The sequence below is a fragment of the Lepisosteus platostomus genome, chromosome 3 (genome assembly GCF_059453375.1).
Source record: "Lepisosteus platostomus isolate fLepPlt1 chromosome 3, fLepPlt1.hap1, whole genome shotgun sequence".
Lineage (NCBI taxonomy): Eukaryota > Metazoa > Chordata > Actinopteri > Semionotiformes > Lepisosteidae > Lepisosteus > Lepisosteus platostomus.
Genome location: NC_142613.1, coordinates 65,137,026 through 65,209,114, shown reverse-complemented (window position 1 = coordinate 65,209,114; position 72,089 = coordinate 65,137,026). Strand labels below are relative to the sequence as shown.

The window sequence follows — 72,089 nt, the reverse complement described above, 5'->3', positions numbered from 1 at the left end:
TAAGGGCCAATTGGAAATTTGGCCAGGACACCGGGATTACACCCCTACTCTTTTCGAGAAGCGCCCTGGGATTTTTAATGACCACAGAGAGTCAGGACCTCGGTTTTACGTCTCATCCGAAGGACGGCGCCTGTTTACAGTATAGTGTCCCCGTCACTATACTGGGGCATTAGGACCCACATGGACCACAGGGTGAGCGCCCCCTGCTGGCCCCACTAACACCTCTTCCAGCAGCAACCTTAGTTTTTCCCAGGAGGTCTCCCATCCAGGTACTGACCAGGCTCACACCTGCTTAGCTTCAGTGGGTTGCCAGTTGTGAGTTGCAGGGTGATATGGCTGCTGGCCATATCACCTTGAGATTCATTTATAGACCAGGGGATTTCATGGATAGTTTTAGTGATGTACTGTACCATGCTAAAGAGTGCAACACTCGTATCTCCATAGAATTTGAACCCTTAATTGTGAGCAGTCCAGTTTCCAGAGTCCTAACCATTGCTCCATGAAATGTTTGTTGCAATGCAGTAAAATATCTGTGAAAGTTCTTGGATGCAACAAAGTTGCTGAACTAGTAATTAAAAAATGAGGAATGCAGTGAACTAATAAATGAAGTAAATTATTAGGTGTTCTATATGCAGAATTCGTATTTGTGTTTGTTGCATTTTAGTGCTAATGACACTTGTGTCAGCTTCTTTGTGAATTTCACCCAGTGTTATTGTGGTAGGGTTGAGTTGAAGGATGGAAGATTCATTTTCCACCAAATCCTCTTATTTATATCTAATGCTCTGATGCATAATATATCTGTTCTTTCACTTTATGAGGTTTGTATTTATAATGATGCTTCCCTTGAGCTTGCATAAACACACTGGCATTCTGTTAAATGAGTTGTGAACTTAAAGTCCGCCCTCACTGGAAGTGCCGGTTCTTGTTTATATTTATTTTTCTTTTGCCTTGTAACACAAAAATAATGACAATCTTTCACTATAATGACAATTTAGAAAAACATAAAGGCTGCCAAGGGCAGCACAGCACTGGGGCCCTGGGTTTAATTACGGACATACAGTAGGGTGTTATCCATGTGCGATTAGTATTTTCTTCTCATACTTGAATGGATTCTCTCCAGGTGCTCTGGTTTCACAGTCCAAAGACATACTGATAGGTTAATTGGCTTTTTTCTGGAATATTGACCCTGGCATAGGTGTATTTGCCTGTGATGTGTCCTTGTGCTCGTTTCTTGCCAGGATAGGCTTAGCCCACTATGCCCCACACGTAAGGTAGTTATTATTGTTGTTTTTTATTAACAATTAAAAAAATAATCTCATACAGTTAAATTTTAAGATTTTAACAAAATAAGTTTATTCATTGTGGCTTCATAAATATGAATGGGTGTAGCTCCAGCCTTATTGCATCATGGATAGAAACGTTTGTAGTACATTTTAACACTGTCCCAAAGGTTGGGGACTAAATATACTGAGAATGATTTGTTTCTTCTGGCCACTGCAAAACACTGGAGCATCAACCCCACTGAAAGTGAGATAAGATGTGTTTGGTTCTCAAGGATATAAGAGATTGGTAGGTTTAGGCACTTTCTCATACATTATGACTGTGCACCGTAGTCTAATTTTTAGAAGCAAACCCAAGGATATAAGCTACTGCCAAGAGGCAGATTTTCCAATCACTTTTAAAGTTTTTAGTAGTATTCTTTTGTTTTGTCAAAGCCTTCTGCTGCATCTGTCAACCTGTCACACATACAAATTTTAATTAGGTAAATGAAAGAAAATGGCTTTTTAATCTTAAGGAGAAGGCAAATTTAGCATTGCTAATTCAACTGCTGTCTCCCAGCATACACAAGAGGGGGGTGTTGTCCAAAGGGACTTCGTGTTTTAGTTTTTCTTTGATATTCTAAAAATCTCTTTTCCATATGAAAAGATATCAATCAGTTTGGAATGTACTGTACCTTGTTCATCTTCTACTGTCCATGTACACACAGTAAGTAATGATAAAAGTATAGGAAAGATTGTTTTAGATTCTAACCTAAATAATCAGCGGAAAATGTTATGTGAATGTCATGGCTCACTGATTTTACATAAGAAATGTTTCTTTCCTGTTATGTTTTCATAGCCATCCATAAACAACCATGAAAAAGGACCAAGGAAAAGCACTTAATAATGTGAACAAAAATAGTGCCAAGCACTTTCGGTTTTCTTCTCTGCTTGATGTAGCTGTTTCTGATTTGTGTACTGTACCAGTAAGGCTTCAAGAGTTGACTAATTCAATGTATTCTAATCAGAGATGTGAATGAATTTTAAAAGGAGTACAGCCCTGTTTTGAATCCTGTCTACATTGACATGAATGCAGATCATGTCTACATTTAGTTTTCAAGACACTCGACGATGTCTTGAAAACTCAGCATACAGTAGGTTTGACTTCTTTCTTCTCTTTCAGACACAAGCCGCCCGCAATGTGACTCCGAGGACAGGCGACTCTGTCATGCAGCGTGTAGCTGTGTTGCTGGGGATGATGGGAATTGGCATGTCAGGCTACAGCAGCCGGCAGCTAACCTTACAGAAGAAACCACAGTCTCGCTTCTTGCGATAACTGTGGGGTTGCTCAAGGAAAAGCAAACTCCAAATGAAGAATCATGTTGGAATACCTGCAATAAAAATCACCTACTAGAGCTGTACGTCTGTCTCAGTACCACTGCACCGCCTTCATTTGTTGGACTTCTAATTCGTTGGCTTTTTTGAAACTGCTGAATCAAAGCCATATGACGAAACAGCAGGGTGTTAAATCAGAGATCTTCTTTTCAAATGCAGTTCACTTCTTTATTTTCTTTTGTGCCTTGTCCAGTTAAGCTCATTGCAGCTACTCCTGCACTGGCACAACATCTTTGGAGACAGATGATTTCATTTTCAGTAGTAATAAATACTAGGAAATATCTTCTTTAATCATTCGACCACAGAAGATAAGGATCCAGTGCTATCAGAGGCAATGCAATGACAATCTCTGTTTTGTGTGTGCGACCAAAAACAAGTTTGAAGGCTTCCAAAATGGATCAATCTACTGATGAAGCTGGGTTTAAGTTGCAGGAATCATATTTTTTTACAGGTTTTGTTCAACACAAACGTCTCATGACCAAAAACAAGACAATCAGTATTCAGTTTTGAGTCCGTCACTGCAGGGCTGTTGTCAAGGGTAATCTAGCATGGCTCCTCTCTCTTCACTCTCTATTCTGATCCTTTTGTGTTCAATTGAAAGCTAATCCATGAACAGCACTTGTGAGACTTAAGTGGGTTTGAGCTATCAATTAATACTTTATAAGTCACTTGTCTCAATTAAAAGTGCCGGATATCTCTGTCTCAAATATTTATTGTGCTTATACCCTAGAAAAAGGTTACAGTTGCCTAGCTCCTTATTTACTTTATTCATTGCACTGCACTTTCTTGTCCTGTGAAGGCTTTTAAGGAATATTTATAGTGAAGAAATGATAAATAATCATGTTGATGATTTCCAAAAACACCCTGATACTTAGCCAACTAAATACTTGGTGCTTTTAGCATTTTTTTTAAACATTTGATTCATATATGCACTTGCACAGTTAAGAAGAGAAACGGGTACATTGAACTCCACTGCCAACCAGTGCAATAGAAACTGAGCTACATGAGGTCTTTCTGAATAAATCTATGATGCTTAATACTTGTCCTTTTATGTTGAAACAAGGTCCATTACAGTAACAATAGCAGATGTGAAACTTCTCATTATATAAAAACTATAATTTTACAAGTTAAAGGCCGAAGGTTGTGTGCAATTTGAAATTCAAGTCAATACTTTCCTGACTCAGATTGGCATCCCACTATGTATCTCCCAATGGAATTGAAGATCTTAATTTTATCACCTACTGTAAGACTCTGCTTGGCAGGTCACCTGCTAGACTCAGTAATCCAATCATTAATTACGTTCTTGACCTTCCTTTACCTTCTCTCAATGGCATTACTCTGCTGTCAACTAAGAGGCTTTTGTCCATCTGCTATGCGTGGGCTAAATGGGAAGACTGAAGAAAATGATAATGTTAAAGGGGCAAACATCCACAAACCTTTGGTATCGCTGAATAAAAGTTACTTGATAATACAATACACACACTTTTTATAAACTTTTATTAACACTTTCTTCACATGTACTGTAGAAATCTAATAATAATACTGTACTATGAGAAATGTAAAAAAGTTGCCCTGGGACATACAGTAATGAACACACTTGTTTTGAAGATCCACATTGTAAATTTCCAGTTACTTCACTTTCGAAGCTACCAAGAAATGAAGTGCTGTAATGATACTACTTACTGTAGCCCCCAATGAACCAGAACTGGAGATCTTGAATTTGATGGGTTCCTGCGCAGCAGAGGTTTAATATAATTATACTTCATTTTTCCCTTCATTGAAACGAGGACTGTTCTTTCCTGATCTTTATTTGTAGATTTTGTTTCCATAGTGTTTTTCTTCTGCATACTTGTAACTGGATTGGTGCCCATTTGAAAATCATTTGTATGACCAAAGTAAGGAGATCATATTTGAGATGAAAATAATAAGAATGAAAATTATAAAACTACTTGAAAGTTTTTTTTTATCTGCAACAAAGCATGAAAGTGTACAGTAAATTGTATATGTCTTGTTATTTAAAAAATGTGTGAATCCAGTAGGAATATAATACAAGTCAGCTGCTAGTCAATGCTCTAAATCTTTTGAATGTTGACTGTAGATAATTTAGTAAATAGTAAAAAGTAAATAAGAATTTTGGCGGCTCATCATTTGTGATCAAACTTGTATTTGTGCAGAACCTGTAGTTCTCGTATTTTGTTTAATGAGAATTACAAAAAATAACTCGGATTGTATGGTGGAAAAACTTTAACTGTTAAACAGTCCCTTTTATTGGTTCTGAATGATTACTGAATCGTAACCTTTAACAATATTTACTGTATTGAACAGCTTGTTTATGAGAAAACAGATTGTAATGAAAAGGGGAAGACAGTTCCATCTGTGAAAAATTCAAAGAGTATCAGAATGAATGGAGAATGATAAAATCGCACCATCCATTTAGGACCAAATGTTTTAACGCTGTGCAAATAATGCATTATGCATTTTTTCAATCTGTAGGAAGAGTATTGACTGAAGTATTCACAATCCTCAAAAGTACTGACAGAGTCTACTTAGTGATCTTCTTCAAGGTCAGCAGAGAATCATGAACTGAAGGACACAAATGAGTACATTTAAGTGCACTTAAGACTGAGAACAGGAAGCACATCTTTTAATAAAGGATCGTGGGAGTCTGGAACAAGCTACCCAGCCGTGCTGTTGAAGTAGATACCATGGCTTCTTTCAGGAAACATCAGGGAAGGATTCTCTATCTCTGTTTTATTACCTACTCATATTAAATAAACTCTAAATGGGCCTAAAGGCATCCTATTGTATGCAAAATTGGTATTATCAAATGAATAACAAATGCTGAAGAGGCTGTTTTTTTCGACCATAACTGACATTAAATAATTTCTATCAATATAATTTGCCATCAGTTTAAAAAAATAGTTAAATGGTGTCCAATTTGTCACAAAGTGTCTTTCAGGACCCAATGCAGACAGCACAATCCAGAAGGGAGTGAAAAAACACGGGGGAAAAAGACTAGGATAGGGGGTGGAAGAAGAACAGGGGGCGTGTCCAAGGGGCGCTGGTGTTCGGGGAGGAGTGTTCCAAGGCAAACTAGTCCAAGTGAGTCCATGAGAATATCCAGAGTGAAGCCAAAGTCCAAAGCCGGGTGATCCATCCTGACAGACAAGACGAGTTAAAAGCCGGAGCAGGATCCGGCGAAGGTTTAGGGGAATAAAAAACAGGTAATGGGGCACGGCGCCCCAAGCCCCAGACCCAGATGGTCAGGACGCCGTTGTGAAGCCTATGCCGTCGAGTCGCTCCTGGACTCGCGGGTAGGCGGGCTTCCGGGCGTCCATCTTCCAAAACTGAGCCCAGATTGGCAGGAACGTCTGGGCTTTTTTTAGGATGGGGGCAGGAACCAGAGGCAGGTGCAGGAGATAGAGAATAAACGAGGAAAGGCTGGAAGCTCCTTAAGGGGAGGGGTTTACAATCGTGACACAATTGTGTTTTAAATGGACATCTTTTAAATATTTTTACACTTTCACTTCTGGAAATAAAGAAAAATCTTAATTAGTTGATGATCTTAGTAAGTATTTAATTCTAACAAATTACAGGATTATTTTTATTGTCAAATCTGCAGTTCGAAAGGTTTATATGACAGCACAATTGTTTATAGTCTTATAGTGCTCAGATGAGAAGATAAGCAAATTCTGATGGTTTAAACATTTTTTTTGTTGTTTTGCTGTTAGTTTGCTTACAGTTAATGAAGCATTAGGTATTGAGTTTTGTATTAGTCTGGTTTTGCAGTCTGTACAGCTCAGTATACTAGTTTGGTCTTACGGGAGTCCTGTGATTTATTTAAAAGAACAAATTAAAGTTATTGATTTATATACATTTTAAACCATTGAGACAACTCTGCATTAACATGCAGTACCTCTAGAAGGCCCAGAGTAATAGTTTATCATATGAAATAAGAGATAGCATGAGCAAGTGGATTTTCAGAATTCAATAAATGCACTTTTGATTATCTATAACCCTTACTAAACAGCAGGATTGAGACTTGCATTTTTTCATCTGATAATTATATTATTTTTGTTGTTTGAGATGAATTGGTAACCTGATGATTCAAAAGAGAAAATGCCACTATGTTGGTCTTGTGCAATACTTCTTTTATAAAGCCTTTGTACGTAGAATTAATTGCCAATTTGACTTTTTTGTCCCTTTTTTTCCAAATAAAGACTGTTAAGAAACATAGCAAAAGTGTTGTTTAGATTGTCGTGCTTTCTTACAAATGGAGAGGATATACAGTACACAGTTCGGCACAAAAGTATTGGGATCATTATTAACATCCATCCATTTTCTAACCACTTCTTCCAATTCAGGGTCACATGGGAGCCAGAGACTATAGTAGCAATGGGCACAAGGCAGGGTACACCCTGGACAGGGCATCAGTCATGCCAGGCACACAGACACTGAAACGCACCAAGGCCATTTTCTCCCAGAAGCCAATTCACCTATGTGTATGTTTCTGGACTAGAAGCCGGAGCACAGGAGGAATCCCTTGTGAACGTGGGGAAAACTTCCTAACACCACTCTGTTTATCCACGCAGATAACACTGGAGGACTGGAACTTAACCCAGGGCCTCCAGAGCTGCAAGGAAGCAATGCTGTGCTGCCCTCATTATCAACATCTTTAAGTGAGAATAATTGTATTAACACAAGTGTATCGTCATCTTAAGCTACTTGGAATCTTGACTGCTACCTCGGGTATCCACCATGATGAACCTGTGTTAAAAAAAAATAAAATAATACTGATAAATGTCTAATTTGAAAAGAAATAGTCCATTAAATTATTCCCAATTAAAGGTGTCGATACTTTTGTCTGTGACTGTATAGAAATCCAAATTTAATCATTTATACAAAATGATTTACCCCTTTCTCCGAACACACTTTACGCTGAACAAGACTGGTCCTATTCAGTTCTACAGTAGGACAGGAGACTAATAAGTCCAGGTTGATCCTGCAAGTGTCTAATTTGGTTGATCCTGCAAGTAATTTGGTCAATCCTGCAAGATCCTGCAAGTGTCTAACTGGCTAGTGGCAGGCCAGTAGGTGGCGCTCTTCCCTCTCTACCAGAGTTCTCAAATAAATACCCCAGCTGTTGACTTTAATCCCAATGGCCTGGCTAAGTCACACTATGGTTTTAGACAACCTATAGCGACCACTTAATTTAAAACAATTTCGCACTTCTCTGCTTCACCCAGGTGGAACCACATTTCAGATGGGATGTAAAACACTTACTTGTATATACAGTAGCTTATATGTCTGGACACTCCACTCAAAGCACTTCACAGGTACTGGTGACTGCTGTCCGCCACCAATGTGTGCCAGTACACACACCACATATCAGCTATCAGTGGAGAGGAGAACTGGGTAATGAATCTATCTTTTAGAGTATGGAAAGAAAAAAAGTTAACATCAAGGCGTTTCGATAGCATCTGTAAAAGTATCCATTTCCTTGAAATCTGTAACATACAATAAATCTTTGATATCATCTAAGTCGTCCTTTGGTACACTTCCATTTCTATCAGTAGCTGTGTTTTGTGGTGTTCTAGATCAAACCCTACTACTTAGCAGTATGAAAATTGTGATTAAATCCAGAAGAGGTTATGTTTTGACTGCTGTTAATGATGACAAGATTTTAAATATTTCTGAATGAAGCTGGCGCTTAGGGAATATTTCCTTTTGCTCGCTAGGTGTCAGTAATGAGTTTGGAATAAAGAATTTTAAGAATGTTATATACTAACATCAGAATAAGAATAAGAATACCTTACACTTATATAGTGTTTTTCTGGACACTCCACACGAAGTGCTTTACAGAGAACAAAGTGGTTTTATTATTATTACTGTACATTACACAAGCTCCTCTTTGTGTGTTCAGGACATCATTAATGAATAATGCTGGTTCCATTTTCAAGAAGCAACTTTTTATTTCATTAAAGTAATGGACGTTGTAAGATAAGCCTTATATTCTAATGTTCAAACAAACATTTGGTGTTTGTGGTTGTAAATGCCTCTGTTTCAGAGCTTTTTAAGTCACCCCATCCAGGGTAAAGTCCTATTTTATGCTCCAAGCTTCCAAGACATGCTCTGGGCTGCCATTAAATTCATAAGGAATAAATCATTTTCTGATAAAAAACAAATGGGAAGTGTGCATGTAACTTTGTACAATTTGTGGTTCTGTTTGCAAGCTTAAGATAATCAGTCAAATACGCACATACTGTATATGCAAACAGCTATGATTCTTTAATATTCATAAATATTCTCTAAATTATCTATATTGCCCACTTTCAGTCAGAATTGCCCCAGTGATCTAATTGTAAACCTTTAGGTACTGTATGTCATTTTAGCAAGGAAAATATGAATTTTCAAGTTTTATTTCTATCATTACATCTAATTGAACTTTTCACATCAATATGATTCAAAAGGACCAACTTTAAAAACACATAGAAGCAAACCAAAAATAGTTTAATGTTGTGCTGATAAGTTAAATAATCCACATATATACACTGTATGTATATATTCTGTAAATGAAAAGGACTTATTCAGAGCTGCCTGGAGCAACCTTATCACTACTGCACTATAGAAATGTGTATGATATGAAGTCATTATAGATTGGTCTACAGCTTAATTAAGTTATGTTTATCTGTTATGATCTTTTATAGAGCAGTAATTAAACATTTTTTCACATACAGTATATACTGAACACCAGAAGAAACATCATATTGTGTATTGATACTCTGCAGTATGTGTGTATATCTGCTCTGCAGCTGCTGGGATTCACACACATGATCAGAACACTCCCAGTACCACTGCTTAGATAGCATCAAACTCTGCCACACCAAAAGACCATATTCTTCTGTCCCTATACACTGTCTAGGTTTCAAAAAGGTGATATGTAACATGTTCACTGTACTGAACCCAGCTAGAAATATTTATAGAAACATAAAGGATATACATTCCAAATATTATTTTAATTTCTTTGACATAGTTTTTATTCATTTATCTTTCATGATGAACATATGAAATGCTATGCTGCAATCTCAAATAGAAACACATTTATATGAGATTTTGTATCTGATCTAATTATTCCATAATATCAAAGTTTGTTTTCACTTGTAATTTGAAAGAAAACATTTAAATACCTTGCTTTAATTAATATTCACCACATTTGCTATGACGCTGTAAATTGAGCCTAGATGTTTTCACATTTTGTTGTCTTAATGCTGCCGGGCCTCCAGCAGTTGGCCTTTCTACTGCTTCAGTAATGCTAGTTTTCCTGAGCTCTTACACTATGCTAGCCCTTGACGCAGGTTTTTAACGTGGCTTCTTGACGCCTCGCTGTTGGTCCCCTCTCTCCAGCTAGACACACTAGCCTCTCTTTCCCATCAGCAGCAGCCTCGCAGAACTGCTAAGAGCGAGCACACCTTTGAATAGAGAGCAGCCTGACAGATGGAGATTCCACTGACTGTCCTGTCACAGCATCATTTGTAATCTTCCAAGATGAGACACTATAGGAATGGTCCGAAAAATGTAAAACTGACAACATGAGGCACTTACACTAGGGCTGGTAGGAGCGTGGATCATATCGTTGACCCCATACTCAGCCTTATTGTTGAAACACCCTGACTTGTTTTAGGAAATGGCTGGTTAAGATTCTCAGCTCAATTACCAAATTCATATCACATTTGCTACTAGCATTGTGTTACTGTAGCATTTTGCTTAAAAGACATACACACCAGTTACAAAAATGAATGATCCAGATATGAGTTTCAGAAAACAATAAAGTCCTTTTCTGCCTTGTATTTGAACTCTCCCTAATTGTTACAGATTTGGTAAGAGAAACCGAAATCAGTGAATGAACCCACTTGCAGGAGCTGATAAAGCCTAGCCGTGATCCAAAGAAAGCCGTAGTCGAAGAAACGAGCCGAGAGTCCAGGGGAAGCCAGAGATCCAAATAGGGAACGAGTTACCGAAGCCAAAGCTTGATCCGAAACCGAAGACAATAGAGCAATCCGAGAGTCCAGGGGAAGCCAGGGATCCAAAACAGAGCGTGAGTACCGAAGCCAAGCCGTGATCCGAAAAACCGTTGTCAAAGGGGGAAAAACCGTAATCTGAAAACCAAGAATGACACAAAGCAGAAGGAGTAGCGCAACTAGGAAGCTCGAAAGGAAAACCAATACTGAGCGAGGAGGTACGAAAAGACAGGTGTTTAAGTACAGGATGAGACGGGGATGTGGTGGTGAATACGGATAGGTAGACTGATGGAGTAAGGCTACGCCTTCTTCTGCCTCTTCCGTTGCCGGGAGGCAGGGATCGTAACACTAATCATGTGGAATAAATCAGAAGCAATCTGTTACGCCCAGGTGGGACAGAGCTCCCAGTCCTCGGTTTCCTTGGGGACTGATTGGATTCGCACAAGGAGCTCGACTCCGCCAAGAGCCACCTAGACTAGATGTGGCAGGCACGAGACTGTCACGAGAGCTGGGTTGGTCTCCCGTGGAGGGTGATGTTTAGACCCTATGCAAGGTGACGAATCCGGAAGAAGGACCATAGACAGGGTTCAGGGGAGACACACAGGGTTTATTGGTGCTCACATTGAAGTGGGGAAGTTCTTGCAGAAGTCCAGGGAATATCCGAAGGCAAACAGATCCAAGGAGGTTCAAAGGGGAGTCATGAAGCAGTCCATAAATCCATTGCCGGGAGATCCATCAGGAGACGTAGACAAATAGGAACACACGACAAGATAAGAATCCAGGAAATACGGGGCTCCCTTCCAAGCCCCTCAACAGGCCTATGCCCTTAGGCTTCCTCCCGAAGCCTGGTCGTAGGCGGGCTATTGGACTACCATGTTTCAAAGCTGAGCCCCAAAGGCAGGAAGGAGTAAACTTAAATAGGGAAATTAAAACAGGGCACACCAGGAAATAATTCAGGTGGGTAGCTGCGTCAGCATGCGTAGGCTGCAAAGGAACAAGTAATAGGTTTATTCCATGCTGAAAAAAAGAAGAAAGAGAACACAACGTTTCGGCCGTGGAGCCTTCTTCAGGTGTGAGCCTCATGAATAATGCAGGTAATAACTAAAAAGACTAGCATGAGAAGGTTGGAGCGCCCTCTGTAGGAGAGGATGGTGACCATAACACTGACACTGACTGTTGAGCTATCATCTCGCCACTGCACCAGTGCTCTGTCATTGAGCTACTGTAGTAGAGTAGTACCCTTGCACTAAGAGTCCCAGTTGCATACAAAACCAGATATCCATTGTCTGTGTTTACCCGTGCCTGTCCCAGCCTTTGAATATTTCCTTGTAACCTGATCACGCCAGCCATGTTTTCCAAATTCTGCCCCGGGACAGTGGCAGTCCCCTGAGTTTGGTCAGTTCTCTGCTGTCTTCATCACCCTTTGCCCACGCCTGACTTGGTTCTGTCCATCAACCCTGCGTTTATCTCTGTGGCCAGCCAACTGTTCACCCCTTCCACTGTGTCTCACAGATGGATTCTTATTTCCCTCAGCTGGCTGCAAGCTTTTCAACACCAGGCCAGGGCATAACATAATCAGCTAAAGTGTAAATGAGTTAATTGATATAATTTCATAATTATAGTGTAGGAAATACTGTCATTTAAGGGATAATAAGTGTTTTCAGAAGTGATATAATTAAAATATTTAGCTATGTCTTTGAAGCAGAAATCCTCTGAAATCTATATTGGTAAGGACTTCTGTAACTCAGTGGAACGCCTCACATCTACAATACATACAATGTATTCTAAAGCAAATGGGTTGTAGCAGGAGATCTGCTTTACAAGCTAGAAACCGAGAATAGCTTATAAATCAGGAAAATATTTTCAAAAACAGAAGCCATTGTTCATTTTCCTGGCACTCACCCATATATCAGAGCAACACATAGGAGCAATCCTTTGTGTTCTGATTGCACACAAAGACTCGTTAATAAACAGAAGGAAAGAGTTGCCTGGAGTTTGTTAACAGTGGAAACACCAAACAATCAGACTCAAGCACTACAGTTTACATAGTTTTTTTTTTCACTGAAACCACAGCTCGCACATCTCAGGCCCACAATATTATCCAGCGATTTTCTAAAACATATTTTTAGGGGTCTGTCAGAGGCTGTAAATGAGGTGGAAGGAAGAAAGAAAACGTACTATGCATGCTGTGTTTGTATTACCTGGAAATTGCCTTACTTTTAACTGTCCTTTTTATTATTCACTTGGTGTTACTAAACCACAAATCTTTTCATAAAACATAAATAAATTATATTTATAAAAATGCTATAAACGATTAATTCATGACACTTCATTTGATAATCAATGATAACCCTCCTGAGATTGTTCATCTCCATTCAGCCAGGTCACGTTAATAATTAGTTATCCAAGTTGATGGGGCTGCATTTACAGGGTCCCAAATTGAGTAAAAACATTGTTCCACTCATCAGTCCCAAATTCCAAACCCTCATTTGATTACATTTTTCTGTTTCCAAGATTTTTCCTGCTCTGTATTACCCAATGGAAAACTGCCACAGAATGCTGGATTAGATTTGGAATCTGCAATTGGCATGTTGATAACAATTTGGATTTAATTTGGGTGCAGGTGTTCACATAATTCATTTGGCTTTCTCTTTTCTAATAAGCCCCCTTTTGCCTCTTTGTATTCTTCTCTTTGCAGGTTCCTTCTCTGCTGTTATCATTTTTCTTTGTTTTCCTTTCCTGAAAAAGGCTTTCCAGTTACATGTAGAAGCAGTCTCATTAATGAGGTATCAAAAATTGTTAGGCAAAATGATTAGTTCCCACTTCTATGGGAAATGGCCAGAATAAATTAGAGCAAGCTTTGACACCGAAATGTCTGGAAGGGGTACCCATTTCTTAACAGTAAAAACAATATCATCTTTCCTTTCACCTTTTCATAAATGTGAAGAGGTTTCATATCAGGATACATTCAGGTGCTCACTTTTTCTGCATTTGGTTTATTAAAAAGTTCAATGCAGGGAAACTCAATATTTAGTTTCTTACCATAATGTATTCAATGGGGAAAAATAATAACTTCAGGCATCATATCCTCACCCAGGCGAGATACACCAAATAAACTTTCAACACATTTTCCTTATCAATTTCATCCCCACATCGTATTAATTAGGTTTTGACCTACAGTATTTCCTCATGGTTGGACTGCTGAAAACTGCAAAACAAGACAGTGCTTTGAAAATCTTGAAAACAGGCCAGGCATTAGCTGGTTCTAATAGACCTGTGGCTGGAAAAGGTTAGAACAGGGGTACAGGTGAGTGAATTACAATTGTTGAAAGAAAAAAAACGAAAAAGAATGAATGCTTTACTCTAAGGTATTTGTCGTTCTAGTATAACTGTGTACAGAAGGACAGGAGAAAAAAAAACATGACAAAGAAGAACAATACACACAACCTAGAACAACAGGTGGGGTTAAACTGCAGTTTAGTAATAAAGATTTGCATTTTTCTCTCTTATGTCATATATACAGAGCAATTTCTCTCATTTTGGACTGCCAGAGCTACTCATTCCAGTGGTTTCATATTCACAGGCGATTTATAGTTCTTACAATCCATGAAAGATATACACAAACACTTAAAAATCAGCCAGTTCAGACAGTAAAGTCTTAAATATTATGCAGGTAAGGGTAAATATTTAATCATGTTTAATGCTTCAAGGTTATTCAGTTGTTTAGCACTGCGAATTATTCCTTTGACCAAACTAACTGTACTTTGAACTTTTATAGCTGTTTTCCCCTGGCTGTCTGTTAACTAAGTATTGTTGACTTCTATTGGAATGTAGCATTAAGTAACCACTTCTTTGTAATTCTGCAGTGAAAGATCATCACCTTTGTGAATTCTCTATGAACTAAGCGAAACATAATCTGAGCAGAGTAGGGCAGACTGCAATAATCGATACCAACTAGATGTTACACAAGAAACGGTCAAGAAAGAGGAAAACAACTAAAAGAGACGATAAAGATAAAAGAGTGATTAAAGTCTGCAGTTAATCATTTCCCAGACAGCACTCATCTTGCTGATAATTTCAGTTTCCTTTTCAAATTTCATCATATCAAAGAAAGGTTGGGGTGATGTGGGGACTTGATGCTTGAAATGCTTCACCGAGAGGACAGTATTTTCATACAAAGGCAAAATGGACAGGAAACAAGAAACAGTAGCTAAAGGAGGAACAGAAATTTGGGAAAGACAAAATGTGAAGAAAAAGTTTTGAAATTGTTCTATTGTGCTTCAAAGTCACCTAATTTAAATCTTTTTGAACTGGTATAGGATTGAAATTTCTTTTGAGAAATTTAATTTTAGATATTTGGAGATAGTTGGAGATATTAAAAAAGTCACAATACTAATAAACAAAAATTAAGTTTCTACTCAGTACGAAACATGATCTTTGCCTTTCTGGTAGTATAGATACTAATGCTGCAAGGCTAAGGCAGGGATTATTGACACTGAAAACCTCTTCAAAGACTTAATCAAAGAACCCGAACAATAATACTGTAGACAAGCAACAAATTAACTCTGTGAGTGATCTCGAGTCATTTTAAAATCCTTGCTAACTGACACCTGCACTTTTCGTTTCAGTAACAGGCATCTGATTTAGGGGTTTATGGTCAAAGCAGGGAAGGATTTAAACAGATAGAGTATGTGTTAATTTTAATGTGATAATAAACCTTTAATGTGTTTTTCTGTTTATTTAAACATCAAAAGTCAAAAGAAAAAAATGGTGTTTCTGAGATCAAAAAGTAATAAATTTGCACACAAGTAATAGATTTTTTTTCATCCTCCTAATCAGCATCCAAGTTATCAGAACAATTTAACATCAGAGACTCTTTAACATAAGTCTCTGTGATATTTGACACAATCTAACATTAGCTCCATCTTTATAAGGAACCTTGAAATGTAGAATAAAAGCATTTACTGTACGTGTGAAAACAAATTCTTGTACTGTCCTATCCTGTCCTACATGACAAATCGTTGCGAGCAAATTTGTGTTTGCACTCCTTCATTCTTACTGGAAGCATCAAATGGAAAACAAAACATGTCTAAACATAAATTAAACATATTTATTAAACAGAAATTAAATTAGCCACCGCTCTATTCAAGAAAAAGCCCATTTCAGCTGAAGAAAACCAGGTAAACATACAGTATATAAAAATGATAATGTTAACAAAACTTTTTAAATAGCAAAAGCTGTGCTACAACACTTGAGTACAACGGGACAGCACTTTTTGTCTTAATGGAATTTTGGATGAAAATGAAGCACACCTGGTTATCCATGGACAAATGGATAAGGGAATAAAGCCGCAGAATATAACTTACTTTTAGTTAATGTGCTGCTGAAAAATATCATATATAGCATTTAATTTTGCAAATAAACAATGCGATCTTCTTTGAACTGAAATATGTCAGTCATGAAAATGACTTAAAGGAGATTGAACATATCTGCATTTGGTATATGATTCAAATGCACTGTTTAACAGTTTCAGCTCTTCTGCCAATGTTTCATGAATCATATTACAGACTAAATCTTATTAAAACATACTCTTGTCTAATGCAATGGTGAATTCGTTTGGACAATGCTTTTACAAAACATGTCTGTAGTTATTTTGCTTCCATTCCCATCAACAGATAATCTGCTTACTCTACTATTTTCCCATTGTGACAAGATAAATAATATGACTTTTAAGTAAATAACTAAAATGAATTCAGCTTTATATCATTATATCAGGATTCGACATATGCAGATAGTAACAGATTTTTAGGAACAAGTAATAGGTTTATTCCATGTTGAAAAGAAAAGAAAGAAAACACAACGTTTTGGCCGTGGAGGCTTCTTCAGGTTTTTGTGCATTTCATTGGCCAGTTCTGACTTTAAAATTGTGATTAAGCTCATATATGTCAGCAGTACAGTGTTTCAGATGGCTGAACAGTTGCTCTTAGGGACAAGTTGAAGCAAGACATAATTTGATAGCAAAATAATCCCTCAGTTTTGGTTACGGTAACTTTTGAATTGTGTTAACATCTTAAAACACATAATAAGATCTGCTTTCTTCCAGATTAACAGGGACAGGTTCACCAGAGGACAGATTTCATGTCTTTTTAGAGGAGTACACTGTACATCCTAATTTTGGATTAACAACAGCGGTGATATTAGAAGAGTATGACACTGAAGATATTTCTTTGCAGTTAAGTAAAAATGAGAAAGGGCTGGTCTAGCCAGTCAGCAGAAGAATATCGTACAGTACAGTACATTACATTTCCTGTGATGTACTGTAGAGTGAGTGCAGCAGTTTAGCAGTCTCCTGCTCAGGCCAGGATCTCAGGTTGTCAGTTGACTATATGGCTCATATATGACCTGTTAGGGAGTTCCTTTATGAAAATAAAGACAGTATGTCTTGTAGCAGGAGTTCTGGCATTGAGCTTGCACCAGAGGGCAACCCTCATATTTTCTATGCTATCAATCTTGGAGACATTTATGAAGGGGGGGGTCGTTCACATGTCAGCTCTTTGGTAAGAGGAGGAGGCAGCTAGGCCGACCTTCGTCAATGTGTACATCTTGTCAAGTTTCTGTATTTTCCTCAGGGTGACACTGCTACCTTTCGGAGTCTAATAAATCCCGAGAACTCACAGAGGTGTCTAGTTTTACCACAGTATTTTCCACAACAAATGCAAATATATTTTAAAATCCTTCCAATATCACATAGAAATGTATTGCTTCAGAGACCCAAAACATATTTTCTTTATTGCTGCATACCAGCTGTGTTTAGCTTTTCATATTTCACATATTAATGAAAAGAAGTAACTCCCACACACTGTATTTTGCAAATATCATAGTTCATTGTTCAAGAAAAGTCAATGTCTTGGTCAAACGACCTTTATCAGAGCAAACACTGGATTTGAAAAAAAAACATGAACCGAGATTTGTGAAATACAATGTGTAGGAGTGTTTCTTTCTTTTTGTAAATTTCTTCTATGCACATGTTGAACTATGTCGAAATAAACAGATAGTTTGGTTCCCCTGTTATTTTACATTGTAGCCATTTCTTTTCATTGGTACAAGCTGCATGGCAGCTTTAGAAATTATGTTTTTTTTAGAACAGAAAATCAACTTCCTTCCAGTTTAAGAACATGCTACCTCATATAAAACTAAATTGGCTAGCATATTCATTAATGAACATACAGTGTATAATGTAAAAATTGATTTAATGCAATACATCTTAGAGGAAAAAATAATACAAATGTAATATATTAAAGAAGATCCAGTTTATTATGACATAATTTTGAAAAACGTACCTCAGACACTATCACACAATACCTTTATTTTTTTATACCTTGTCTTTGCTTTCACTTTCTGCATTTGGTCAAAACTGTAACATGTTGTAGAACCTAAAGCAATTATATATTATGTTTATAATTTTATAATTTTAGAATATACTGGGGAACATGCTACAGAATATGCTAAATGAAATCCTAAGTCATTTTTTTCTTCCAAATCTGAAACATATTCCATGTTATCCATCCATCAATTTTCTATCCATTTCATCCAATACATGGTGAGGGGTGAGGGGTGAGGGGTGAGCCGGGAGCCGGAACACAGCAAACGATGGACGTGAGGTGGGATAAACTGGGCAGGACACCAGTCCATCACAGGACTCACACAGACACAGACATGCACACACTCACACCAGGGCTGATATTCCCAGAAGCCAGGTCACGTACCAGTATGTCTCTGGACTGTGGGAGTGAACTGGAGCACTGGAGGAAACCCACGCGAATACAGAGAACATGCGAACTCTATGCAGATAGCACACCAGGTCTATCCCAGGGCCACTGCGCTGCAAGGCATCAATGCTAACCACTATACCATCGTGGCACTCTTTTGCACTTTGTATCCATGTATATCATATCTGTAACGCCACGGCCAGGGGTCATGTGTCAGAACCCAAGAGCAAGAGACAGAAGAGTGGCAGAACATCCCCGGAGACCTGACTGATTGAGGACTTGGACGCTCCATGACAAAGTGGGAGGGAATGTAAACAGAAAGGTAGTAACAGATTAACTGGTGACTGGTCAGCGGGGCAGTAATGGAAAAGAAAATGGAAGACAAGAAACCAAGTGATGCGCAACAGTCTGGAAGATGCCGGCATGTCTCCATCACTGGCGATCAGAGAGGCTGACACGACAAGGTGCCAAACCCGAGTTAAACTCCTCCTCTCAGCTCGCCGACCAGATTCTGGGACCCTCGTCTCTGCGACAGAACTGCTACGCGCACCCAGAAAGAAAGGGAGCCACACTGATCTGGGAGGCAGCCCTCCAAGTAGCCAGAGGTGCAGGCTGACAAACCCACAGGCCGACACACTGGACTGGAAAAGGAAAAGTAGTCTCCCCAGGGTGAAGCTGTTCTTTGCCCCGGGCGCTGACAGAGAGGAGGGGTCTCACCATACTGGTGAGGCAGGAAACCCTCACACAGTGATCCAGTCACAGGGCTCAGGAGCTGGTGATTCAAGGCACACGCCCTTAATGGGGGTCTCCTCTGAGACCAGGCCAGGCCGGGTGTGAATGGAATCGGATACCAAGGCATCCTCTGGACCAACTGGGGGAGACATCTGAGAAAAACGGGAGACAAGGACCCGTCCTCTCAGCTCTCAGATCCCTGGGTCAGCACAGCTGTAGGGAGCAGTCCCACTCCAAGCCCGGGAACAGGAATCCTCAGGATAGCCAGGCTAACAGGAAAAAGCTCTCCAGGCAGAGTGGACACAGGACGCCTGGCTCCCCAGGAAGGAACAGAAGGCTCTGCTGGGCAAAAAGGAGAACGAAAAGAACCCAGACAAGCCAAGAGACAGGAGTGAGGAAGCAAAACAGAGTGAGTGCGAGAACAGAGTGGACAGAACAAACCTGGGCCGTGGGTACGGAGTAAAGGGGGACTGCACAGACACGGAAGCTACCTCCTGGAAGTGGGATGGAACCTCCTGGCAGGGGAAGGAGCCAGAGAAGGAGTCCAGGGTTCCAGGGCAGAGGCCAGAAGTCACCGTGCAGTCAGGTTTAGGAAATGAGGTGCAGGGCTGCACGGGGAGAGCCCTGGGCTCCTGGACAGTGGAAATTGCCACCTGGATATGAACTGGAACCAAGGGAGAAGATGGCCAGCGGAGAAGGAGTCCATGGTATCCGGGGCAGAGACCAGGTGCCTCCGTGCACTCAGGATCACGGGCTGCAGTGCACAGTGAAGCCTGGAACTGGAGTTCACTGGAACAGAGTCTGAACGGACTGCCTCAGTGGCGAGAGGTGAGGGTGGTCAGCGTCCAGCACGGGAAGCTCTACCCTGGCGAATCAGCCCGGCGACAGGAAATGGGCAGGTTCGGCTACAGAGTGGAATCCTATGTCGACCTCCCAGGAAAAAGAAGAGGGACGTGAGACAACCACCCTGAGAGCCTGCTGGGGCACCTGCCCGGGGAACCAGAGAACAGGTGAGTACAGACAGGATAGAGTGAAATTAATAAAAACGAAGCACAAAAGGCCAGAGTGGACAGAAAGGGGGTGACAAAGGACAATGAGGGAACCCCATGAAGCGGGGCTTCAGCTTTAAATAGAGAAAACTGGCAAGTGAATAATTACTAATTAACACAAATCAATGAAAGAAGGTCTGGCTCGTGCAGCTAGTCCTGGACAACCGTGAGCCCTCGTGAAAATGTGACCCAGGGCCACCACCAGTAAAGGGATGCTGAAGGAACGCGATCATAACAATAATCTTTGTCAAGACATTAAGATAAAATGGTTTCACCCACTGAATGCACCACTCCATTCTGACCACTGTAGTATGATCAAAAATGCATAGTAGAAATACCGTCTTGGTTCATCTGTTTCCACCATTAAAGCAATGATGGCTAACCTGTAATTGATGTAGTACCCAGGCCTTCATTCTGTTCCTGTGTAAGATTAGAACTGGGTAGAGTGGTTTAAGGTGCAACTAAAATGTTAAAAGAAGATCTTCCATGCATCACATTTCCAATGCTGATTCAGTGCTTATATTACACCGAACACGTGCTGAAACATTAACTTCTTTGTTGTGCAATGTCTGCTTGGGTAACTAGAAACATCATTTGAGTTGGATTTCATAAATGAAAACAATGAGTCAGTGTTCTGTCTCCACCATGTCCCAGACGGATAATTAAATTATCTGTGTAGTAGTGCTGTGTACAGCAGGTAAGTCTTTCTCAGGGAAACTGGGAGAAATAATAAATGAAATTTAAGCACCGCAGTCAGAGTGTGCTGAAATATTTAACAAAAATACATAAATAAATGGGTTTATTTAAACTGACAAATTTAGAGTACAATAATAATTATATTTGCCATTTGTTTGTTTCTGGAAACTAAACAGATAGAAGTTCACTAATTAAGCCCTTCAGGCAAAGAATACATCAACTTGATTGATATGTCAGACAAGTGACTTAATTGGTAAGAAAAAGGCCATATGGTTGAGTTTATTATTGTGTGTGAATGTTTTTCACAGCAGCTCCAACAAATCTTACACAGAAATTACAATCACCATGTTCACAAATATATTGCTAACATCATCTGTGCCACCTGTTTTGAAGATATAATAATAAACGGTCTAAGAAGGTACCAGTGGCATTGGGATCCTCCAAGACTTTTCTCCTTTCTCTGTACATGAAGCTAGAATATATATTATTTCTAAATACATTCCCCTTTCACACATACAGATCAACATACATATGTACATATACATCATACTGTATGTACAGGACAACTGTGATACAACACTGTAGCCTGATCACATCACATCTCAATAGATAATCAAGGCTGGACCTGATCAGTACAGGGATGTAGGATGTCATAGGTATTGTTTCCCAGTACTGGTCCTAGAGTCAGAAGACTCTGTCTTCTGGTTGTCATTTCAGCTGATTTTTATGGGTTGGACTCATCATGGTGTTATAATAACTGTTTGCTTATATTTTTTTAAATCATTAAGAACAGATTTTTAAATAGTGGAAAAGGACTAGAAATTAGAATGAAGTATGCAGTAAATGCTGGACTAGAGCTCTCCTCTAAAAATAAATAAGATTATTTAATTGCACCAACTCAGTGTTTGAGTGTCAGTGTCATTCCCACTTGTGTCTGCGTATCTTAAACAACAGATAAACAATAAGAGTAGTTTAGAAAGCTAATGGGCAGCAACAATTTTAAACCAAGCTGAAACAGAGAAACTGTTGTGCTGACTACATGAGACTGTGTTCCTCGACTTACTTCAGTATACAGTGTATAGAAAATGCTCTTACAGGGCACTTGTGAAAATAGTTTTCCTACTAAAACAACTGCTATGTAAACTGTGGACCACAGAACAATGACTTTGGTACACATATGCATACAAATGGCATACGCATACCTATCAGCTAGCTCTGTAAATTTGCCCCCCCTACAAACAGCATAAACGATGAAACCCCCCCACATTCATCAGTGCTCTGTTTGTGTTGGTTTGTGCTGTTGAAAGTAGCTCTTTGTGCTGGACCTGCTGTGAGTGCGTGTCTGTGTTAGCGTCTGTGTGTGCCCTGCAATGGACTGGCGTCCCACCCAGGGTGTATCCCGCCTTGTACCCGTTGGTTGCCGGACTAGGCTCTGGCTCTCCCATGACCCTGTACTCAATAAAGAGGTTAAAAAATTAGAACGACATAATTGTAAAAATGTTCCAATTCCAATACAATACAGGAAGGTATTGTCTTCAAATGTTGTTTAAAGCATAGAAAAATTGTCCTTAATATTACTGAAGTCAGTATGTTTGATATGGTATCATTTCCAGTGCTGTTTTACCGATTTGTTATTAAATACTTACAGTAGGTCAACTTTTTTACATAGTGATCGTAACAAAACATACAATTCAATTTCCGGAATTTTCCATGTTTGTATATATTTTTTTGCATACAATAAATTGTACAACAATTGTCTTTAATGCAGAAAGTTCTAAGCTTTTTACATAAATTGCTCAAAAGACAAGTTGAAATTTTAAATGTTCTTTGAATTGCATAAAAAACACAGAAACTTTCTTCTTAACTCTATGGCCAGCAGCTATATCACCCTGCAACTCACAACTGGCAGCCCACTGAAGCTCAGCACGTATGAGCCTGGTCAGTACCTGGATGGGAGACCTCCTGGGAGAAACTAAGGTTGGTGCTGGAAAAGGTGTTAGTGGAGCCAGTAGGGGGTGCTCACCCTGTGGTCTTTGTGGATCCTAGTTCCCCAGTATAGTGAGAGGGGCACTGTACAATAAAAAGGTGCTGTCCTTTGGATGAGATGTAAAACTGCAGTCATTAAAAATCCTAGGGTATTTCTTGAAAAGGAGCAGGGGTCTTACGCTGGCATCCTGACCAAATTTCCCCTTGGCCTTTACCAATCATGCCATCCTAATAATCCCCATCTGGTAGCTGATGTGTGGTGAGCTTTCTGGTGCACTATGGCTGCCGTCACATCATCCAGGTAGATGCTACACATTGGTGGTGGTGGAGGGGAGTCCCCATTACCTGTAAAGCGCTTTGAGTGGAGTGTCCAGAAAAGCTCTGTAAGGAATTATTATTATTATTTATTCAGTAATGCTTCAGTACCTCTTGTGATAAAACTATGAAGTGGCAGCTAAATCAATTTAAAGAAAATGCGATTGTTCTCTTTTTAAGGCTAAAATGGCAACTTTTATGATTACACTTTGATATTAGAGAGAGGTTTAATTTTACTGTCCATTAAGTGCAAAAGTTCCAACCCCCCTATCCGGAGACAAATAGAGAAACAAAAATGCAAGCGTTGTTATCCTCGCATCCAGTAATTCAGTGCCTGAACTTCCCAGACTGTGCTACTACCACTCAAGTTCGCCGTACATTGTCATGTGATTACCTGAAAAATAAGGCACTATATCTCAGGAACAAAAGCAGCTGTGAAGCAACTACTTTGAACAGCACAAACCGGCACAAATGCAGCACTAACAAATGAGACCATTTGACTCTCCTGCGCTGTTATAGGTGACGTCACACCCCCGAAAAAATAAGGCAGTATTTCTTGGAAATGTGACCATTATAAACTCTACTTTCAATGGCACAAACAAGCACAAACGGAGCACTAACGAATGTGGTGGGTTTCATTGTTTGTGCTGTTTGTAGGGGAGCCAGCTTCACTGCGTACTGTATATCCTTAAAGACCTTATCTCTACAGGTAATGGACCACATCACCATAAAGCTGTTTTGTGTCAGCAGCAGCACCGCCTCCTTTCTACAGTATGTGCACCAAATGTCACTGCTCCGCCTTGGACCTTGCAGTTCACGGTATTGTTGTGTGCAGTCTTACGCAGTACATCATAGCACTGTCTTTGTTCTCAATTACCTAATGCTTTTTTTCTGTTGCTTGGAAACATGATAAAGTAAGCAATAAGCATATTATATGGTGTAGTAGTTCAGGTAGGTAGCTGCGTCAGCATGCGTAGGCTGCAAAGGAACAAGTAATAGGTTTATTGGAAAAAAAGAAGAAAGAAAACAACGTTTCGGCAGTGGAGCCTTCTGAAGCTGGCTGAAACATTGTGTTTTCTTTCTTATTTTTTTCAGCATGGAATAATAATATTATATGGTGGTTGGGTATGTAAAAGGATGCACTATGGACACATGAAAAGACGGGGAAGCATTTGATTTTGATTATTGTAAAAAACGAATATCAGCAGTATAAATAATGTTCTGCACAGGAATCAGCCTATTTTGCCTTGCTCCTCTCTTCATGCTGTTTAACAATTTTGATTTCATGTAATGCAGGAATTTGGAAAGTAATGCTTAACTGTTTTTTTTAGAAACAATGAATCCTCACTGCATGCGAGAAAACACATTTCATTTGGTAATGTTTAGCATAATAAGAGAATTTCAGCCTTGCAAAAAAATTTAAAAATAATCAACAGTTTTGTGCTAAATGATTCAAGCAGCCCTTTTGCCAACACCAGTGCAAGAAGTAGATGTCTATAATGAATACCTTAACTGCTAATAAAGACTAAATCGACTATATCTCAATAGAGACAAAATAGTGGAAAAAGCAAATTAGGAAAAGAGTGCATTTACAGTTTTTCATAATGTATTTCATGAAATAGTATTCTTGAGGAAAGTCATGAGTGAGAGTTGCCACCGTATGTACTTTCTGCTATGAACAACGGTGTTATTCCTCATCAAGATGAAAGTATAGGAGCTAGTACTAGTTTCATTACATTTTGACAGTGCTAACACAATACAGCATGTGAGCTACAGTAGCATCATTCCAATATTGATGAATAAGACATGGTATTTCCCCAAGAATTACTGTTGAATTACTGAATTGATTCAGCTCCAATTACCATAATCGTGCCATATTATTAATGTTGTATTCTGAAACTGAATGTGTCTGCAGCATTTATACACAGTAAATGTTGCAAATGATGCATGGCTGTTTCCCATGTGTTTCTGTAATTGTCACGACCGCCAACCTGCCCAGACCAGCTCCCAAGAGAGCTAACCAGTGCCAGCAGCGGGGTGATAATTACACGTGTTAAGTCAGCACCAGATGCCCTACAGTGCGGCTGGCTGCAGTATTTAAGCCATTCAAACCCGCTTCTTGCTGCTCGGTATTGAGTCTACTCTTTGAGAGCTCTACCTGGCGTCTATTCTGTACCTCGCACTCTTCTGGATTCTGGGCTTCCCTTTTGCCTTTCGACTGTGGACCTCGCCTCTCGTTTCGGATTGTTTGCCACTATTTGTACTTCCTGGATTTCGAACTACCTTTCTCCTTTTGACCGCGAACTCGCCTGACGTACCGGATTGTTCGCCTGCCTCAACACCTACCTACACCTGCGTCTGCACAGGATCCACATATCTCTTCATTGGGCCTTACAGTAATATGGTTATATTTGATCTGTCCAAAGTGTTTGTGATCCTTGTTGTGAATGAAGGAGACATTTACATTTGTTTTATGAATTAACAGGAGGAAAAAGAACTGGAAATGATAGACCTGCAATGCCAAATTAAACACCACAGATAATTAGATCATCTTTTTACCTTTCACATGGCAAACAAGACTGGCAACATACAAATGGCCAAGGCTAGACAAGCCAGTGGAATCAGAACTTATTGCAGTTCTGGGATGATGAGTGGCAAGTTACAATAAATGAATTTCTGATATATTCACCTACCAAAGGTTGTTAATCTTCAGTTTCTGCCATGTGACAGAATTCCAAATGATCATTCTTCATCTACTACAGCAGTACAGAAGGGCCACTTCATCAGTAAATGTGGCATCTGACAAGGGCCACATTTATCCTGAATTCCTCAAGAATGTGGTGGCATAGTGACAAATGGAGCCTGAAAACCCATTTATTTTGAGTAATTTGTAGGTTACAGTAGTTGCAGGGTCCTTCTTGTCTCTGTCTTGATAATACAAAAGTTGTTTTCCGATGTATTTGGCCCCCACCTAACCTATTAAATATGACTATTACACAGATTGGTGGTACAGTTTACAGTATGTGATCCAATAACAGGATCCAGGAACTGATCATGTTAGCAGGTGATGTCACCCTTTTAGAACCTGGATAGCACTGAATTCTCTCTCAGCAGGACACCTGTTCTTCGGAAATTTCAGAATTATCTGGTTTTGATAGGAGTTTTCAGTGTTTAAAGCTTTAGTTGCCCGTCAGCAATTTCTGGTGGTGGCAGAGCTGTATTCATCATGCTCAACTCCTGAAGGATCTTCAAATACCGCAGTGCAATGTGATTCATGGCCAATTTACAAAGCTATGTAATGAGTGTAGCACTATGGAATTAGCACTATTGTGTGCAAGTAGATGCAAAAAAACATTGAAAAGAATGGTAACATATGACAGGAAGCCATTTGATGTATTGAGACTGATTGGTAGTTAGTAGCTAATTGGTGCAAGGATCTCATTCAATCTCAAAGGATCTCATTTATTGAAAGCAGCTAGAATATTAGCTTCAAAATCACTGGGCAGTTTCTTCCATACTCCCAAAAACATTTTGCATAAAGTGTCTCCTGTTTAAAGTTTTAAACACTCTTTCTATATCACAAATGTGAGGAGGGATTGTTTACCACCAAGACAAGAGAGAAAAATAAGTATTTTCAAAGATAAGTTCATCTTTTGCACAAAATACAATCCTCCACAACACCGGACTTCTGCACAAAGGTGCTTATACAGTACACAGAAAATACATTGCACCACTTCAACTCTCTTCATTGAAGTCAGGCGTCTTGTAAGATGTCCTTAAAAGGCCAGCCTCTCTTAGGCAGGCACTTAGAAAATGCAAAACGCTTTACCCACACCACAAACACTCACAGACTTTAATAAACAGATATTGCCACAGCTTCCTTCTGTCTCCAGCCTGCAAAAAATATTTATCCCCAGGACATATTCTGCATTTCTTCTCTGAAAGGTGTTGCAGTTGATATTTCCCATTTGTCATGAACAACATAAAGGATTTTTTATCTTATGTTTTTATGTTTGTTTTTATGTTAACAGCAAAATCAATCAAATTAATCCAAAACAATTTAAAATATTTATTATATTTTATACATATATCCCATGGCCCTAGCTACATCTGTATGAAATGTACCTGAGAGAATTGAGGACTATAGTAAAAATACTGTAACCCAACTCTCTATCACCTGTATGAAACAATGACTCTTATTACAAAATAGCTATATTAGAAATAAATATGTCTAGGATAAATATAAACTATAGAAAAAATAGAAATTGTCATTGTGTTACAACCAAATGTTTTTTTTTTTACATTTGTTAAGCTGTTAAGGTTGACATTTATCATATTTTTTATTAACTTTTAGTAATCACACACAGAACAAACTGCATAATGAAATGAAAATGGGAGCAGTAAAATGTATTTTCTGTATCACCACATGTTTAGTACATTTATTTTAAGGAACACTTCATTTCATTTTTAATCAACTCCTCCCCAGAAACATGTAGGTTGACAAGATTTTAAAATGTTATTTCACAAATGGGGAACAATATGTTGCTCTTAACTAGTTTACTAGGAAATGACATTTAGGAAAAGTGCAGGTAATGAAGTGAAAATAAATCCAATGAATGAACTAGGGAGCCGTTTCATTCATAAATACCATATTTTTTGCAAGAATTCTGAAAAACATGTATTCTGTAAATATATCATTGATTGGCTTCTATACATGTATTTTCATTTAGCTGTTTAGACCAAGCAAGAATTTAGTGTAATTAAGGGTCTCTGAAGACTTGACTGTACTGTTGTGGATAATGTTTTACACACCATGTTGTTTTATCAAACCAAAATACTAGATATCCATTCAATTTGAAAAAAATGTAAATGTACAGTACATGAAAAAGCTCAGCACTTCTATTTTTTTATTTTTAGACTCATTGACAACATTTTTTCAAATGGCAGGATACTAGAAAAACTAAGAATAATTATGAATAAAAGGATACAGTGTTGCCATGTCTTGTTTATGTAATGCAAACCTCTGAAACAACTGAGACAACTCAATTTTATGGTGACCCACATTTACTTTTGTCATGGATGTCAGAGAGGACAAACCGTGGAGAGGAAGGAGAGCAGAAAAAGGCCCGGGCAGTGGTAGCGGTGTAGCGGTGGAATGGGGAAAAAGCCCGGGCTCAGCAATTCAGTTCTATTCTATTCTATTCAGGAGTCGAATAGAAACCAAAGCCCTCAGGCAGCGGACGTGGGGCGACCTGGATGCTAGGCGGGTCTCAGGACATCCGAATGTCAAAGCTGAGCGAAGCAGAGTAAGTGACCCGGAAATAGATAGCCCCAAGGAGAGAGACACCAGAAGGAGAGCAAAGCACAGGAAACTAAGGACAGGACAGAGTGGAAGCGCCCTCTGGCTGCAGAGGGTGTGACAGTACCCCCACCTTCACTGGCGGCTCCTGATGCCCGTACATAAAAGTGAGCTACACAGCACTGGGGGGAGGAAAAACCTCATTTAACTGAAAGGAAACCTCCGGGAGTCCACGGCTGAGAGCTGCCCCCTCCCCCAGGGTATAAACCTTTAGTGGGTAGAGGAAGGGGGGGGTCAGGTAGAGCTCCAGAGACTTAAAACAACAACAAGAACAACAAAAAAGGCGTGACAACTTTCTGTGTAAACCCAATCTGCATCCCTTAAGTATTGTTTAAATCCTTAATTACCCTTTAGTGTCAGCATACTGTTAGAAATTTAAAGCACTAAGGAGATGATGGAGATCAAAAACACTGACAAGTTACGGTATTTCTAAGACATGTTGTGTATTTTATCAGAACCAAATAACTGAACTGTGGTTTCCTTCTACTGTGTCACAAGAGGATCTGCTCCTCCAATCCTCTCCTATCAGCAAGGACATGGCTGAGCTGGGACCACAGGTTTTCCACCAGTGCTTTTGTGGTTCATCACTTCTGACTACAAACTGCACAAATTCGACCTTTTCCTGCTCGTCAAAGTGATGGTTCATTCTCAGCCTAGATGGACTGCAGCTGGCTGACCCTCGTCTCACAGATGGTCGTCTTGAACCCCATTATCTTTAATTCCTGTTTACTAGCACTTCAGGTCCCTAAGTCAGTTTACTGCACACTTGGCATCTTTTTTCCCAACTCTTCACCTTCCTGGCTCTGTCTTCTTGGCATTTGGAGGAGAGAAAGTCTCAAAGATGAGAATTTTTTAACTGCAAAATCACAGCATAACAATGTACTCAACTTCCAGCTCTTCCTGCATGGAGCAAGCCCTGGTCCTCAGTTATAATGTCCCCACTAGCAGAAGCACATGTCCTGGAGAATACATGTAGACTCATAATATGAGTGTACTCATCTAACTCAAAGAAACCTCCTTAGACTGCTTCCTAACCCAGCTATCGTCCACCACAGCGAACAAACAGCACTCATTAACACTGTGTAAGAATGTGAAATTTACCTTCTCATCAATAATATCAATTAACTAATTGACTCCAAGATGCCATCTTATATTTTTTTCTTATGCAGTGAGCTAACTAGGGTGTCATGAACACAATGCAATGAGAAACATGAGAGTAAATGTGTTCAATTTGGGGATGCCCAAAAAGTAAATAAAAACATAAGTGACTTTTACTTTTATTTTCAATGGCATAACAAGCACTTACTCTTCCTCATTATGTTGCTAGCTATTAAAATTTAATTCATGCGGCAAGGCTTGCTTAGATCCTACATGTATCTTGCACTGGGCTTGTAGAGCAACTTACTACTAACACATACTATCTTAGTTTCCCCATAGTAGAGTTAGGATACAAACATATTGGTGAGCTCTGGTTCTGGAACTCTGCAAATCACTGATCAGTCAGTAGGTTCCTGCTGGTCAGGACCTTGATGGAGGTAATCATGCAAAATGACTACAAGCAACTTCACGAGCTGGTCCAAGTGGGAGATCTTCAATTGGTCTTGATGTGGATCACTAAACTGAAACCATGTTCACAGTCTGTGCTAGATGCATGGAAAGTATCAACAGTATCAGTAAGTGGAACCAGATTAGTCAGTTTTTGACTGTTTAGTGTCTAGTTTGCCTTGTCTGTATCTCTCCTCATTTCTTTTTCTCCTTAAGGATGAATTTGAACTGTGTAATGCTGGGATATGCATTCATTAGCTAGGAACTTGGACATGAATCTCATTACTTGATTTGTGCCAAAATCATTAGCCTCTGTGGATACAATCAGTGCTTCTATGACAAACGCAGACCATTCATTGAGCTTATTTATAGGAAATCAAATATCAAGATGTTCAAAAAGCTTGATAACAAACAGAATAATATAATAATAACAATAATTGCTTACAATTATATAGCGCTTTTCCGGACACTCCTCTCAAAGAGCTTTAAAGGTAATGGGGACTCCCATTCAATACCACCAATGTGCAGCCCCACCTGGATGATGCGACGGCTGCCATAGTGCATCAAAACACTCACCACACATCAGCTATCAGTGGGGATGAGAGCAGAGTAATGAAGCCAATTCATAGATGGGGATTATTAGGAGGCCATGATTGGTAAGGGCGAATGGCCAATTTGGCCAGGAACTAGTGGTTACACCCCTACTCTTTTCGAGAAACACCCTGGGATTTTTAATGACCACAGAGAGTCAGGACCTCGGTTTTACGTCTCATCCGAAGGACGGCGCCTGTTTACAGTATAGTGTCCCCGTCACTATACTGGGGCATTAGGACCCACATGGTCCGCAGGGTGAGCGCCCCCTGCTGGCCCCACTAACACCTCATCCAGCAGCAACCGTAGTTTTTCCCAGGAGGTCACACCTGCTTAGCTTCAGTGGGTTGCCAGTTGTGAGCTGCAGGGTGATATGGCAGGGTGATATGATGGTATCAGATATGATAATATCTGTTGTGTTAACTGCACTGTTGCTACACCCACCCTGCTTCTGCTCCGTCTTCATCACTGAGGAGACAGGATATGCGGGCACCTGGCAGTGGTGAAAACTCTCATGGGAGCAGGTGGTCTGGGGGGATTTAAGCCCTGCTCTGTCCCTGTTCCTGGTTTCCAGTTTTAGTGCTTTGCCTGGGCTCTACCTGGGAGCTCTGCCCACAGCTGTGCTGTCCAGGGATCTCTGAGGTAGCTCAGTGCAGAAAAGAGGCTGGGACCCTGCTTCGGAACCGGACTCCACAAGTGATGCCCTCAGCCGGGTTTCTGGTGCACTTCAGAAATCCACCTTGATGGCATTTGCTAATCTTTACAGGAGACCCCCCCATAAAGCATTCTTCCAGGATAACCACTACGACAAATATCCTGCTTGGCCCCTCTGCGGAGCCCTCAGCCCTGCACAGTGCCCTGGAATGAGGCACAACTCCAGACCCTGGTGGATCTCCCTGTCCCACACTTGCTTTCTTCTCCCTGCGTTCCAGTCCAGGGGGATTCGGGCGGACTGTCAGCTGTTCCATGCAGTCCTTTCTCTGGGAACCCAGCAGCTAGGAATCTGGACTGGAGCTGTGGAGTCTGACAGCCCAAGGAGCCCATGAACCCTGTATCTCTGGAATGTTTCGCCTCTGTCTAGTGTCCAAGGTGCAGTGATCCAGTCACACCCCCTCGACTGTGACGGACCAGCTCTTGGGTCCGTAACACCTACAACATTTCCTGGAGTCCGGCACTGGCTGGAACAAATTTAGCTCGTTTTTAACTGGTGTTTCACGCAGTTGCTCCAGTGAGGATTTTACCATGGTATTGAAAGTGTCTTGATAATGACTCCTGATAATTGCATGGTTCTCTATTAGCAGCAGAGCAGTTGCAGAGATTGCGTGTAAGTTTGCCACCAGCTGTCCTCATTAGCAAAGTGACATTGGACATTGATCTACGATAAGTGGCTAGTATCATGGTATACCGTCTTTTTCTTTCCTCTTTTGTTTTCTATCTGCCCCTCTAATTCAGGCCTAGAATTCCCACCCCACTCAACTAAGTGAAGCTGGTACTTCTTCAATTTTTGTGTGGCCTAGAGTTTTTTTACACAGGCCCTTTGAGGTAACTGCTTGGCCGTGCTGCATGCAGTTTAGTGGAACACAGATTGACACCTATTGAACCTGTTTAAAAGTAATAGAGGCCTCTAATGGCAGGAATGTGGCTATTACAGTCCCTCCAGAGACCAGCCTTTCACATTGCATTTCAAATAAATGGAGAACAAAGACAAGGAAGGACAGTATCCCCTTATGCAACATAAATTGAATGGTAGCCATGTAGTTGAAGACCTACAATTAAGAACAGTAGGCTTACATTAGAATTTCATTGCTTAACCTCATTGCTAAATTTCATTACCTAGGAAATGTGGCTTGTCTTCTGTATTTGAAAGGAAATGATGATGAAAGCACATGGGGCAAAAGTGAAATTAAAAACATTGATAAAAATCAAGCATAAACCACTTAGCAAGATGGCCGGGGGAAGTCTTGACTTCAAAACTCTGTCTTAAGTGGACTAGGTAGGTTGCTCAATTTACATAGCAAACTGTGCTTACAAATACTGTACATAGAAAAGAAAATATCAAATAACCTCACTTTACAAAAGCACAGCTTTACTAATAGTTTCATACTTTTACCATAAAGTTAATTTTCCATGTTTTTGCTGTGTCATTGTTTCTTCCATTTATTAACACGGCTTTCACCAGACTTTAGAAAATTGCCTGGTGTGTCCTCCTTTACTTTGCACACAAGCATGTAAGTCCTATGGCTTAGACTGGTAGAAACTGGTAGTTCACCGGACAGATCAGCGATGTTAGTTAGGCAAGTGATGTTTCTCTACACATCTGACCAAATTATCCCCGAGATGGATACTGTAAGACCCTTCTCCTGATGGGAAAATGATCTTAACAATTTTTGAAGATTTAGAGATTGTTTTTATGTTGGTGTTGCTGTAACATGAAAAGGAACTGAAAACTATTACCAACATTATGATGTGCTGTATGATTACCTTCAATGATAAAATCCCTTCTAAAGCTGACAGCACCTCCCAACCAAACAATTGTCACAGCTATATCATTGCCTTGCAAAGGTACTTTTTCTATGGGGACAATTTGAAGTTGTTCCTTCCTGTAGCAATGCAGTATACATTCATATCTTTATAAATGTTTTAAATGTTTTAGCCATTTCCTGGAGCTGATTCGAATATTATATCTATAGTGGTTTGAAATATAGTTACTAAGGTTACTGCAATAAATATCTAAGGATAAGCCAAACTATGCTAAAGTGGAAGCTAATCTACATTAGTACAGGTGTCTCTTCTCAAAAAACAAAATGTAGACCTAGTTTTGTTATATATAGTAACAAGTTAAAAAAGTGCACGGGAAGACTCAGTTCAAATGGACATGGGAAGAATATGAATCAGCTGATGTATGTATGCCTGGAAAATGTATCCATTTTCAATGTTTCGGTTTTGTGCAGTCTAGCTCTGTAAACAATATATTACTTGTGCTTGCCAGGCACTCTCCTTTGCTGTGTTAAATAAAACACTGTGCCTGACAGGTGAAATACAACTGAGATTTTATAATGTCCAAAGCATTTTAGAGTGTTTTTCTTGCCAGCACAAAAACAGACACACACAACCTTAGTACCGATCGGCTGCATTCTTAGCAGTAAATCTGATGAACTCCCAGATTTTCTCCACTTTCCAAAGACACGCTGGCTAGGTTGTCTTGAAATTGTCCCTGTCTTCTTGTCTGTGTACATGATCCCTGTGGGTCTGGGGTCTTGTTCAAGATGCAATCCTGCCTTGCGCCCAGTGTTTCCAGGAGGGGCATTTGCTTGCCATGATTCTTATCATAAAGAAGCGGTTTTCAGATAATTAAGATAAGAACAGATATTGGTGCTATGGAATCAGTCCATTGAAGACAAACCAGATACTTTCTGGGGAACGTCTTACAGTGACCAGCTGAAGGAACTCAACCTTTTTAGTCTTGAACAGAAAAAGACTGCAGGGGAACCTGATATAAGTTTTCAAAATCCTCAAAAGGCATTTACAAGCCCAGTGGATTAGCTAAGTGCAAATAATGGAACACAAACCAGAGGCCCCAGATAGAATCTATGTAGAAGTGCATTTAAAACTGAGGACAGGAGACGCATCTTCACCCAAAGGGGTGTGGTTGGAGCTGCTTTGTGCTATGTAGCTGGACCTGATACTTTCTGTTCCTTCAAGAAATGGTTGAATAATATGCTTGGATCAACAACTTGCGCAATGCAAAATCTTGCAATAAAATAGTACCATGATTATGTCTGTCCGTTGATTTATGTTATTTATTTATCGCATATATGTCAGTAATAATTTTTTCAGGTGAATGACAGGTATTATTTGTAGTTATTATTGGCTTGTACTATATGCAACATGCAATGGGTGCTTGGCGACTCTACAGTATGGTGATGAAATTATTTTGGTAAATAATACTGTTTTGCTTTTTATCTGTAACCTTTGTCCTTTTTTATGACAAACACAGCACAGCGTTCTGACACTGAATTAATTTACATGCATTTTAAAGCTTAATGTATCAGCTTCTTTGGTTTTGCAATGTTAGCTTAATACCCCTCACTTATTTCTGATCAGTAAAAATAAACAAACAACTAAGCTTCAACCAAACAGTGACGGCAATTTTGAGACAGAGACATATAATTATTTAATATCATTTTTTGAAGAACTGAGAGTTGAAATCTCATAGAGAATATTTCACTAACCCCTTTCCATGCTTTTCATTGGGTTGAAACAGGAAAAGGTTGTTTTGAAAGATTTTTTACTTTAACTTTATGGTTTATCCATAAATGCTTCTGTGCACATCAAGATGATTTTTCTTGCCTATTTTCAGTACACTTATGTTTTTTGTGTTTTATGCCTGCCACATTTTAAAGAAACTCTTAAGAAACCCCATTTTGGTTTGCCACAGTTCAAAACCATGAGTATTCGTGGTTTAAAGAGATTTAGCACTAGTCTTCCAATTATATTTTGACAAGGATCATACCTTGGAACTGTTGTACGGACTATTATAGTAATTATTATAGCATTATAGTATATTATGTGTACCATACCATATTATTATTGTATATTATAGTAATAATAAAAACAATTATGTACAGAGCAGCCAAAAAAAGATATTTTTAATGCTTTTAAAAAGAAAAGAAAATGAATAGATGCAATCATGAATTTGTTTCCAGCTAACAATGTTTCTTCATGTATTTAAAAAACTGAAACATGCCCTTTTCAAAGAGTTTAGGATGGATGAGATAATACATTCAGATCACAACCTGTCTCATTTCCAAATGAAACCAGAGCACTAATATGTGACATCTTTTTTAAAAAGAGCAAGCAAATATTTTGAAATAGTGTTTTGAGATTCTTATTGGGTAGCTTAGCATAAGTAAATATAATTTAAATTATAGTTAAAATCCATTAGCAAGACAATGGAAAGTAAGTTCACATTGATTTCTGGAGATAGGATTATACATGTAATTATTTATATATTTTGATGCTGTAGAGATTGTCTTATTTGTCTGCTGACTATAGCTGAAAGGTCCAAGTTTTGCTTTGGCCAGTGCAATACCTTGTAAGAGCTTTTTAATATTGTTTTTCTGAATTCTTACCTGTTCATCTTCCATACCTTATTAAAAAATATTTGTCTATTAATATATTAATGAATATTTGTGTTTATCGGAGAAGCTGCTGTGCGAATAGCTTTAAAATAACCCACGTGAAAAAACATTAATACACATAAATAAAAATAAAAAGTGAAAAAATAGAAAATGTTCACACATTTAGAGAGGGGGTGTAGAGGGGTAGTGGTCAGGATGATTTGCATTGCTCTACAAAAAACACATAGACATGCAGTGTGGCATCAGGATTAATCATTGACATCTCTCTTTCTCAAATAACTGCATTTTTGTCTTATTTAGTCTTTTTCATCCACCCATCCATCCATTTTTAATTGCTTTACCAAGGAACAGGGGTAAGGCAGGATACACCTTGGACAGGACACTAGTCCATCCCAGGGCAGACACAGACACACTCACATCATGGCAAAATTGCCCAGAGGCCAGTTAACCTGCCAATATGTCTTTGGACTGTGGGAGGAAACTGGAGCACCTGGTTGAAACCCACATGGACATGGAGAGAGCACACAAACTCCATGCAGACAGAACCCCAGGAACTGAACCCATGTCAGCAATGTTAATCACAGAGCCAGCCCCACTGTACTCCCAATACATTTTTTAATTCATTTTTTTTAGTACTACCCAGTACTGTACATTCTTTAGTATGCAACTGCTGTACATAACATTTCTTCTGTCTATGTCTAGAAGGGCTTTCCACTTAATTTCTACTTTACATTTCCTTCAAACCAGCTCTGACTTGGTTTTATAAAAGCAAATTTTGGTAATGCACTGGGACTTCAAAGTCAATGCAAAGGATACCAGAAGTACAGTGAGAGAACTGAGCTGGGCTTCAGTTCATTCAGATTTTAAAGACACGAAATACTGTAACTGTTTTGAAGGACAACTGGACATTGGCGTAGAATAACAAACATACTGTACATCAGCATTTCCAAATGGTGAAACATTTCATTTCTAAATGTTTAAAATGTTATCCATTTATAAGTTCAAGTTCTTTGATTAAAATGGTTTCATTCTCTCGATATAATTCTCAATGCAAAGTAGATTGTATGTATTTGTTTTATTTATATTTTATAAAATATTCTTGCATACATTTGTTCTGTTTAAAATGGAGACAGGTGAAAATTACAAAATATTTTGCATAAGCTTTTTGCCTACTTTCTGGAATTTCTCATCTCTAGGAATGTTAGATAAAAAAGCAGGTGGATACCTAGATTGTAGTCATTGTTTTTATTTCCTATTTCCATGTTGGTTGTTGGTAAATTTTAGAGGGGAAATTTGGGGAGAAACAAAAATTAAACATGGACTACAGCACACCCAAACTGCAACTGAGAAGTTATTGTATGCTATTCCTATGATCAAAAACATCTCCATAATTCTACTTCTCAAAACCAAGTCCTTTCATTGTTGGTTCCTGTGGCACAAAATATCCCTTCTGCTAGTTAAAATGATTTTTTTTTGTACCAAAACATTCTAATGCATTAAACTCTCAAAGCACTTCAACCTGAATGAGAACTTGATAAGGTGGGTGCTAGACTTCCTAACTAACGGGTCTCAATTGGTCAAATTGGGGAAGTGCTTATCTGACATTCGCTACACTTCAATTGGATCACCACAGGGCTGTGTCTTGTCCCCCCTGCTGTACATTTTGTACACCAATGATTGCATAAGCAAACACACAGATAGACATCTCATTGAGTCTTCTGATGACACAGCTCTGGTCAGTTTATTAAAAGAACACAGAATACCGTCATGGGCCCATCCTTAATGATTTTACTAACTGGTGCAACGAGTTCTCCCTAAAGATAAATGTCTCAAAAACAAAGGAACTGGTTTTTCATTTTTAGGAAAAATACCACACCCCCTCAACCCACTATAATTGATAGTCAGCCTGTTGAAATTGTCGATGACTATAAGAACTTGGGACTGGTCATTGACAAAACCAAAAAAATGGGACAAATGTTGTGACACGATCTATACAAAAGGCCAACAGAGACTCTTCTTTCTAAGAAAACCCGGGTACTTTAAGGTGGATAAAACTATTCTTACACTTTTCTACAAATCACCCACTGACAGTGTCTTAACATACTGCTTCACTTGTTGGTTTGGCAACATAAGTACCAGTAACTGTCACAGGCTGGGTAAATTAGTAAATATAAGTGGCAAAATAATCGGGAATAATCAAATCAACTTAAGCATCCTTTACAGAGGGTGACTAAGAAAGCCAAAAGCATTAGGGAGTGTGTGTCTCACCCCCTCCATTGTGAATTCACACTTCTCCCATCTGGTAGACGCCAGGTGTAAAACCAACAGACTCAGGAAATCTTTCATCCCCACTGCAATCACACTCTTAAACAATGCAAAGTAACTACCTTCTCTCTTGTCTCTTGTTTCTTTCTCCTGTCACACTGCTGTATTCTCTTCCCTTTTGATAATGTGTATTGTCATTGTGTTGTGTTTGACTGTGCTGTAAAAGAAATTTCCCCTAGGGGACAATAAAGCTTGAAATCGAAAAAAATGAAATTGAAATTATACCGATAGCATCAGCAGACATGCCAAAACATTAATGTTGAAACATTTTAAATGAGAGGACTGCATGGAAAAAATGAACCTTAATATCTCTTGAAGTGTCAAGGGAAGCAGAAAGATAGAGATTATAAGTGTTAGCAATGTAAGAAGTAGGCAAAATAATCTAATAGAACAGGCTGGGGATGGTGGAAGTGGTTTAAGGAGGGAGAAAATTATAGAAATTAGAGATAGTAGGGGTATTCAGAGGAACACTTAATGGAGTTAAGGTAAGCAGACAAGAGATGTTCATGGCACAAGAACTACAAATTATTCTCAGCAGAATGTGGAATAATTTTGATTGACTATAGAGTACCAGCAGCCTTATCACCCTGCAGCTTTCAACTGGCTACTTACTGAAGCTATGCAAGGTTAAGCCTGGTCAGTACCTGGATGGGAGACTTCCTGGAAATCTATGGTTGCTGCTGGAAGTGGTGTTAGTGGGACCGGGGGGGGTGCCCACCCTAAGGTCTGTGTGGGTTCTAATGCGGGGACACTATACTGTAGTGGGTGCTGTCTTTCGGATGAGACGTTAAACCGAGGTCCTGACTCTCAGTGGTCATTAAAGATCCCCGGGCATTTCTTGATAAGAGTTCTTGATAGAGTTATCTCGGTGTCCGGGCCAAATTTCCCCCCTTTGCCGTGGCCTCCGAATTGTCCCTATGTATGATCGGCTTGCACTGGCGTCCCGTCCAGGGTGTACCCTGCCTTGCCCTCGTTGCTTGCCAGGTAGGCTGATGCTGATGCTGATGCTGATGCTTCCCGCAACACCATATGGTGTAAAGCGGTTTGGCAAATGACATGACTTGACTATAGAGTAGGGAGACACGGGTTCAGAGGGAATAGAATGAGCAGGTTGGATAAGTGAGAGGATGGAAAGATTCATATGAAGAAGTGATTTGAAGGAAAAAAAAATAATAATAATTGCTTACACTTATATAGCACTTTTCTGGACACTCCACTCAAAGCGCTTTACAGGTAATGGGGACTCCCCTCCACCACCACCAATGTGCAGCATCCACCTGGATGATGTGACGGCAGCCATAGTGTACCAGAACGCTCACCACACATCAGCTATCAGTGGGGAGGAGAACAGGGTGATGAAGCCAGTTCATAGATGGGGATTATTAGGAGGCCATGATTGGTAAGGGCCAATGGGAAATTTGGCCAGGATGCCGGGATTACAACCCTACTCTTTTCGAGAAACGCCCTGGGATTTTTAATGACCACAGAGAGTCAGGACCTCAGTTTTACATCTCATCCGAAGGACGGCGCCTGTTTTTTTACAGTATAGTGTCTGTCACGATTGTAGTCCCTCCTCCTTAAGGGCGCTCCAGCTCTTCCTTGTTTTCCTCATTCCCTGCACCTATTCCTTGTTCAAGCCTCCTTCCAGCCCCCCTTAAAAGCCAGGCGCTGACATAAACCCGGGCTCTGCATCTGATCTCCGCATCTTGGAGCCCAGGACCTGGTTGCGCCTGGCTCTGTTATGTTCTTAGCTTCCTGCCGGTCCCGACCCGGCACCTGTTTTTAATCCCTGGTTTTTGGATGGATTACACGGACGTGGACCTTTGCTTTCGTTTTGGATTTCCCCTTTGGATTTCTACTGGACTGTTTGCTTCGGCCACACCTCCCTCGTGCACCAGCGCACTTCGGACACGCCCCCCTGTTTTCATCCTCATATTCCTGCATGAGTTTTTCCCCACTGTTTCCTCACTATTTCGGATTGTGTCGTCCGCATAGGGTCTGGAAAGAACTGTTCCGTTACAGTGTCCCCGTCACTATACTGGGGCATTAGGACCCACATGAACCACAGAGTGAGCACCCCCTGCTGGCTCCACGAACACCTCTTCCAGCAGCAACCTGGAATGAAGTTAACAGAGACTGAGAGCAGAGGGAATGAGTCAATCACACACAAAAAATGGTTAGATAGATAGATAAGACTTTATTGATCCCAAAGGGAAATTGATGAGTAGAGTAGAGGAGTAGAGGAGGTGAGAGTAGAAAGGTGAATCAGGGATAGAAAAGTAGGAGACACAGAGAGGGTGGAGAGCAACTCCTGGAGTAATTGAGATCTTGCCCAACTGTTGCTCAGTTTTGTGAGAGATGAAGCGAATAAGATGAAAGGATCTAAAGGAGGAAAAAAACAGTTAATATCTGAGCAGTGAATACTGATGCTTTCCGAAACAAAAAAAAGCGATAGATATGAAAAGGAACATTTTAATATGCTAAAGCCATTAAAGGGAGGGTTTTTTTTTTACTCCAGCCAGAATCTCTTTGTAATTCTTTAGCCTTTCATCATACTGTGAACGTTACAGCACAGAGCCTGTACTCAGCAGTGTGAAATTTATCAAAGCAACCTAATGGTTTTGCAATTTTGATATCTTGCGTATATGAAAGAAGAGGGCTTCAACTGAAAGTTTTAGAAAACTGTCAATACAGATTTGCAATGGATTTTCTAATTTAATGATTTCATATGCCTGAAATGAAATTAGATTTTTTTTCTTCAAAAACAGAACACAAACATTTAACCCATGAAAGCATGAAACTCAACATTGGTTATTTTCACACTAAACATGAAGTTATCTATCATCAAGTGCCACAATTTTTTAGGCCACTGTGCTCACTAGGTACATATTGTATACCTTGGAGAGGATTTAATATACCTGCAAGATTGCAACTATAAAAACAACTTTCTTGAACTGATTATTTTACTTGAACTATTTTCGGATCAATTTCTACCACCCATTTCACTACTAAATATCTATTTTAAATATATTTAATATTCTTTTCATACATTTTTCAAAGTATCTTGTGTGCCAATCAATATTATCAATACTGATGATCATTTTGTAGTGATACATAATAAATAACCAAGACTATTATGCCTTAGTAGTTCAGGTTTTAATTTTTGTATTTTGTAATGTTCATTCTTCATTTGTACTCTTCTATACAAACTATTTTTGAAGAACTTGAATGAAACGGACAATATATATAAATGATATAATATATAATGATATATGATATAAATGATCATAATGTTACTAGAAAGTGTCTGTCAGAAATCAGGAAATATTTAAAAGAAACTAAAACTTGAAGAACTTGATTCGTCAGAATCAAAGAAAGATAAAGAAATAAAAGTTTAAAACTTGAGTAATCTTGTAAACCGCAACTGCTGTTAAAAGTGCTATTTAAGGAACTTTGAAAGAACAATAAGCATTTTGTTTAACATGTTTAGCAACAATATTTCCTGCGATAGAAAAGATTGGAGACACGCCAAAACCTAACCTAACTAAAAGCCTTTAATGAAATTTTTTAATCTTTGTATTCAAACAGCCTGTGAAAGTTTATGAATACCGCAAGTCCATTTCTGATTCGGGAGAATTTCGTTTATTTGTAATTCCCACAGTACATATGGCGATACAATTAATTAAAGGTTAATGTTCTTTGCTGTCGTTTATAAAAAATCTTGATAAAAATCTTTGAAGCTGGGGTGTTCATTTCTGCAATCCAAAAGTTGCCTTAATCTCTGTCACTATAAATATATGCTCCGCAATAATCCATGGGTTAAGAATGTAGATATTTATTTTGGTTTATGGTTGTATTTTTCGGTAGGCTGCACTGGATGCAAAATAACGAGGCTTTATTATCCTACCCAATATGCTTGCATTAACGAGGCTTATGTACACACGTAAAGGATGTAAGCCAACAAAAATATAAAAAGGTTTCTGTAGAAAGTGGAGGCCATTAGGTCCATTAAGCTTATTTTGTTTCTAGTACTACTGTAGGTTAGCTTGTAAGGACAGAAAAAGTTGAAAAGGAGAGGAGGAGGAAAGACTATGAACGAGCGCGGATGATTAACCACGAAAGAAAATCTCAAGTCTTGAACAAGTACAGCGTACTGTATATTGACAGCTTTAAACGAGTACAACTAAAGCTGAGTTGTTTTAAGCTCTCTGAAATCTGGTTCCAATGCACAACATGCAAATAAATAACATCGATAAGATAAAGGTGTTTCTTCTATACTTCGTCATACAGTACTTTATAATTGAGAATAATCACGTACAGGTCCATGGTACTGTATTAGCAACAGCAGAGAAACTATTGTTACAAATTCAATAATAACTGAGGCAACGGTAGGCTACAACAATAGTGCAAATTCATCTGAATGAGACAAAAAAAAATAAAAGAACATAGACATATGGAGAAACCACGTCAGACTACATTAGTGTAATTTCTGTAATCAATGATTACTAGAGCATCGGCGGCTTTTGTTGCAATCACTTACAAGCTTACAATCACTTTTTCTCCACTGACCTTTCAATGATAATGTGTAGCAACACTGAGACATCATTTCATCTGTCAACGTCGACATTAAATGCAGTGAAAGTTACATAATATTGTCTTTTTATAAGAGGATGTGGCACAGCAAAGCACACATCTCGAATAATGTTAGAAAACTTAAGGAGGAGGTTTTGACCTCAGAGAATGTTATTTTAATTTCCCTAAGGAATTAATACAAACCGGTAGTATCCAAATTACTTTTACACTACGAAAGTTAAAGAAAATATGGTGCTCTTGAAAACTAAAGCCTTGTTCGCTGAAACAGTTTATTTGCTACTTTCTCATCACCTCCGAAAAGAAGTGACAACCCACTGCCACCTCCTACCATGGCAACCGGTAAAAAAAGGGGCCAATAAACTGGGGCTGAATTGGCAAGAAGAGACGTGGCGGAGAGGAAGAGGGGGGTGTTTTAAAGGTCACAGGTGTCTCAGTTGAATTTTCTCTCACTACCCACCGAGCTCACAATTTTCTTGCCGTCTGTGAAAAGTAATCCTCCTGAGCGCTATCGCCGTTTAATCATGTGGAGAAAGATTAGAAGTGTTTTTGTGGCACGTTTCCAAGACCAGAGCAGCTAAACTCTTCTGGTGGTGCTCCCGCTGGTGAGTTTTTGCAATCTTACTAACTCGTGGATGCAACCCAGTTTGCTCGGAAGGAGATAGCACTTCCCCTGCAGAAACTTTCGTATCAGTTTACAGGTCGGACGACGAAAAAGTATCTGAAGCCACATAATGTTTAAGAAAAGCAAAACCAAAGTACTAATAGACGATGGATCGGAAGAAGACGACATCACATTAAACCAGCAACCCGCACCCAAGGTAAGAGGAGACTCTTAACAAAGGACTTTAAAGCTGTGAGATGAACCTCAAAGGAGCTGTACAGCACTGCAATTTTACGTGTCGTTAGTTGGAATTGTTTTAAAATAAATCTTTTATGGCCGTTTTTATCCCTTATAACAAAATGGTGTTTGCAATAACGGGCTTTTTTTTTGGTAAAACCGTAGGGGATTACGGTATTTTAAAATTTGTTTAAATTTGAAAGTTTGATGAATCAGCGTTTTTGGTTAAAAAAAGGTGATTTAGACTGCATTACTTTCTTTAAAAAGTAACGCTTGGGTAGTATCGTTTGTGAGTGTGGAATTAATACCGAGGATGTGATAGAGACGCGCACAAGGGTGGACTTTATTACGTGAATTTACGCGAGAGCTATCAGGACGGCTATCGGGGTTTTCAGTAGTTCTGCTGCTTTGATTGTTATTAGTGCACTGACCTGGACATAACCCAGCAGTGTTATCCTCTACTTCTTGTAGAAGCTACTTCTTGACAAGATAATAAAACTTATAAATATTATAGATGACAAAGTTTACACAGTAAAACGTGGTTACACAAAGTAGCCTACATGCAAATTTATTGTTAATTTTGAAATCAACATGAAACAGTCAAAAGCTATTGCTGTTTGTTACCCACAAACACCCCCCCATCTTATACCACGGAGTAATCACATTCTTTCAGGCATGAAACCATTTCTGAGCTCTGATCCAATCTAGGGGATTTAGAGGAATGTCTAGGAGACCAATGCTGGGTGAAGGCAAAATTAACTGGAAATGAGCCATTGTTTTTCTGCAATCTCTTTTTTAGATGGTTTGCAGTATTGCCCCCAGCTGGGCCAGTAGGTGTGCGCTGAAATACAGCTCCCAGGGCTCAACTGCAGTAGCCATTTTGCAAAGGAACACTGAAGGTCAGGTTGAGAGTTTGAAAGCAGGATGCTCCCATTAATCTGAATCTGGGTGAAGAAGATCTTGAGTAACCTGTAACATGGTTTATCCGCTCAAGATACTCAGTTAAGTTCCTGCCTTTAAAAAGTCATTTTACCATGTCTCAGTCTAATATTTCATGGAAAAGATTAAAAAAACAGTCATCAGAAAAAAGTCAGTGACCTAAACAAGATAATACTAATTTCCTACTTTCCTTAGAGTGTTACATTAAAAAGAAAAGCATAGATAGTAGTAGAGAGCACTGTCTCAAAGCTTTTTTTTTAGGTGGTGTTGAAGCACCAGTGTTGCTTTTCAGATTTGATTTGTTAAACATGATCTGTATCTTAAACTTAGCATAGAGTTTACAGAGAGAAGGCCAAGCATAGTTTCCACGAGCAAAAAAATGAGATCTGCAAAACACAAATGCAGGATAAAGGTTCTTTGAGTCATTTCCCATCTGAGTTTGCTAAGTGGTGATCAGATATGTTCAGCATAGATAGGATGAAGATAAAACCTTAGACCATCTGCTTTTTTTTCACAGCCAAGACTAGAATGCAAACAACTGAGATTATATGTCTGGGTAAGCCTTTCTCTGAAAGTATGACATGTTTCTAGGTGCTTAACAAAGTGAAGTGGTCACTAGTGTGCAGTGAACTAAGGAGGCTTTTACTGGTAGATTTAGTAAATGGTAAATCTTTTTGAGGATCACAAGATGACCATATATATATAGCACCCTTACTGTAGGGAACTTTACTGTTTTTTTTAATTACCCTGGCATAAAACCCTTTTGAGGGCTATAGATTCATTTTTTTATTCACTACATTTTGTTTGCTTTGATGTTTGTATTCAAATTAAAACAGGGTATTACTACTTAGGCAGACTTTAGCTTATAGAAAAACAGTCGAACAGCATACCACAGAGATTTATATTTAATTAACACATCAGGGGTTAATAATATCTGGAGAACAGTGGAGAAAAATTGTCCATGCTCTGATTTGGGTTCAAAGCATTTACTTTTGATTAGATTAATTTCATTTGCTTGAGAACATACTGGGATCATTAAACTTGCCTCACTTGTTCTTAAGCTCAGTAGCCACCGATCAGCTTGTACCACATATATATATTACCCAGTCAAAATGATCTCTCTCTAGGAATGGGTGGTAAAGGTTTTGACTAGAAATTAAGGCTATTTTAATATTTTGATTTCAGGCTTTTTGATTCTCTGCAGCATTTCTCACTGTCCTCATTGTTTCCACTACTAAAGTTTAAAAGGTAATATTAAGTGCATTTTCCATCAAAGTAATCCCAGTTTTAAAACAGTGCAGCACATGTGAATAACCATTTAATACTCCAGTGACATGAAAAGAAGCTTTAGTTAATGGACCTTCAAGGCAAATAATACTGACAACTGTCAAAATGCAGCATTTTGATGAAAGCATGCTGAGATGAGTGAATACATGCATGGGTTTCAAAAGTGGGGGAAAAAAGAAAATCTCCAGAGAATGATTTTAGTTCAGGACAGCTAGTTTGCTGTCTTGCACCTACTTTTGCCATGGTGCTGTCTCTTCCAATGAAAGCTGTTGTCTGCAGAGATAAGCTGGATCAGACTATAAACCTCAGCCCTGTAGCTTTGATGTCAACAAAAACATGCAGTAGAAAATATTGCAGGTTGATGCATCCCTTTTTTTGTCAGAACCTTCACACATTGATGTTGTGAATGATAAACTTTTGTCTTTCTTAGTCCTTTGATCTCCTGCGGTGGCAAATCTGAAACCATGGTATGCCCAGACATGTTGTGTCTCGGAGTTCTTAAGCTTCCATTCTACACACTTCAAAGAAGTGTCCTAAGGGATTGTTTCTACATTATTATTAATGCATTAGTGGCGTCATTGTCTCTGATTAATTCATTAAATAGTCACTCAAAAGACCACTCTCTGCAATGTTTTGTTTTTCGCTGTTCAAGGAGCTATTCCCATTAATTAAGCTCCGCCACTGTCTGTTTATTTAAGACTACGTGTTCTAGTGCTATAAAACAACAGGAAGGAAAGAGAGGAGGTCGTGCCCTAGCATGAACTGAAGGTAACCACTGCATTAGTTGGATAGTTTCACTTCACTTAAAGTGATTTTCAAATCTGAAGATGATTGTGCAAGTTTCACATCTAGAGGAGGATATTTTATGTTTAGTTGCATGTGATGGGTTACTTTTCCTCTTAGGGCATCCTGCTTTAATATGGATCAGGACTAATACACAGTTTTGGGAATGCCACTGGTAATTTGTGGTCTACAATACACAGAAATTTGTAGGGGCACTGTCATATAGGCTAATCTGTTACATTATTCTACCAGTGAAACTCAGTGGGCTATTTAATTCCAAATTTGGGTGAATTTGCAATTCGATTTTTCTGTCATTTAAAATGTAGTATTTTAAATTCTGGACAGTTCATTTACCATGATCAACCAAATGTGTTGATCTTGATAGAAACGACCCAAAGTATATGACAATACCATTTCATTTAAGGGAATACCCACACTTTAGTAAATATAACATTATTAATTCCATTCAGAATATCTCCTGTGCCTAAAGGCCACATTTTTAAAATTGTGTAATTGAAAAGGGGAGTTTGTCTTTCTTAGGCATTTTGTTTTTCCTCCTTTGTCCAAGAATTTTATGAATTTGAGGTGGTGATCTCTGAACTGTATGTGCTTTTATCAGTTAAGTATTAGCAGTTCAGTCTGGGAACTGATTACTTATTTACCCTATTTTGCTTACGTGTGCTTTAAGAATGCAAAAGCAACTCCTTTAAATAAGCAAAGGTCTCTTATGAAACCATTTATCCATTTTCCCTCTGCTTCATCCAATTTGATTGGGTTGTGAGAGAGTCAGAGCCTATCCCGGCAAGCAACTGATGCACCTGCACAGGTGCCAGTCCGTTCACTGGACACGCACAACCGCAGACACGCATAATCACGCCAGGGTCCGTTTTCCCACACACCACTTAACCTAGCAGTAAGTCTTTGGACTGTGAGAGTAGACCGGAGCACTCAAGGGCAACCCACTCACAAGAGGGGAGAACATATGGTACAAACTCTCCACAGGTAGCACTCCAGGTCTGGAATTGAACCCAGGACCCCAGTATTGCAAGGCACTTTGCTGCTCTCTTATGAAGCCAGTTGGTTTTCTTTTTTAAAGAATGTACAAACCTATCACTGTGCTAAAATCATTACGCATCAAGAATAGGAATGACATTTAAGTAATATGTCGTCAGTATATTTTCACCTGTTATACCAGTAATTGGGAGAACATGCCAACTTGCCACAAAGAGGTGCACCACATTAAAACCAAGGCCTCTGGTGCTGTGAGCCCCTTGTACTAACCACCATATCAGGCTGCTGCTATTTACAGTGGGAAATACTTTATTAAGTATTTCAATAGTACATACCGATAGTGGACAAAAATAGATGTGGGTAAATGGGGGACACCAAGCATATTAAAAACATTGACTTTCACATGGGGATGGCTCATGTTAATTAAAAAAATAACGTCCAAGCATGCTTAGGGTCATGTGTGAATGTGTTAGACAGGCCTCATCGCTTTTAATTATGGCTAGCATGGGGTAAGAGGAGACCTCAGTGACGTTGAAAGAGGAGTGTTTTTGGGGGCATATTTGGCAGGAGCTTCAGCGATCAAGACAGCTCCATTCACAGCTGTTTCTTGAGTAACAGTGTCTGAGGTGATCTTGGCATTGGAACGTTGAAGGAAAGACCATCAGCATGGGGGGAACTGTGGATAGGAAAGCCTATTCCAGGATGGCAATAGCCATGCATTGATTTGAAGTATAAAGCAAAACAAGTAAGCAGCTACAAATCAATTGGAAAAATGTCAACCTGAAGTACAAGTAGCCAGTTTCATCAACAATGGTCTGCCAAAAGCACCGCGGAGCAGGATATCATAGTCAGGCTGCAGTGTACAGTGCATTGCCAGGTGTGACGAGTGGTTTGTACATTTGGCATCAGGTGGTGTAAAGAATACAGGCAGTTGACTATCATGTGATATTGTCAGTTGAATCATCCTCCCAGCATGCTCTCAACAAACATTAACAACGTCCTGTGCATTATTATTGTGCGCAAGAAGTCAACTAAAGAACTCTACAGCCCTGAGCCCAGCCAGCTCGGTTCCAACAGTGAAGGGTTCTTGGGGTTCTGCAATACTGTGGTTTTTGTGGGGTGTGTTTTCCTGGCAAGTGTTGGGTGCACTCATTCCTTTCGAAGGCAAGCTCAATGCACATCGCTATGTAATGGTACTGACTGATATTTTATGGTCTTAAGTCACCAGATCTGAACCCAGTTGAACATTTATGGGAAAGTCTGGAATGTTGTCTGAGATGGCTTTTTCCACTTTCTTGTGGACCAATGCTGCCATATTCCTCGTGCAGAATTCTAGATACTGGTAGACTAATGCCATGGTGTACACAGGCCATACCGGCTGCACATGGTGGTCCAATGCTCTTTTAAGTGACTTTACATTGATGTTTCCTTTTTTATTTCGTTACCTCTTGTTGTGAAATAGAAAATGTTCTGTTTATTTAGCGCCTTAAAATTAAAGATGAAAGGAACCTACTTTGACCATATCAAATATGCACTCTGACCATGTCACATGCACTGTCAAGCACATCGCCGTCCAGGACGTGTTGTATAAATAACAGCAGCTGTTGCAGAGTCACCTATGATAGGACCTTAGTTTTATTTTACATCACATTCTAAAAAGGAAGCACAAAGAGGTTAAGTAAAGTGCAGCAGCAGTGAAAAACTACTCTAAAGTTAAAAAATAATTATCCTTTCACCTGGTTAGAATGTACTGTACGCAATATCTTTTTAATCCACTTGATTGCTAATGTAAATCTACTTAATACATTCTTGAAAGCTCCCACAAGCATCCAGCAGAGGCCTATGTTGGAGCCTAATTTTTACCCACTAGTGTTGGAGTTGGGGCTTAAACTGGAAGTCTTTGGTAACAGCCCTTTTCTTCATTTATGTAGCCTAATTTTGTGGTTAAATGTTAGCCTGACCCCTGTAGTTACATGGTTGTATTATTTCACTAGCTGACTGTAGCAGGTATTTCCAACAAGCGGAGTGCTACAGGGGTAGGAGAGTTCTAGCTCTCCTGTGGGTCCCTGTTGATGACTGGCTCTGAGTGCTGGGCATGTTTGCTGGTCCTTCCCAGCTGTATTTTCCCCTTGGAAAGGGAAAGTGGCTGTGCCGAGTTTTAAAAGAATTGGAAAAGCCACATTGGGTGTGTGTGTAATAAATGTTTATTTTTTAGGAATGATAACTGCTGAATAAGACCTGTTTCCAGTAATGGTATTTACTTATCTTTCTTGCCAGCACTGTTCACTACTAAACTGATTAAAATTTCAAATCAGAAAATGTGTTGGGAAAGGGGTGTAACCACAGAAAGGACTTAAGAAGAATATTTTTAAAATTTAGTGTTTAACGAACAAGTAAATGCTCAACATGTATATGTGTATTAAAAAAACCTGTCAATTTAATTAGAAAAAGTCCACTCTTCCACTTGTGGTATCAAGCAGCCATTTTTAAAATTGATTTTTGGTCATTTTTCCCCCAATTGTCTGCTAAGTGTCCAGGATGATATTGTCTTTATCTTAAACCAGCGAAACAAGCAATACTAATGCAAGTCAATACAGCGTGATCAGCACTCTTCACAAAGCCCTGACATTGATCAGTTAAGAGAATAAACTTTTAATGTTTTTCAAGTAAATTATTGTATGTGGAATAAGAGAGGCGTACTCTGCTTAGTCAGCAATATAATGTAAAGTTCAGGATTGTATCTTTTCCAGGGCAGGGCAGTCATGATCCCAGTAACGCACAAGACCCTTGTGTAAAAATATATTTTTAAAGCTGATAAAACATTTCGCTATGTGAAGTAAACAGTAAAATGGGTTGGTTGCTATAAACCGCAGTCTGTTATTTAACGTCCACTTGTAACCTTGAATATGTTTTGTCTTAAGATATTCCACATGTACTTAATTGAGAAAAAATTATAAACAACTTTTATCAGACCTTGATGAGTTGTTCAAGTAAAATGTGAGACAATTGAAATGCCTTTCACAGTTTTACCCTGTTTATTTTATGTGTTCCATAAATATTGTACTGTTTATCCAGGAAGAGGCTGTGTACAGCAGTGTTTTTGTCTGCTGTTGCTGCCTTACTAATTACTCAATGCCTTTTGTTTTTAGAATAAAGATCCAGATGGCGAAGAGGAAATCACTGCTTCAAAGGTAATGGTTCCTTACTTTAGAGTGTCGTGCCAGACACTTTGACAGAAGACCATTCTAGCGAACATTTTTCATTGAGTTGTCGGTTTGTATCTCTATAGTTTGAAAGCTATTTCTATTAGCAATATGTGCTTTGTTGGTGAACTACTACAGTACTTGAGTGAGAGGGGGCATATTCAGAAACTGGATTTGCTACACTAATTGGGAACATTGGGGTATTTTCTGTACGTAAATATCTGTTGGTTCTTCCTAAGGATTTATAATTCATATAAAGGCTTGACGGTGTATGCAGACAAAGGTGTTATTAACAGCATTCTTTTGATGCACAGCTTTTAATTTAGATGTTATGTGTTAGTAAATATGTATTAAATATACTTTGCAGACAAAGTATTAGTACACACTATCTTATCTTTGGTTTGTTCAAATCCCTTAAAAACTTTGAGTGTAATTGGCAAGGAAGTACAGTTTAATATACACTGTTAAACTACATACAATGCTGAATAATATGGTATTAAATGTAGGGTACCATATGTAGATGATTACTATTAAAAAATGATCTGTTTGTGAAGGATAGCTTTGATTCTCAGTAGTCTTGAGTCAATGAGGGGTAGTGAAGTTGTAATCTGATATTGCCTAGTGACTTGTTGCTGTTGAAATCAAATGGCTCTGTTTATTTAGCCAGTCGATCTGTTTTTTAATTTATGTGTTAGGTGACTAGATTCTGCAAGTTGCTCTGAACATGTTCCAAGAGCCTCCTTTTGCTAAATGTTCAGGGCTCCTCTTCATTTAAATCAATCCATTGTCATGCTCCAGAATTCATATCTTCATGGGTTCTCCAGCATGCTCGATTCTAAAGTTATGCGAAAACAAATTGATTTTGTTTTCTTGGCCTTTGTTAGTGAGGGTGGAGTTGAGTAGCATGGACATTTGGTCACCTTTTGCAGGATGAGGATGTTTATTTTTCCCTAACCAGCTGTAATGGTCTAGTGTGTCAGGTTATTGTTACTGTGCTCTAGCAAGCACTTATTGAGCGTGCGCTTATGTAGCTTAGAAATGTGTCAAAATGGTAGAAATGTCAGAGGGTGATACATGTCTGTTCTAGAAGGTTATTAAAGACAGCATTGAGAATTGCAAGTCATGATTTGACATCTTGTCTGCATGCTGAATGGACCACCAGGAAGGCTGAAACCGTTACTGCTGATCAACTTCATCCAGTCCGCCATGTGTTTCAGCTTGTCCTGTCTGACAGGCACCATGGATCTGTAAATGTGTGTGCTAACCATTTCAGGCACCATTTAATTCCCACTTTGTCATGCTAGAGTGCTGTATTCTGTTTGCATCATGCAAGTATGTGTAAATTCACGGTGCTCTTGAATGTAATGCTGAGTAGTCCTCTACCACCGTGGAGCAAAATCTGTAAGAGTCACGAGGGACAAAAAGGTTTTCAGCATATCAGGCTACACAATTATATTGAGATATATTTAATATTTGGTAACGTCACTCTGGGTTAAAGAGCATTTAAATCGCTCAGGTCCCCAGTGCTAGCTGGAGGTAAACCAATAGGGCTACGATTAAAAAATACAATAGATTGATGGCCATTTGAAGTTCTTTGCAAAGTGTAAAGGGGGGAACTTCAACTTATTCAACTTATGTGTTTAATAATTTCAGTGGATAATATCAGTATTTTAAGCTGTTTTAGGGTTTTGCAAAGTCACTGGCTGGATCAACAGAGAATGTGGTATTGTGCGTGTGATTTCAGAATTTTATTTTAAAGTATTAATATGCATAGTGCATGTACAAACCATGCCGTTTTTTTTTTTTTATAAAAATGACCGAATCTTCTTTTGTTGTGGGTACTGGAGTGGTATTTGCTAGAACTATTATTTCGAACTATACATCAAAATTTTGAAAGCCATCCAGGATCATTTGAATTTTCCTTCATTTCTGTAAAATGTTCAGCTGTGTCACAAACCCAGTTTGCTAGTCTTTCACCCATTTTTAATATGAGATCAGGTTATTCACTACAGAACCTCTATACTGATTTTCTCTTGAGCCCCGCAATAGGAGCAGGCATGCCTGATTCTGGAGTGCTACATTTGTGTCTGATGTTCATCCGGCTCAGACCTTAATAACTTAATTGAACCATTTAAGTGGATAAGAAGTCAAATCAGCTGTTTCCCGGAATTTAATCGGTTGTTTATCCCTGCCTTAGTGAGATGAGACTAAAGTGTAAGAGCTTTGCCTGCAGTGCTTTTTTTCAGCGTAGGGGAACCAGTTTAGGGTAGCCAGTACACTTGAGTCTTGGAGAGCATATGTTATTGAGAGGTGTTCCCCAGTGAAAGAAATGCCTGCTAAAAATCCTTCAACTTCATTCAGATTAAATGGTATGTTCATTAAAATGTAAGAAAAGGACAAAAGACTTATCCATCAAAGTTGAGAGAGCAGAATGAGTTCTGTGGCTCAGGTGTTACAAACCTGAGTCATGTCATCAGCCAGATATTACTGGGATTTTCCACGAACAGTGGTGCACATTTGGTCAAGTGACACTTTGATAGAGTTACAATTTGTGGGCCAAGGCTCTCTCAGCATGCCAAAACAACACGAACTTCTTTGAATTGCCTGTCAGGAGCTGTGGAGCTTGCAATTTGTTAAAGTCCTCGTCTGCCTCTGCTTACCTCTCCAAATAAAAGTAGTTATAAAAGAATTACTTTGTTCTGATTATTTGGGTTGGATTAAAATAGAAATTGAAATTAAAGCAAGTACTGATATTCCTCTTTATAATGGAGATTGTAAAGTAAAACCTATAAAGAAGACCATTTAGTTAAATGTACTTTAATTTTACTCAGGATTTCAAGCCTATTCTCTTTACGACTCTTCTAAAATTAGGGCAGATTTTACTGCCCAAATAAGAAAATCCTGATCTCAACACAATGCCAGGTGGACATCAGCCATAGGGGAAACCTGTTGCTTTAGCAGCTTAGGCCACAGGCACTAGGGATAGAGTTGGGTATGAATGAGAATGCCCAGATTCTATGCAGACTGACAACACCCATGCTTGCACCCATGGGGTGGAGTGGCAGTCTGTGACTAGGAAATCCTGGTGGGTTGGGTGATCAACCAGAAGTGGAGAGGCTGGGTAAGTGGAGCAGGCAGGATCAGGGAGGGAAAGAGTGGAAGGGAAGAGGGGAGACGATCTGCTACAGTTGTTCAGAGATTCTGAAGGCTTCATGTCAGCAGGAGCACTGAAAGAAAAGTGCAGATGCCATGGCAGTAACATAGTTGCTTGTTTTCTGTGGAGGGCTGAGCTGAACTGATTTATGGGAGATGAATGTGATGAAGGTAAGGTGGTAGCAACACTGCGTGTGAAACATGTCAGTCTGTGATGAAGCAAAACACTAAATGTTAGAAAAGATGTTTACAACACTGTGTTCAGCCAGGGAACTTTTATCTGTAGGGAAGGAGGATTTGAATTTGACCTCCACCAAAACTTCTATTGAATAACACCATTTCATCTTGTGCACTCTCATGGCTTTGAGCTGGCAGTGACCAATAATTAATAATAATAATTCCTTACACTTATATAGTGCTTTTCTGGACACTCCACTCAAAGCGCTTTACAGGTAATGGGGACTCCCCTCCACCACCACCAATGTGCAGCATCCACCTGGATGATGCGACAGCTGCCATAGTGCACCAGAACACTCACCACACATCAGATCTCAGTAGGGAGGAGAACAGAGCGATGAAGCCAGTTCATAGATGGGGATTACTAGGAGGACATGATTGGTAAAGGCCAGAAGGTCAAGGGGATATTTGGCCAGGACACTGGGGTTACACCACTACTCTTTTCAAGAAACGCCCTGGGATTCTTAAGGATCTCAGACAGTGCCTTTTTACAGTATAGTGTCCCTGTCACTTTACTGGGGCATTAGGACCCACACAGACCACAGGGTGAGCACCACCTGCTGGCTCAACTCACACCTCTTCCAGCAGCAACCTTAGTTTTTCCCAGAACTAATCTGGTCTCCCATCCAGGTACTGACCAGGCTCACACCTGCTGAGCTTCAGTGGGCTGCCAGTTGTGAGTTGGCTGCTGGAACCAATGAAGGTCCAGCATTTCAGTGATTTCTGAAATGAGAGGTTTTGCCAGGCAATTATTAATGTTATAATACAATTGGCTGCTGGAACCAATGAAGACATTAAGTTAGAAAATGCAACCAATACATACGGTCATCTTCCCTCCACACTCACCAGAAGACCAGCATTGCACAGGCTGAATCCGGAGTTAATGTGCTCCGTTTCAGCCAGACAGCACTTCATCTGACCAGAATCTCTGAAACTCGGAAACATCTCTAAAACAATCCTAGTTCTGTCTGAACAGGATACCTCTTTTATGCTGTTTGTCCATGAATGCCAGGGGGGCAGCCATCCTCTCTTTTAAGGAACACGTAGCGGGTTTATTCCATGCTGAAAAGGAAAGTAAGGAAACACAACGTTTCGGCTGTGGAGCCTTCTTCAGGTGAAGAAGGGCAGCCTACGCATGCTGACGCATGTCCTCTCTTATTAGATGGGAAGGGTACCCAGAGTGGCACAGAGAGTTTTAACGAAGAGGCTGTGGTGGAGCTGCACAACAGAAAGGCAAGGCAGTTGTGCTATTGGGTGTGCACTTGGGGAAAGAGGAGCTGCCTCTTCACTGCATTGTACCTTTGGCTTTATTAGAGGGGATGTCTGGATCCGTTGCCAATGAAATGTGGATCTCAGGGGTTGACAGGATATGTATAAAAATTATTTGAACTTGAAACTTGACTAATGAAGTGGTGCGGTGTGTACAGTGTTGCTTGTCAGATGTACACCTTTTGCCATTTGACTATGACCAAAACTTTACATATACAATAAACTTACTATTACTATAAAAATAGATTTTTTACATTTTTTTAAATGTCACTTACACAGACCTCATTATTTTAACTACTTGACAAAAAAACTAGTTTAAAGAAAGTAAAACGTTCACTTAAGACTGTGGTGATATACATTTTCCCTTTCTTCAACTCTGTCAAAGTTGATTCCAGTAACTTAATCATTTAAGTTCTAATAAACCATCTGTTCCTGTGTGAGACATGGACATTTATTACTACTTCAGTATCATTAGGATCTGTCTTAGAAAAGACTGAGATATTGTGCAGTGTTATGGTCTGCAGTTTATACATTCCTTAACTAATGGTAAAAGGTCTAAATATTTTGAGAGTTTGTTAAAGTTAATGATTGCCTGGCACAACCTCTCATTTCAGAAATCCTAGTGTACATTGTAAAACAGTCTTAATGATGGACATTGACTGTTTCCTGAGTTCAGAATTTTACACTTAAGTAGTTTAACATCGGTCTTCGGTTGGTAATTTTTTTTTGGTAAGTGAACAAAGATAAAATATACTGTTGATTAGAATTAAAAACATTTCTCTCAGTTTTAATATACAAATCATAGTGTGATGCTGACACCTTTTTCTTAGGTTCCACACCCAAGAAGAAGACAGAACAATGTTTTGTCTGAGAAACCTTCAAGTGTGTGATATAAATATCTTAACACTATAATTAAACTACCTGTATATTTTTATTTTCTTAAGCGAACATGTTTTTTTTGTATTTAAATAGCATGTTTTCACTAAAATTTAAGCAGTATAATAACCAGTCCCACCTTTTCCCTCATGATTTTGTGCAGTACTTATTTTAAGAGGGAATGCTAGATGTGTGAATTACCTATATCATATACTTATATAATAAAATCATGTACTTTGTCATTTTTGGAGAACTTTTTTTTGCATATTCTTAACTTGGTGATATTTAGCTGCTGAATTATAAAAATGGACATAAGTTGTTTTTCTTTATTTTGCTAAAAACCCCTTGCTTTGTTGGCAGTAAGTGCTAAATCTAAACAAGCTCACAGCTTAGATTGGTTGTACAAGGCTTGTTTTTGTCTTTGGCATTCAATTAAGAAATTCTGTATCCTGTAAGGCCTATGCAAAAATGATGCATCACATTTGTTAGTAATAATTTCATTAAAAATGCTGTTGTGCTTTCATAGTTTCCAAAATGCTTATAATTTCAAGCAGGTTATGCATAACTTACATTTTAGAGACCGCAACATGCATCACATCAGGGTTAAGTTGCCTTGAACTGAGTATGAAACCCCATGTGGGTGTGTTTGTAGAGAAAGTGTTTTTGTAATTACTGTGAGCTTATTGATTGGCTAAGCCAAATATTCTAAGGATAATAATAATAATAATAATAATAATAATTGCTTACACTTATATAGCGCTTTTCTGGACACTCCACTCAAAGCGCTTTACAGGTAATGGGGACTCCCCTTCACCATCACCAATGTGCAGCCCCACCTGGATGATGCGACGGCAGCCATAGTGCGCCAGAACGCTCACCACACATCAGCTATCAGTGGGGAGGAGAGAAGAGTGATGTAGCCAATTCATAGAGGGGGATTATTAGGAAGCATGGGAAATTTGGCCAGGACGCCGGGGTTACACCCCTACTCTTTTCAAGAAACGCCCTGGGATTTTTAATGACCACAGAGAGTCAGGACCTCGGTTTTACGTCTCATCCGAAGGACGGTGCCTGTTAACAGTATAGTGTCCCCGTCACTATACTGGGGTATTAGGACCCACATGGACCGCAGGGTGAGCGGCCCCTGCTGGCCCCACTAACACCTCTTCCAGCAGCAACTTAGTTTTTCGTAGGAGGTCTCCCATCCAGGTACTGACCAGGCTCACACCTGCTGAGCTTCAGTGGGTTACCAGTTGTGAGTTGCAGGGTGATATGGCTGCTGGCAAGGATGGTAAGGAAAAGCAGTAAGAGACAGCCTGTGTGTTAATGCATTAAAAGCCTTTGAATTAACGTAATGCAGTGCTTCTGTTTACTTAGAGGTCTCTGAGATTGTGGTTACTCTTAAACTGGAATTTTAAAAGCTTTGTAGGTTAGTATTTGAATTTAACTTGGATAAGATATTGGTAATTACGCATAAGGTACTCATGAATGCAATTCTTCAAATGTTAATTTTTATGTTATCTTTCTCGCTGCTTGTAAACTTTTAAATTAAGTACAACCGATAACAATTTACTTTATTTAAGAGTGCTTTTGGGAATTGACTATGTAAGAAATTCAGAAAATGTACAAGTGTGTTCATTCCAAGTAACAATGATACTTTATTTCATGTAGTATTTCTCAAGGTCCATCGTTACAGTGATATTTAACTGCTTTGGGAATCACTTTAGAATTTTCCTGTTTCAACTAGGTTAAACACTAATCTTTGGATAATCCAATCCTTTGTGTCGAATCCTTACTTGACTGGGTTTTTTGTGTCCTAGTTCTTTATTTACTCGTTACAATTTCTTTATTCTTATGGTCCACACAGTCAGCCAGTTGTGAGAATCGCATTGATCCAGTGTGTCTCATGAATAATAATGAACAATTATGACACCAGACAACTGTCCATCCTTTATTGGTACAGCGCTTATACTCATGGGGCTTGTGGTGAATCAGAGCCCATCTTGGAAGAAAAGGGAGGACAAAGAGCAAGAACTGCTTTTCCCCATGTCCAGGTAGCTGGTTCACCACTGGGCCGCAGAGAAAGGGAATATTTTGAATAGTCAGTCAAACTATAAGTGAAATGCCTTTGAGATATAGGAGGAAACTGGAATACCTATCAAAATCCCACATTAATATTGGGAGAACATGTCAGTTCCACACAGTCGGATGCCTGGGCTTTGAATACCATGACTGCGTCAGAGTTAACTGTAACTCGAGTGAATTACCCTTCACGCCAGCTATATTACATTGTTTCTTGAAAATCCTATTATTTGTATTTTTTTTTCCTTTTTAAGAGACTGTAAAGTCCAGGCATACCTGGAGTTTAGCAACGTTAAACTTGCCTTATAAAATAGATGATTCTTGGAAAAGTAGGAAGTCCTGGGCAGTGTTTGCATGTTTGATTAGATGTCTAGGAAACCCTGGAGTATTTGACAAAGAGATGAAGTATGTGACATTTACAGGCCCCTGGAATGGATGAAAATGCATCATGAACAATTAACAGAACCAAAAGCATCCAATATGTGGCATAGAAAGTTTGTGACATTATCTTATCTGTCTTATTTAAGGTGTTTTCTCTGTTTTACACAGATTGTGATTGTGTAGTAGTTTGTAATTGCCATAACAACAGCTTCTAATGTGTGGAAGCTACAGTATATGAATGCAAAAACAAAATTTTATTTGGTTTAAGAGTTTTCTGAACATTTAGTCAGTGTTCTTGGTGGGTGGCTGGATATTTTATATTGAACAAAGTTAGTGTTTACGTTGTAGTTCCAGTTGTTACTTATTATTAATAAAACAAGAGTTTTAACCCTGATTAGATTAAATGTTATCCCTATTGTTCTCTGATTTCATGTTTATCACTACGAATTATACTTCACTATAACTTATACAGCATTAAAACCACCAGATTATCAATTTTCTTATAAAACACATTGCAAATACGTTTCTTTACAAACACCTGCCATGTGTTCAAACTTTTAACCAGACCATAACTTGGTTCTAGGTCTTAGTAAACCAAGGTATTGGCACACTGTGTAATAAGGTGTATTTGCTAGTTTATTACATGTAAATAATAGAATAGTATTTGTCAGAGAGTTTTTCTTCAGTACTCATATCAGCCAAACAAGTGGTAGACAGAGGTAAAATGTTTGTAAGTCTATAGATGCACAGTATGTAAATCAAACATACTGTACTATGGTCTACAGTACAGTGTTGGGGAAAAGTGAAATTCGTTATTTTGAAAATTCCCTTTTGTTGTCTAAATAATCAAAAGATATAAAATACATGAGACTCTTTGTATCAGAATTCAAGATTAAAGACTGGCATTTTGGTGTAGGCATTCAGAATTAAAGGTCACATGGAAAATTAAGTAGCTGCCTTCCTCCCTCAGAGGAGGAATTGAAGTGGGCCTCCTGTTAAGAGCTGGGGTAGAACAGACAGCCTTGTCTCCCGCACCTGAAGGATAAGGTTTTACAGCTGAATCCTTTCTCTGTCACTGCTGAGTTTAGGCCTGTAGACTGCCTGGAGCAATCTGAATATCCCTGAAACTTCTTCGAGTATTTAAATACAGAGTTTGAACTTTCATTGTGGGTTTTGGTCTAATCCAAGGGTGAAAACTATACAAATTGGGCGGGGGAAATTTTTTTAGGATTGTGAGATTTTTAAGTTGGAAAATTGCAAAATTGAATTGAGTGCTTTGAAGAGTTAGATTGTTTTATTTGCAAGAGCTCTAAGACTGCACAATAGGTTTTTCACATTTTGTTTAAAAACAAAATTACCCTAAGACAACAATGATCTGTGTAAAATAAATAGCAGCTGTAGCCAGACTGAATTTGCCACAGAAACGAGTTTTATTTTTTTGTTTCAGGTGAAAACGTTTCATGGGTGTGTGTCCTTTTATCTTCTGACAGGAGCCAATATGAAAGAAAGAAAAAGATAAAGACCAGCACAACCTCTGTAGCTCCTACATACAGTGTAAGGGAACAGGGGCTATACCTAAATACAGCAAAGGCACAGAAAATGTACTTCGAATAAATCTTGAAAACATTCACAGAAAAACCTCAAAATAAAGGAATTAGCAAAAACCGAAATTTTCCATGGAGGCAAAGGGAAACTGTAATTGCTGAATAAAAAAATAGCTTGGGGGTGGGGAGAGTGTCTGGAACATCATAATTGAGCGTTTTGTAGCCTGAGAAATGGGTGTAGAGTGATACAAAGGATAAACACAAAAATGGCCCTTGGGCTACATTACAGAGACAGCGAGGTGGCAACTTCTTTTTACCTAACACAATCCATAGGGAAAACCTGTTTTTAAGCACTGTGCTGCTTAAAAGGAATCTGTATACTGTACATGGAGTATAACAGGCAGCGCAGTTTCAAAGCAAGATTCAGAGGAGCTGTCTTTTTACATGCTGGAAAAATACTTCCTCGTCACGGTTTCATTTCTGCTCAATAAGGAGTAGTGGGAGAACATTAAAATCGAGTAATAAATTCAGATCAGAGTTTCTTGGTTTCCATGTTCGCGTAGTGTTAAGATCACACCTAACTCTCAAAAGGTTGAACTTTAATGATCATAAAGCAGGAACTTCAGTTTTCAGAAAATGAAAAGCTGTTAAGTATGCTGTTGTCTAGCAGTCAATAGTTTGTGAACCGAAGAGTTGGTGCTCTTGGAGCCAGCTAATTTGTGTGTTGGTACATAAGACAAGGACTACTTTAAATAGCTTCTTGTTGAGTGCCAGTAATCACCTTTGCTTTTATTTCTACTTTAATCCTAGTTTGTGTGTGCATGTTGCAGTGGATGTATGACTTTTATAGGACTTAAATGCATAATTAATTATGTACACCTTTGTTGCTACATTTTTTTGTCCCTACACATTAATCATCAAAATGTACATGTAATTGTTTTCAGAAGAGAAAGGTTCCCTCAAAATATTCCTTCAGTAATCAAGGAGGATATGAAGGTTCTTCAACTCCACCATTTGTGACAAATACTTATTGTTGTGAAAAAGCAGGCAAACGTGAAAATATAGTCTGTGCATGAGATTGACAAAAATAAAGAATAAGTGATGCTTTTAGCAAGTATGATATTATGATCTCATCAAGTTGTCTAAATAGTGAATCATATTGGTTCTAGAATAAAAACATGTAGTGAATTGTGTATACACCACTCCAGTATGTTAAGAAATGGTATGTGTGGAAAATCCATGATTGTGTTGTGCTAGTTGGAACATTCTTTCACACAGAAACACAAGCTATCCGAAAATCAGAAAGTAGCCGCCAGAATAGTTATTATTGACATATCTGGTTCTGTTCCTTACCTGGACCTCACCTTTCAATAATATAAAGCCCCTAGAGTTGAGTGTTAACAATTGCCCTACTTTAAACCCTTTCCTATTAATTGTGATTAATACTGCTTTTGAAAGTGCAACTCTCCAGATGCATCTTAGGCAACTTCGTATTTTCATAGAGGAGCCAGGAAACATGTTTTAAGTTGATTAAATTCAACTTAATATTGAAGAGATTGAGAGCGAACCACAACATCAGTTTTTGAGCTGCAAAGGAGCGAGTATAGGTTAATTCTATGCTGAAATGTAAAAAGAAGAAAAAAAGTTTCTTAAATTTTCTTAAAAGTTTTTTAAATTTATTTTTTTCTTTTTAGCATTGAATTAAGATCTGCTCGTTTCTGTATTAATTTGAAAACTGTTAAAAAATTATCAGAACTTTGTGCCTTGATGCTTTGCCTGTAGATTTCTAATTTGAACACATTCATAAAGTACAGTAAGTGTGCAGGCATGTCTGTCTCAAAATATCATATGAAGAGATGTTCCTGTTTAAATTAGGACTACATATCGGACTATTGCAGATAAAACTACACATTATGAAACTAGATAAAGCTCAATACCTATTATGGAAATAAAGCAAAATAAAATATGATTATAGTGTCTTACTGAAGAATGCTGCATCTTCTAGGAAACCAAGATGAAGATGGAAGAAATTTGTTTTGAAAAATCAATTCTGATTTGAAATTTTCTGTTAACACAACAGGATAATGGCAGTCTCATTTTGTGTGTTAAACAGTGTTATCTGCAATCAAAAGAAAGTTGTTAGATTTTATTTATACTAAATCTATAACTGTATGGGGACACTCCAAACCTGTGTGATCAATGTCACAAGTGCAATATAATAGTTATTGTTGGGTAATTCCCCAAACGTACTTTGCATTCGAACCCAGCGGTTTTAAGTATAGGGGCATATTCACTTTAATCCAGTTTCACAGTGTAAAAGTCAATATTAAGTGGAATATCCCTTTGAGGCAAAGCTGTGTGAAGCCTGAAATCTATTGAGCACTCCATATTCTTTCAGTAATCATTTGGGATGCTTTGTTGCAGCCACTTTGAGTTCTTGCACGTCCTGTGGGTGCCGGGACGTCATGCCATGCTGAAGAGAAAATCTGGACAATTGGATTTCAGTCTGGCTTGGTCAGGCTTAGATTTGTTTTCTCTGGTGAACTCCTTCACTGCATTGGCTGGATGGGTCATTGTCCGTTTGCACAGTAAAGGAAGTATGGGACCATTTTGTTCTACATAAGCAGACAAAATGTTTCTGTAAATATACTAATCTCAGGATCAGAAATACATACTCCTTGACTGTAAAACAAAAATTGTAGTTTTGACCTTGTAGTCTCCATACCTTTGGAGGGCACGGTAATTGGGAAAGGTCTATGGGAATCAAAGTGCTATACAGTAGGGTTTTGATATTTGTGAGGGATTGGTGCAGAGAACCGTCAGGAATTGCCATGTTCCCATATAACCAAGTCCAGCCCTATTCTGTTGCAAATGTACTAAAGTATATAGTTTGTTTAAAAAACATACAGTGAGTAATCCTCCCTTAATGATAATTAATGTACAAATGCACTGGCTTCAAGTTTAATTTAAATGGCGCTGATCAGCTAAAATAACCAACAGTAATGACAAAGTAATCACAAACTTGCACTAATCAGTTCAAATAAACAACACGAAGCCCTCCTCTGCCTCCAGCAGTGTCTGTCTCTGTCTCTGTGATCGTCATGCCCTACCGTAATGAAGCTGGGAATTAAATAGTCCGTCTCCAGCCTCTCACGGCCCAGCTGCAGACACAGAACCAGGAGAGTTCGTTACGAAATGAGAACAAGACCACGTTGAGATGTGGATTCTGGGTAGTGCGTACTTGGGTGCTGTGCAGCGAGAGGCTCACTTACTGGTTAGATTTGTCTGACAATCCTACTCTGTTGTGCCTCCAATTTGAGAGTTGTACTTAACCTTCAGCTCATTTTAATCTTGCTCTGCTCTTCTCTGGTCAACCAGATGGTATCTCGAATAAGCGAATTCCAAAATGTTAAGCTTCCAGATGTCGACACCCTAGCGTACATATATTCAACGAATATGTGTAATTCTTTCCTAAATAAAGATGAAAGCATGACAGAGTACTGCAGTGTGCTCTTAACTGTTAAGATTTTGTTGCGTACACAGCAGTGCTGTTGGACAAGACTGCGGATTTCAATGTTTTGTTGCTTTTGTCCTTTGTTGTTTATGTGCGGCTTATTTGTTTGTTTTGTCTTTTTGCAACTTCCATTTTTGTTGTCACATCCCTGTCCAAGAATGAGAGAAAAAGACTAGGTATAAAGTATTGGCACTGATATGTGGGCCATCTGCAAGAAGCTCTTCACATGACGACTGTAAAGCACCAGGCTATTCAAAGGAAGCTGTGATTCCTCTGATTGAAATTCCTGGGTGACACTTGACCAAAGACTGGAGGGAGGTTTTTGAAATGCTAATTCATCAGCCAAGTATATACTGTTTCATCTGTCTTTAGCAGATGGGAAAAATCCACTCTTTCGCTGTACAAGAACAGCCTTCTCTGTGCTGTGTTTCTTACATTAGAGATGAGGTGTTAGAAATGGCAATAATCTATAGGATTATTGTAAGGGCTTTAATGTGACTCCCATTGCTAACTATTTCAAAAATAAATGAAGTGTCTTCTATTGAATTTTAAGACTGCTTCCTGTTTTAAGGCCTAAATGTTTTCCTTTAGTTTCCTCTCTTGTCCTCTGGTTTGTGTTTCACTGTAAATCTCCAAGAAGTCCATTTGGGTTCTTTTTGGCTATTTCCTTTGAGGATTTTTATTGCTTGGTTCTTGTCTCCTTGTAGTTTTAATAATGAATGTAAAGAGGTAATTAAATTATCCAGACATTCCTTGTTAGATCCACTAGGACAGGAAAGAATAGACACACACTCCGCTACCCTGCTAATAACAGAAATTACCATAGGATCTCAGTTCTAGAAAGGAGGGATTTTTTGTTTTATCGTTTTCTTTTTTCCCATAGGAAAAGGGTAAAAAAGCAAAAGCTAAGAAGGAGAAGAAACCTATCATTATTGAAGACGACGAACACTTTCTATTAACAGGAGTTACACCAGTAAATAGAAAAGGGTAAGTCTTCGAAGGTTGTAAACCATAATTCATCTTGTAAATATTTTGCACATTTTGAAAATATTTCTGTGAAGTAACCTCAAAGTAATGAAAAAAATAATACAAATTAGTAAGGACATGGACACATCTGTCCTAACACTTTAAAAACTGAAGGTGTCAAGGAATTTTCCTGACTAACTCATATCCACGTACTTTAAAAAGAAATGGAGCATAGAGCACTGTCCGACTTAGCACTTAGTTTGGTAAATGTTATGTTCATCAGTAAGAGTAACCGAGAAAATTAAACACAAGGCCATAGTGGCATGAAGAGTTATTGGGATATAAGAGGAGGTAGAGATCCACTTTTTCCACAAAATATTGTAAAGATCAGAAGGCCAAAACTTGAAAAAACCTACTGTATTATTCTATTGATGGTTAGGTGCTGCTCGTTTTCTTTTTTAATTTACCTAAGGAAAACTGCAAAGGCTCTTGTATGATAAAACAGAAATAAACGATCTGGAATGGAACATTATCACCTCGCCAGGTCTTAATTTCTCTCAGTGGTAGTTCTTTCATCTTCACTAGGCTAGTTATGTACGCAAATCATACAATGTCTCAGCCAGGGATTTTGCATGAAAGAATTTTAGCGAAAAATGAATCCCCCAGAATATCCTGTCTTTGTTCTAGTGTTCCTCTTTGAGCTCTGTAGGCCACGCTGCAATTCTGCTTGTTACGACGGTAAGGTTTCTCTTGGTAGTTTGCCAGCAAGTGTTCCTGATCAAAGAGGTCTTCCCTCTGTTTCGGAGTAATCCCTTAGTTAAACCTGTGTACTACAGTCTCCATGTTGCTCGAAGCACTTTTCCACTTATTTTTACCATGTGCTCTTGCTAGTTTTTTAGATTGAAAAAGGACAACGGGTGTTTTAACAATTCAGATCTAAGGCAGTGTTCAGACCTGTTTTTCTATCACCCCTCTTGATTTTACCCTGTTCTATTGATTTTTGTTTTTGTTCTACTTCCAGGCACTCTGCGTAGTGATTAGCTTTGCAACCTCACAGTTCTAGGGTTCTGTGAATTCAGAGAAATGGACTGGAATCCTGTCCAGGAAGAGACCAGTCATGTGTTCTCTGTCCTGCCTTGTACCTTGTGCTTCTATAGCAGACGTGCTGTAACCCTAATCCCCATTAGCAGCTTTCTGTGAGCAGTGGATAGAGCACAGCCACCCTCAGCTCCAGCACAGCTACCACCAGTAGAGTTTTCTCTGCAAAAGGCTTCTTTTTTTAAATGACTTGCAACCTGAAAGACAAATAGAATACAAACCACTTCAGTCATGTAAACAGTAAAGCTATTCATAAAGCACTAAGTATAAGACTTATCCCGGAAAACCAATCCTTGGGGATGACCATTTTGGATGTGTAAAATCTGTTACTTGCTGCAGTATAAAATGAGAAGTTACAGCTCCACACATTCTATTCCCACCTTGCATGTACCATATTTTAGATGTTTCAAATTGCAATTCTTTGTTCTCAGTTCTCTAAGTTCTTATTTAAGTATTAACATCTCTGAAACACTGACGCAAAACCAATTGTGTGGAAAGCTAGTTTTCAGATCTTGTCTGTCTCTGTCGAGCAGGTTAAGATAAACTTTTTTTTTCTGAACTTCAATTCTTGTTATTCTGATGTTGCCATGCAATTAAGTAAGGGAACAAGTTATAGATTGATTCCATGCTGGAAAGAGAAGAAAGAAAACGCAACGTTTCGGCTGTGGAGCCCTCTTCAGGTGTGTCACCTTCTCTTCTTCTCTTTTCAGCATAGAATAAACCTATTACTTGTTCCTTTGCAGACTACGCATGCTGACACAGCTACCCACATGTAATCAAGTATGAGACTACACATGATACGGCAATATAAATATTGTCTGACAGAAGGCTCATGAGAGACTTGTAAAGTTTGTGGTTGGAGCGGTGGCTCTGTGGCTAAGGATCTGCGCCTGTGGCTGGAAGGTTGTCGGTTCGTATCCCACGGCCAACAGAGGAATCCTACTCTGTTGGGCCCCTGAGCAAGGCCCTTAACCCCAGCTGCTCCAGGGGTGCTGTATAAATGGCTGACCTTGCACTCTGACCCCAAGCTTCTCTCCCTGTCTCTGTGTTGGAGAGCAAGTCGGGGTATGCGAAAAGACAAAGTCCTTATACAAGAAATTATATATGGCAATGATCTCATCTATCTTATCATAAAGGGCAGATCTATAATGTGGATAGCTGGTAGCCCTACACAAGACTATATGTTTGCAAAATAGCTTAAACCTGTGCATATCTATTTGGAATGGTATAATGCTTAAGAGTATGGAATGCAGTAAAAAAAAATACAGCTAAAAAGTGAACATTGTCAATACATTTGCCACAAAAGGCTTTTTAATATGGCCCCATACCTCCTACATAGTTTGATTATACGGGGAGGAGGACTGAAAATTGAGGCTTTTTAAAAATATTTACAATGTCTATTATTTGATGTTCTGTAAATCAATACATCATCATACATAATTTTCTTTGTATTTACTTCAGATATCATTGGATATTTTGTAAATTGACCTTGATGGGGATATCTGCTTAACCAACATGTAAATCTTATGGGACCAAAACCATTCAAAAGAATGCAAAGTTAAGCATGTGGACAGAAATTTAGGCTAAGAAGAAATTTTCTTTGCACACTTTTAATTTACACATTGTATGTTTTTCACAAGTACACTTTGAGGTTTTTCACAGGTTACCTTGTGCTGTGGGTGGCTAGATAAAATGTTAAATTATTAACTCAAGACAATCCAATTTCTTTCCTCTGAAAATTCTTTCTGGAGTGCAGAGTTACTCACATGAGACCTTTGCCATCGACAGCACTCTCTCATCTCAGGAATTTGACCAAATATTTCTTCACAATACAAAATATTTAAAAGATCCTTGAAAAGGCCCTTCGTGAATTTAGTCACATCTTTTAAGATACACCAGAGTATCAACACACGATAACACAGTTAACAGTTTAACCAGTCATTTTATTGTATTCTAAAGTGTCTGATATCACAGAAGAGTTTAATTTTTAAGATGGTTTTTATTAGGTCAGAGTGCTCCTTCTAACACATTAAGAAGGTAAAAGTATTACCTAGTATTAAAATTGCAAATTCAATTTTGGGAATGTTTTGAGAAAATTGAAGTACGAGTAAGGTCATTTACCATAACTGTAAAGAAAACAATACATTTCTGAAAAACTGAACTCTTAAAAGTTCCTAAAAATTCTAGTGCGTTGTATATGGTATAGGCAGCATGCACAACTCACCCCAGGTCAGTATTCAATCGGCATCTTTTAGGTGCACACTTAGACCCACAAACAACTGTTTTCCTAATGATGCAGTCAAATTCACTGGAGTATGACTGAGAGAAGGAACTCTGCTGAGAAAAGCTGTGTTACCTACTGTATTCTATAAATGCATTCATGTTACGTCTTCTTGCAGTACAAACAATTCAGGGTCATGGGGGAACCAGAGCCCATCCTGGCAACCAACTTGCGCCAGTCCAAGATGAAATTGTTTTATATTTCTTTTTTCGACCTCACAAGTTGAAAAACCATTAGTTTTACAAAATGGTTCCTCAGTTAAAGGAAAATCCCTTCCACTAAAAAAGAGTGCTTAAAAAGAAGTCTGCTTTTTATTTGTATCCAGAGGAATAACTGCAATTTACCTTACCTGGAAATTACAAATTGTAAAAGAACAAAACATCATTCCTGGAAGCCAAGTTGTTTCTCTTGTCTCGAGGTTCAACCCCTCAGTAGCCTTTTAAAATCGGTCAAAAGGACATTTTGAGCTCTTTAGAGGTGTGTGAAATAATACTGGACAGAGCTGGTTATGTCTTGCGGAACTTTGATTTCTACATTAAATTGTTGTCCTTTTTTGTCTTCTAGATCTAACAAGAAAAAGGAGGAGGAGAAAAGTAAGATGTATGTTGAAAAGAGCTACTGCTTCTGGGAAACTGTGACCATGACTATGAAGCAGATCACGCCAACCAAGAAATTGGATAAGATTGAAGGGTGGGAGCCTCCACAAGTCACTGATGTTATTGAAGAGCACACGGCCAGAGATGCCCTCACATTCCCCACAGAGCCCTCATCATGGCCCGGTTTAGAGGAGGACACTTCTAACTACTCAAACTTGACCGATCCCAAGAACTCTGGTCCGAAGTGGAGCACCAAAGCAAAAGAAAAGCTTGCGGGCATGAGGAGGCGAAGCAGAGGAAATGTTTCGGAAATTTTGGAGGGGTAGAAATGAGATCCTTTCACATATCGTATAGATTGCAACACCTGCCTGCCTGTGCTGCTGTATTTGACCGTTCCTTTTTTTGATTTAAAAATATCTTGCAAGATTTGGGTAGAAGAATTCTCTTATGCAAAGCTGTAAGCTCAGAATTATGGAGGGGATGGGGACACACAAAATGCCTTATACTGCCTTTAGATTGTCCATGCACTGGCCATCAAGTAGAAATGAAAGTAAATAAAATAGTTTTCTGACACAAATTGAATTCAATTTTAAATGCTTAAATATTAAAATTTAAATTTGCTGTGGTTCTTTATTTGTGTGAGTTCCTCTGTAGTGATGTCTCTTTTTTTGCTTGCTTTCACTTCTTAGACTGCAAGGATAGGAAATGTAAAATAGCTCTCTCCCTGCAGGAATATGAGCACAGTATAGTCAATGTAAAGCTGTATCATGTGCTTCTGTTAAGCTTACTACAAAGTGTTTGGCTTATGAGCTTTAGAGAAGCCGAAACCTTTTGATTTCCAGAAGCCTTGTGATTATAAGGAAAAATGATGCCTTTAAAACATTGTTTCTGTCACTATTATGATTAATCTGTTGGACTTTGAGTGTTTTATTTAACCTAACAAAGTTTATAATTCTTACTATTAAGAGTTTTACATAGCGATAACCTTAAGAGAATTAAATTGGCTTGGGTAATCTATTTTCCATAACTCTGTAGAATAATTTTTCAAGGACTGAAGTTTAATTTATTTTCCCAGCATTTTTGCCATGTCAAACAAATCTTTCAAATTACTTGGTAAACAAATCTTTTTTTTTCCACTTCTCCAGTTACACCAGCAAAAATAATTTAATGAAATAATACAGTGTAAAGCCCTTTTTTCTAAATGTTATATTTTTCCATTTAACTGTTAAAGGTATCAGTGTAAACATGTCAAATCATGGTTTTTATTCTCTATTTGTCCTTGTTCTAGTGAATAACAGCTTTGTTTTCTGCAGATTGCTTAAAAACACATTGATTGTGATTTGTTGTTGTATTTTGAATTTTAAATGTATTATTTAAGGTCCCTTTATTTAAGAAACATTTCAGACAATTTATGTAAACTTTTCTGCAACTCCCTTCTATACCATATATTTAATAGTGATATCAAACTCAGTTGTTGGAACACATTTTACCTTCTGGGATTTATTTCACCTTAGCTTAATTGATTACTGAAGCCATTAACAGAACAATTACTGTCTAATTAAATATTTTTAGCCCTTAAAAAACTTTTATATATGTTACAAAAAAATCAAGAACTGGCGATTTGTACTTCTTTAAAAATTCTTAAATCAAAATAAAAATCGTAAGGATATTATCCTTTAGCCTTAGTAAAAAATATCTTTATGCATTGTTCTTTTTAGTTACACAATCCCAGTGATCAACAATATTAGTGTCTCGAATCAGATCATAAACTGTTTAACTGAAGTTCACTTTGCCTGTGTTTAACAGAAAATCCAGCCTTCAGTGGCCAACTGGTGATCATGATATGCAAAACTAGGTCATTAGTTTGACCTAAATTCCAATGTATAAATGGGAGGCCATGCCAGATTTTTTGCAAACAATTAAGTATTCATTTTTGTATGTGCTACAAATGCTGATTCATTCAACTGCAAATGATCATGTTGCAAACTATGAAAAACTGATTTCTTATTTGAATATGTGATAACAAGGGTGAGATTATTCTTTTAATGGGAGATATAAGGTCATATTTTCAATAAAAATCCAAGTAGTTTTTGAAATTTGTATCCATGTGTTCAGTTTCCATACTGGAATATCCTTTGCTTGTCTATTAATATTCTTCAACATGGCCTCACTCTGTTGCACGTACTTTAAGTATTTTGTGATTGGCGTTCCAAACAACCTCTCCATACCAGTGTTATTTCATCAACGGAAAAGACCACAGTCTTTCTACATCTTTCCTTGAAGGTGGATTTAAGAAATTAATTTTAGAAACCAATAACCCATTTTTGTCACCTGACACATGACAAATATGAAAGGTGAGGAAATAATTTCTTTAACTAAAGATTCATAATGATTTAAAATGAGAACATCTTTTTTGTAGCAGGTGCTACGTTTTATTCGGCAGAAGTGACGGATACATTTATAATGATCTGCCATTTCACAGTAGACCCCCTGATGATAATGTCAATAGTAATTATCATCATCAGGGGGTCTACTGTGAAAGGCCCAGGCAAGGAGCATTGTGTGACAATACATTCATAAGGCTATATAAATGTATTTCTGGGATGCATGATTTGCGTTGGGTTGCAGAAGCTGGTCCATAGGATTCTGTCCAGTTCTTATCGTGGAGCCTGGAATAGTGTGTTCATGGTGTTTGAATGCTAGATACCACAAGTCATCCCACTAATGTATGACAGAGCTCAGGTTTGGACCTAAGCGGAGTTCCCATGTCTTAACTGTTGTCTTCTCATCTGGCAAGATGGCCACTGTTCCATGAGCAGCAGGAGCGTAGGCAATGGCCTGCTCGAAGGTGGTCCCATCAGAATGAGCCCAAAGGAAGAGACATACAGTATGTGAGACCACAGGTCTTGAATAATGTAGCACTGCCCAGTATCACAGGTAGAGAACCATCTGGGAAAGAGGCACATCCCCTCACTGACAGCATTGCAAACCCACAAAAACCCCTGGAGGCCACAGGATTCTCGATGTTTGCCAAGGGCCAAGACACTCCTGCTGGACAATTCCCACCCCTCACTCAGAAATGCTCAGCGAACGTGAGGAATTCCAGTCACAGTTAACCTGCTTAAAGACAAGGCTTGAACCGACTACACCTGGAGCACAGAGTCCAACTTGTGCTTGTGGCAGCTTTACCAGCTGATCCACTCAAGAGGCCTAATTGGTTCAATCAAAATGATGACAGAAACATTTAATCAAACACCA

General features: G+C 38.8%; 2 protein-coding genes across 3 annotated transcripts in view; both read left to right on the top strand.

The window, feature by feature from the left end:
• Positions 1-6,896, top strand: part of LOC148675294 (uncharacterized) — a 9,285-nt gene extending 2,389 nt beyond the window's left edge. The window contains exon 2 of the mRNA XM_088626473.1: positions 2,443-6,896. Within this exon, the coding sequence (XP_088482599.1) occupies positions 2,443-2,595 (153 nt within the window). The 3' untranslated portion in view covers positions 2,596-6,896. The remainder of the gene's footprint in view (positions 1-2,442) is intronic.
• Positions 6,897-43,128: 36,232 nt separating this feature from the next.
• On the top strand, positions 43,129-70,927 carry LOC148675293 (testis development-related protein). Of its 2 annotated transcripts, XM_088626472.1 has the most exons (5): positions 43,129-43,375; positions 43,465-43,591; positions 50,781-50,822; positions 64,774-64,877; positions 68,800-70,927. In XM_088626472.1, the coding sequence occupies exons 2-5, from the start codon at positions 43,505-43,507 to the stop codon at positions 69,155-69,157; spliced, it is 591 nt and encodes a 196-aa protein (XP_088482598.1). In that variant the 5' UTR covers positions 43,129-43,375; positions 43,465-43,504; the 3' UTR covers positions 69,158-70,927. The 2 variants fall into 2 exon arrangements, with proteins under 2 accessions (XP_088482598.1, XP_088482597.1); XM_088626471.1 differs by having other exon boundaries at positions 43,132-43,591.
• The last annotated feature ends 1,162 nt before the right edge of the window (positions 70,928-72,089 follow it).

Coding starts and splice junctions, on each gene's coding strand:
- LOC148675293 (XM_088626472.1), top strand. CDS start 43,505: ATGTTTAAGAAAAGCAAAACCAAAGTACTAATAGACGATGGATCGGAA. Junction 50,823..64,773: donor AGGAAATCACTGCTTCAAAG/GTAATGGTTCCT, acceptor TTTTTCCCATAG/GAAAAGGGTAAAAAAGCAAA. Junction 64,878..68,799: donor ACACCAGTAAATAGAAAAGG/GTAAGTCTTCGA, acceptor TTTGTCTTCTAG/ATCTAACAAGAAAAAGGAGG.